We start from the raw sequence: 72,089 nt of genomic DNA, 5'->3' as shown, positions 1-72,089 counted from the left end.
TTTGGAGCCTTCTGAGATAATGAAACGGAAAGGAACCCTGAACCAAAACAGCTACCACAGCATTCTGCAGCACCATGCAGTACCTTCTGGTATGTTCCTAGTTGGTCAGGGGTTCATCCTACAGCAAGATAATGACCCAAAACATCAGTCCAAGCTATGCCACAACTACGGTAGGAACAAAATGGTAAGACTGAAAACATGGAGTGGCAGCACAGTCTCCAGACTTAAACCCCATGGAGCTGGTTTGGGATGAACTGGACAGAAGAGTGAAAACAAAGCAACCTACAAGTGCCACACATTTATGGGAACTTCTGCAACAGAGTTTGGAAGAACTCTCCAAAGAATATTTGATTTCCATTGTGGAAAGAATGCCATGAGTGTGTTCAGCTGTTATATCTGCCAAAGGTGGCTACTTTGATGAGTCAAAAGTTTAGAATACATTTTGATTTCTAAATTGATTTTTTTTAACTTCATTTGTTTATTTGTTCGATGCTTTCATTTCAGAGTACAATGAGACATTAACATGCATAGCTTCCAATAAAAAACTGGTAAAATTGAGTTGTTCTAAAACTTTTTATTGGTAATGCAAGTGTGACAGTTACTCCCACAGAGCATGCAGTATGACACAACATACAGTTGACATGGTTTCATTTTTAATGAACTCGGTGAGTTTGACTCTTACATTGACCCAAGAGCCTGCAGGGTCGAATCCTCTCTATGATATCCACACAGACGAGGCAGGAAAGCACCAAGGAAACTGGCAACTCAGCGAAATGGTCAAGCCGTATTCCGTTGTCCACCTGCACCTGTACAGTATGACAGTAACAGCAAAATGAAATGTGAACTCAGTAGCTGAATTTATTGATTTGGCACTTAGAAATCATGAGGCGTAAGACAGGACGAAACAAAAATTGAAACGCTTCATTACAATATTTGGCTGGACTGACGAAGAGGAGCTCCTGCATTCCAGGTTTTATGAACCCATCAGATTTTACTGCCCCACCATTACAGAGATAAGCTACTGCTGAACACCCCTTAAAAGAAGATTAAGACTATTAGATGCATAAATATGTCTGACAAGTCTTTGTGCTAAGACGCTCTTATTCAGTCTTGTTTGTGTGTTGTGGATAAAATGGTTATAGACACAGTTTAAAACATGAGTAAAAATTCCTGTGCTTTTAGAGCGATGGACGGTATCACAGTTTGGGTTAATGGCCAACCTGTTATGTTCCCTGTGGGTTACTGAATACCTCAGGACAGGATGGCACGGTCACATGACGGTGGACACATTTCCTCTGCCTCCTTCTTTTAATAGTGATGGTGCCAAAGTCCTTCTCAGTGCCAGTGGTGAAAAGTATCCAAGTACATTTACTCTATTATTGCACTGGCTTGTTATTTTTCATATCAATGTCTTACATAAAAGAGACATACAGTAAGATTACAAAATACTATGTCTAAGTCAGTGGCTCTCAACATTTTTGGCTTGAGACCTCTTGAAAAATAATCGCTGCATAGTTTTGGCTCCTTGTCAGGCATCTGTCAACTGTTGGCTCCTCAACCAAAGAAAAACATTATCCAATATTACACCAGGAAACAAGCAAACAAAAAAACAGAGTCTTAGGATGGGCCTTTTTGGGGAACCAATGCAGTAGATGAACTTCAAATATAGCGGTAAAAAGTAGCTCCACCTGGTATCTGCAGCAGTAAAACGTACATGGTTTCATCAGTATTAGCATTGCAGTTATGTCATGGATTAAAAATACACAGTCACAATCATGTTTCTATGTATTGAGTACTTTCACTTTACTTGTATTCTGCTGCTAAAACATCCTTTATCACAGCAGCATTTTGAATGCATAACTTTTATTTGTATTGGTTAAATTTAGAATTAATGTATGATATTCATGGTTAAATAAAGGAGCTAAATAGGTCTTCCAACATTGCTCAGCTCATGGTGAGAAAATCTTTGGCTGCATGGCAAATAAGTAAACTGAGACAGAGAGAGAGAGAGAGGGAAGAGAAGGGAGAGCTGTTGACAAGTGATGCTTTTCTTTCTCTGTGGTGCAATGTGCCGTGTCGACCGTCACTCAGTGAATAATTACAGTGCCTTAACACATTCTCCTACTCAAGAGGGTCATTGTGCCACAAATGAACTGTTTACAACAAATATGTGCCCCTTCAAGGACCCCATCAGAGCATGACAGCACAAAACACCAACAGGTGCTCCTTGCTGACAAGATCAATCAGTCTTGAAGACATTACCTTGGAGCTGGCTATTAAAATAGCAAAGCATGGTAATGTACACAGGAAGAGATATGCCAGCGTGGTTGGTCTCCTGAAAAATAAAACACGTTATTTTAATTCACATTTGCATAATGATCCTCCTATTATGATGAATAATTGTTCCTTTTCTAAGAAGAGCTGATCTATTTCTCATTCCATATACTACTTTCTGTCTTGTTGTTGCCAAACTTAGGAGGACAGCTGTAAGAAAACAGAATATTTTCATTTAATGCTACCTAATAATTTTACTCCACAATACTGCTGAGGCAAACACTGTACATTTTATATACATACAGTACCAGCCACACCTTCTCATTGTATGATTTTTCTTTATTTTCATGACTATTTACATTTTAGATCCTCACTGAAGGCATCAAAACTATGAATGAACACATACGGAATTATGTAAACATGTTTTATATTTCAGATTCTTCAAAATAACCACCCTTTGCTTTGATTACTGCTTTACACACTCATGGCATTCTCTCCATGAGCTTCATGAGGTAGTCACCTGAAATGGTTTTCACCTCACAGGTGTGCCTTTTCAGGGTTCATTTGTGGAATTTATTGCCTTCTTAATGGGGTTGGGACCATCAGTTGTGTTGTGCAGAAGTCAGGTTGATAAACAGTTGACAGCCCTATTTGATTACTGTTAGAATCCATATTATGGCAAGAACCAATCAGCTAAGTAAAGAGAAATGACAGTCTATCATTACTTTAAGAGCTGAAGGTCAGTCAGTCTGGAAAATTGTAACAAATTTGAATGTATCTCCAAGAGCAGTTGCAAAAAACATCAATCACCTTCAGTGAGAATCTACAATGTAAATAGACATGAGAATAGAGAAAAACAATTAAATGAGAAGGTGTGTCCAAACTTTTGACTGGTACTGTATATCCTCTATCAATAGTTTATAGTTACTTTGTAGAATGAAGTGCGGCCATGTAACCTCTCAGAGCAAAAAGCATCTGTTCAACTATTTATGACATATGAATAAATGTTAAAAGTCAGTAACAGCAGCAGAGAGAAGAGCCAGAAGAATCCTATAATTTAAGAACTACCACTGGCCATCATGAAGAAGCAGCGAACTGAGCTTATAAACTCAACTTTCCATTGCTAGGACAAAATGTCATTAATTCATTTAAAAGTTACATTGTCTTGCTTTAAGATTAATATGCAACAGTATTTTAAGCCGTCAAAAGTAGCAGCCTTGGCAGAGTACTGCGCTTTCTGAGTGCTTTTCTTGTTTCAATTTTATCAAGCACCAATGAAAAAAATTGCCTTAAAAATGACAAAAGATACTTGACTGTGACCCTAAACTTCTTTCAGTCGGTCTCAACTTACCACTGTGTGATCTCAGTGATGAACCTCCGCTGCTTCAGGGTCAGATATTTGAGAGGAACCCACACCAGCAACGTCACAGAGGTCATGTAAGCGATGGAGGCCGCCACTACCAGCCAGTAAGTTGTCCGGTTTAGTTCTTTTAGATTACTTATGAGGCTAGCAAACCTCTCCATGATCACAAAGACAGGTGTGATGAGCGCTGCAAACTGCAGCAGCTCATACAGGATGAGCTTGAGCGTCTTCCTTGAGGGCATGATCCCTGAACACCAGTTGCTGGTCTGAACTCGGAGCTACAGACTTCTAATCATCTACGACAAAACGAGCCAGTGGAGCCGTTGGACTCTGCACACTGACATTGCTTACACTGCAGTGGAGGCTGTATTCTTTTATTGCTGAGGTAATGAGGTGGTCATGCTTGTCTTTTTATGGGAACAGACAGAAGAGCACTCCTATCCCATAATTTCAAGAAGAAAATTACATGGAGCCTGAACTGTTAAAGGACAGTGTTACACTGAGATCCATGTCTACTTTAACAGGTGTTTTATAAATAGGCATGAATATCAATAATAATACATTTTAAATACACATATATAACTTTGTATTAAGCTGATGTCAAGTTTGCAACACAGTGAATAATGCAAACTGAAACCACTGAACCACTTTGAAAATCACTGGTATACTCACAGGCTGCCCAACAAAACACCCATCCAGCCCCACTGGACTCTCACACACACACATCTCCATCTAGTGGCAAGGCAGAGGGCAATTTGAAAACTTTTTCAAAAACAAAAAAGCCACAATAACATCAAATATTCCTGAAATCACCAACATTAAAAGTTAGAAAACGTTCCCCATTAAACAGGTTCTACACCAGATTTTTGCATGGTTTACTATGTTGCTTTGTTAAGCACTTTGTAACTTGGATTTTGAACAGTGTTCTATTATTAAAGATGTATTATCAGTGCACATACAGAGTTTAAGTACGTTTCACATTCACCTATTAAAGAGGGACATTTTTAGTTGTTAGCTTAATTTTGAGTGAGCTAGAACGGCTTAGATAAGTGCCATGTGAAATCTTGAAATATTTATATATAATTCTACACTTTCATTTAGCAGACACTTTTATCCAAAGTTAGTACATCCAAGAGTAGATACAACACAAGCAAGGATCTAGTCAGGAGAAAACAAGATGGATAAGTGCTGGCTACAGGCAGTGGAAATGTAATGGGATTCTTTTTTTTTTTTTTTTGCAGTCTGTCAAGTGCAAATATGTTCAGTGAAGAGCTGGGTTTTTAGTCTTTTCTTAAAGACTGAGAGACACTGCAGATGGAACGGAGTTTGGGAACTCGTTCCACCACCGGGGAACCACAGAGGAGAAGATGGAGCAGCCCTGTTGTGGTGGTTGGATCAGGTGCCTTTTGCTGGCTGAGCATAGTGTATATATTCCTAGGTTGTTGATACTTCAATGAGGAGGAAGTAATACTTCCAGTGGTAATACTTTTTTAAGCTAATTACACCCAGATGACACAATTTATAGACATTATCTTATTACACATCTGAACTCATGAGTGGAAGAGATCTTAAAGAGCTAAACACACACATCGGGGTTGTATGTTTGTGTGGGAATGGTCTGATCTTGATTTACACTGGCCTGGCAAGAGTGATTCACATGTTGCTAGACTCTTGCTTGGTGCATGGAAATACACAACCGTTCAGAAGTTTGGGGTCACCCAGATAATTTCAGATTTTCCATGAAAACTCTTACACTTTAATTCATGTGCTAACATAATTGCACAAGGGTTTTCTAATCATCAATTAGCCTTTCAACACCATTAGCTAACACAACGTAGCATTAGAACACAGGAGTGATGGTTGCTGGAAATGTTCCTCTGTACCCCTATGGAGATATTCCATTAAAAATCAGTTGTTTCCAGCTAGAATAGTCATTTACCACATTAACAATGTCTAGACTGTATTTCTGATTCATTTAATGTTATCTTCATAGAAAAAAAATGCTTTTCTTTCAAACATAAGGACATTTGTAAGTGACCCCAAACTTTTGAACATGTGATGCCAACTTTTTCCCAGCTGTATATCACCCACATCAAAACAGTGAAACACGTAGACAAAAACACAAATATAGAAATGTGTCACCTGAAATGACAACAATTGTCCCACTTCATCTCTGTTTTCAGAGCATTAACAATGTCCTCAAAATGCACTTAAAACCTAATTCTACATCATTTAAAAGCCCATCAGTCTTAGATTTATGTACTAAAAAAAAAAAGATGAGAATCAAGCAAAGTAAAGTCAAACAGATTATTCTGTACATTTGGCCTGGTTTTATTGTGAATACCAATTAATAAGTATGGTTAAAAGAATACATACAAACAGCAGGGTACAAGTTTAGACAGAACCTTTACAACAATGTTTGTTCGAAACTTAAAAACAGGCAGCATCTCAATCCTGTACAAAAGAAAGTTATATTGGGGCCGCAATCCAACACTGCGGTGCAACAAGATGTTACATTTAGATATGATGTGTGATGATAAACTGGCTCCTGGTTGCATGGTCCCAGAATAGCTGCTACTTTGATATTTTCAACCCTCTTTGAACAAAACAGATTGATGTTATTTCACGTTTGCTTTTAGTTAAAGGCAGCAAAAAAGAATAAGATTTCTTATCTTCGAATTAGTTATATTAATGCTCAAAGAAAGTTCAGGAGGAGTAAAAATCATAGGTTCCAGACTTAAGATGTGGGTTGTTTATATTTTTAAACCAGCACAGTGGTGGTGAGGGGTAGCAGATTTGAAATACAACATCTGAAGAGAAATGTAAATGACACAAATTTGTCAGAATAGCACATCGATTTGCCTTGCAACTGGAAAATCTACTTCAAAGCTTCGTAATTCCTTCATGTAGCATCATTCATTATTAAATACAACAGATACATCATTTTCCTGTTTCACTAGCTTGTTGCAATCCCATCAGTTTTTTGTAAACATGAACTCTTTTCCAAAGACTGTGAACATGTAGAAGCCATAAAAATCACTCAGACTTAGGATTATGGTAGAGTATATGAAGTAGCTACCATATCTGAGCTTGAATGCTTCATGTGTCACTAACTTGGTGAGGTTAGGGAGCCTTTGGTTAAGAGCTGCTCACAAATTCTGACTTGAATTGTCCAGAATACTAGAAACCATACTTCAGCTCTGCTTCAGGTAGAAGTTGTTTTAGTGTTAACACAGCTCTGAGAAAGAACAAGTTTAAAACGCATGGGGTGGGGGTGGTTCAATTAGTTTTCACATTACCATTTGACCCTACAGTACAATAAGCATGTATCAAACACAGAGAAAAATATCCATGTTCTCAAGTGAGCGATTTAAATATACAACTAAGTTAAGCAGAATATCACATACTCTGCCCTATTCTCTGAATACGTACATCCTGCACTGGTTCTCCATTTAAAATATCATAACAATAATCAAAACATAAATTAAAATGCACTACAAAAAAAACATAGTATTCATTTTTTTAACACTGACTAAAGAGATGCTTGAAAGACACTGGGGTTCAGAGTCCTCCCCTTAGTATCCAAGTCTGTGGTACCAGTATATCAGTACAGCTCCTGATGGAGACAGAGCAAAGCCTGCATCCAGCAAAAAGGATGCAATACTAGCTCAGTTTGAAAAGGAAAACTCTGCAGTATGAAGTAAGGAGTCAATCATATTTTTTTTAAAAATCATGGTATTTTGGGGCGTGTGAGCATTTTTACACTTTGTTCTCTTTGGCTTTTACGCCTTAAATTCAGCTGGACAGAACAACCTGACTGCAGAGTTCACCTTTAAGGCTGAGAGAATCACCCGGAGCTGCGCTAACATACGGCCACCCATGAGGTCATCATCCGGCTTCACGACTAGTTCATTACAGTATTTACAAGAGTCATGTGCATGCTTCAGTTCCTCTTGTTTCTTTTCCCTCCAAAAAACAAAGTGGCTTCAGTTTCAGTACTTCTAAAAGTTGACAACATATATAGAATGGAGTAGTAGCGTAATGGTTTTAGCTAAAAGTCTTTTTTTTTTTTTTTTTTTTAAAAAGAAAGAAACGTAAGTCAACGCCCCTTTTTTGTGACACTATTAGCACTGTAGTTGTTCTAAGTGGTGAGAAGGCTGTGGCATACTGTGGATTTAATTGTGTTAGAGTTTGAATGAAGGTAAATTATCGCGCCCTACTGAGGATGTGTGAATCAAGTAGAACTGTGTTTGTGAGAGCACCCACCGCTCTACATCTGCCTGTAGTGTGTACTGTGTGCGTCACTCCAGTGTGCATACCAAGGGAATGCCTTTGTGTACTTCACACTTGATCAAATAGTAATTGCATATGTATTTTGTGTTTAGGATAAACTGGCTACAGTTACACTTGTTTACTCAAAGCAATTTGTCAATGATAATTTTTCTCTGAAGAGACCTGACATTTGGTAAAGATTGTTTTCAGAAGCTACAAGGTTAGAACTATTGGATTGGTACTAATTATAATAATAATACACTGAAACAACTGTTGAATGGATTGATAATATAACATATAAAGAGGCAAACAATAGATCCCAAATTGAAATATGTCTACAAACAAGCAACTCCAAATTATGATGATTATAGTATCCAATATTAGATCACTAATAAATATTGTTTTAGACACAACTTTGTCATGTTGACAGATTAATGCCTAACAGAACTTTTTAGTGCAAAATTATGTAGTTTTTTCCTGTAAGCTTCTGATGAAATAAAGAAAGTGTTACCACAATTTTTCAACAGGATGATCATAAAAATGAAGCAATAAATGTCAGGCCTCTTACATAAAAATGGATAATGCATGTATTGCTATCAGATCTAGGTTTAGAAGTTATCTGGTTTGAATGAAGACCAAAACTTGACTTAGTGTAACCAAAAGCTGCTCATTGTCTTCACATCCGAGTCAGCTAAAAATGCAGAAAAATTGAAAATCTAGACACATAATTAATCAAATGCATTCCTAAACGGAACACAGCATCCAGAGTACGCTCTTCAAATCCAAGCCTTGTGATCACTTCTAAAGCTGGAGTGAGAAGTGTAACTGCGTATTTAACTGTACCTGTCAAATAAAACTAAAAGTGTGCCATATGTCAGTGTTATTCTACTCTATCTGCATTTTTTTCTTACCCATCTGGTGTTTCATGATGAAAAGAAATCCTAAAGAAGAAAATTAGCTACAACTATTTGATCAGGTCTGATGCATGTGTGTGTGTAGGTGTGAGGATAACGGCGAGCTCTGGGGGCCCTATAGCAAGGCTTTCTCTGAGTAAGGGGCCTGTGGGGCGTCTGAGGAAGGTGCTATGCTCGTGCCGGAAGGGGTGCTGTAGTTTGCCGTCTGCGTCATGCCTGCAGGAGTTGTGCATGGTGCGGTGCCAGGGGCGCTGGCTGGGTTCTGGTAGGACTGAACATCTGCTGGGGCCATACTGCCTGGAGCTGCAGTGTAGACTGGCGGCTGGCCCATGTACATATGGACGTCACTGTTGGAAGAATAAAGAAAAAGTAATTAGTACATTTCAGGAAGGTTGACTCCTTAATAGGGCAGAAATGATTCCTCCAGTTATTCGAGTAATTTGATTACTAAAATTTGTTTCATCCACTACATACATGCGAGTCCGGATCTAGACTTCACCCTATATGGACATGGACCTATAATCAATAAATTATAAGGGGATTTTAAATTTGACGGGATGCTTCTATTTTACGCATCCCCGCCTTCCTGGGATCCTGGGATTCCTGCATGGAGTTTGCATGTTCTCCCTCTTCAGCGTGGGTTTTGTCCGGGTTCTCCGGCTTCCTCCACAGTCCAAAAACATGCTGAGGTTGATTGGTAACTCTAAATTGTCCATAGGTGTGAATGTGAGTGTGATTGTTTGTCTCTATGTGCAGCCCTGTGATACACTGGCGACCAGTCCAGGGCGTCCCTTGCCTTCACCCTAAGCCAGGTGGGAATAGACTCCAGCCCCTCCAGCCCCCACCTCCTGCTGCTCTGAGTTTCTCTTTATAACATAAATACTGTTTTCATTCACAAAGTAATTGCTACTGTGCTGGTTTTGAGCATTGTTGAGCTACTGGCAATACAAGCCACCAATGTTTCACTTTTGCAGGAAAAAAAGCCAAGCACAAATGGGAGGGGTTGTGTGATTTGAGCTGTTTAACTTTAACCATCTGTATAAAGTGAAACTGATGGCAGCATAATTTGTGAATGAACAAAACCAAAAGTATTTCTGTTTAAGAAACGTAGAACTACAAAAGTGAGTATAACATTACTGTGTTAGAGATGCCCCGATCAAGTTTTTACTCCGCCAAAGAACGACAGGGTTATAGGAGTGAGTGAGTCTGTCTGTCTGTAATAATACAAGGAACAACTGATTAAATTGTGGGGGTGTGTCCGAGTCCCATCATTTCCCACTGCCTGCTACGTATTTAGGTCACGAGATTCGGTATCCGTACGTAACATACACATGCATAACATACACCTGTGCTCAGCGCAAGGACATTTTGTTTGTGGGTACAGCTATATTAAATATCCACATTCCATGTTGCCGTGATTTCTGCCACAAATTTTTTCAAAATTTTAGCCATCAGAAATGATACGACGACTGAGCAGCCTTGGCGGAGTACTGCGCTCTCTGAGTGCTTTTCCTGTTTGTTTAATGTGCTAGCAAGCAAAAAGCATGGTGGGGGTTTAGCAAGTAAAGGGCCACAATCACAATGACACAATGAATGTTGAATGAAATCTGGCCAGCGCAATGCTGTATATGAACTCAAGCTGGCATCAATAGTATCCCAAAAGCATATGTGACAGCCACCTTTGTGATTCCTACCATATGTCTGACTTAAAACTGTATTAATCCAGTACACTCAATTTGTAGGAATAATTAACTGATTACTGATTGATGACGCTGCATATTAAGAATATATATTTAATTTTATTATACCTGAATGACAGGGGACACAACAAAGAACAAATAATGAACTAAGGATAGGTTCATGCTGATACCATTTAACTTAAATTGCCCTGATTGACTGCGATCAAGCAGACTGGTCTGATAATTGGTATCGGGACATCCTTAGTTTGCATAGAGATAAATTAGAGAATTAAATTCAGATTTTACTGACAGTACGAAGTATGGCAGCAGATTTGACGGTGCATTAGCCATAAAATTGACTGTAGTGAAGACATCATACTGAAACACAATATACTCATTATGTTATAACAAGTCAAGGTGGGTTTCTATCTGCATTTGCGCAAAGTAACAACCCATACTAGAAAATTTACAGTTCTAGCACATTTGTCATGCAAAACTGAAAAACGGTAAATACGCTAACAAAACATATACACCACATTTCAAAAGTTTGGGGACACTTACAAGTGTCCTTATTTTTGAAAGAGAAGGATTTTTTTTCAATGAAGATAACATAAAATGAATCAAAAATATACTCAAGACATTGTTAATGTGGTAAATGACTATTCTAGCTGGAAAAAAAGGCTGATTTTAAATAGAATATCTACATAGGGATACAGAGGAACATTTCCAGCAACCATCACTCCTGTGTTCTAATGCTACATTGTGTTAGATAATGGTGTTGAAACGCTAATGGATGATTAGAAAACCCTTGAGCAATTATGTTAGCACTTGAATAAAAGTGTGAGTTTTCATGTAAAACATGAAATTGTCTGGGTGATCCCAAACTTTTGAACTGTAGTGTATAAATAAGTGAAAAAAAGTTTATGAGAAATAGTAGACTGAGAGAAAGACAGTGAAAACTGAAATTCCAAAGAAGAGGAAATGACAAATGATGATGATGTCAACAACTGGTAGTAACCTGTAGTGTGTTAGGACACCAACACACAGATGTATATGAGGCTTACCTGGGAGCTGGCTGAACAGGAACAGGGGCTCCAGCAGGAAGCTGCTCCATAGGAACAGTATAACCTTGCACCCCAGTACCGCTCATGGCATATGAACCTGATGCAGGCTGGCCGGGGTAGACCTGTGGTCGTGAACATGCACGTTCAGCCCATACTGAGACTTAATTAACTATTAAGGCATTTGAAAAATTTATAACAATTTAATGCATGGACACAGTACAGTAATCATCTGTATTATGGAAGCACTGTTAAAAATTACACACCATACAAGAAACACAAGCAAACCACAAAAAAAACATTGATTCATGGTTGGTAGCATCATTAGTCAACTCAACAGCAACATTCTATCAGCATGTCAAAGCAATATTAATGTACAGTTGACTTTACCTGTTGTGCAGCGTTGGCAGGTTGCTGCATGTAGTACTGTTGGCTCTGCAGCTTGGCATACATGGCATAAACTGGATCTTCATTCATCAGCTTGGCATACAAAGACAGAGCTTCCATCACCTTCACATTCAGCTCTGACAGCTCTGAGTGCTTCCTGGTGATACAATCCCACACACAATTAAAGACAGTTTGATTCTCTTCAATGAATGTTTATTAAATGCTGGAACTTCATATGGTTACGTCTGCCCATAAAATCTTACCCTTTCCTAAGTTCAGAACATTATTTTCTATGAGTAAAGCATCCCAGTGTACCTGTCTATATCCTCCAACTTCTGGTCAATGAGGGGTCCCATTTGATTGCAGGCACCTGATTAAAACAACAAACATAAACAGTTATTGCTTGCATTTCAAACCAAAAATAATCCACCTTTACAAAAAAAAATAAGAAATTCTGATTTATTACGACATACACTTTCACTTTGATTCATGTTATATTAGTTCCATCTTTAAATTCAGTTTACCTTCCAGCTGTAGTAACTCAACGCTGTCTGATTGGTTGTCTGTTGGATCTGCACTTTGAATCATCTGCAGTAGCTGGTCCATTTTGTCCTGGAAGGTATCAGTAAAGGTGAGGAATTTTACAACATACTCAAGAGGAAGTTGATTCATTTTAAAATATAGGACCTCAACTATGATAGTCCACAACTGTAATTTTGTGTTTGGTAGTCATTTTTAAAATGCTGTACTAGAATGAAGCTCTGCATTTACTGTATCAACTGTAATGTCTTAATGAGGCTGAATGGCAAGCAAGTGCACACAGAAGAGAAATTACCTCGTCAATAAATACAGGCTCCTGTTCGGGTTCTATAGTCTCCACCTGGATGTCCTCACTGAACTGTACCGTCTTCTTCTCTGTCTTCACTGTGGATGTCCAAGTAACAGCAGATGTGGCAGCAGAAAAGCAACAGCATAAGAGTTAAGGATACACCAACTCAATCATCAGTACACCAACCCAGATATCGGATGAAAACACGTGCCACCTGACACACACTCTTGGCAAACTGTCATGTAAATATTTGGAAAGTAATTCTTTGTGCTACAAAGTATAACATGAAAGAGCAACCATAACACAAAGACATCATTTTCTGAGTGTTTCACATAATGGTGAAAAAAAATGTAAAATCGTATAATGCATGTGTGCAGCATGGATGTTTTGAAGGAATAAAACATGAAGAAGCATCATCTAAAAGAATTTGACAAAGCTGTACAGGCAAATGATCAAAGGAAATGTACGCTGCAGCAATGACAATTTGGATGTAATGAAGAAGCTGGACAAACTCCCATTAAAAGGCAACAAAGCAAAGCTGTTAACTATAGAATCCATTATGCAACATGACCAATCTTTTCCTGTGGGGCTCGCACAGTTATTGAACTTCTTAAGCTGCAACATTAAACTGGTGATGTACAGTATGTGTGTACAGGCAACTACATGAACAGCAGTGAGTTTTAAACTGACCTCAAATGTCTGTTGTGCAAAATTTTAAATACGAAAAGCAACAACCTTTACGCTTAGAAAAGAAGCTTATACCAAAGACTAAACATTTTTATGACAGCAATGAAGGGAATTAAGGAAATAAAAAGAGCATGCACCAGTTTACAAGACAGTGCCAGGATGTGGATGTGAAAGTTGAATGGCTTAATAACAGTTCAGTAGCTACCAAGAAAAAATAATTTTGCAGTATGAAGCTCTCTACAACAAGGAAATTAATCTAAATGCTATCTGACACTTCGAGTGATTTCCCAGAAACACAGGCAGCATTGTTGTTGAATGTATGTAGTAACATATCTATCTTTTCCAGTTTATGACACCAATATCTTGACGGTGCTGTCTGTATTTGCACTGTGCTCTTTGCATTGCTTTGCCGGCTGTAAGTGATAAAGTATCTCCCACTCCAAGATCTATAAAGCAATATTGCTAATGGACTAAAAGGGCTATCAAAGGATTAGCAATGACATAGCTGAAGACAAGGAGTGTGTGTGTGTGTGTGTGTGTGTGTGTGTGTGTACTCACTCATCTCAGGCTCTGCAGTGAGGTCAGCAGTGACAAAGTTGGAAGGGAACAACCCCACTCCCTGGTATGTTTCCCCTTTCCACCAGTTGGGGTCACTGAAAGAAAGACAAGCACGATCAAATGATGAACAGGAACTGAAACAGGAAGAACAAGAACAGCACTCAGAGAGTGCAGTACTCCGCCAAGGCTGCTCAGTCGTTATATCGTTTAAGATGGCTGAAATCTTGAAAAACTTTGTAGCAGAAATCACGGCATTATGGAATGTGGCCATTTAATATAGATGTACCCACAAACAAAATGTCCTTGCACTGAGCACATGTGTGTGTTATGCATGTGTACATTACGTACGGACACCGTATAGCATGACCTAAATATGTAGTGCACGGCGGGAAATGATGGGACTCAGAAACACCCCCACAATTTAATCAATTGTTCCTTTTATCATTTCCGACAGATAAGTCCCAATAAGTCTGCAGTGGTCGATTTGTAGCAGGATCGCAATCATGTGATCATCAGCAGGCAGCTGACATAGTGTTCACTGGTTGTCATAGTTACAGTGACGCCATACTACTATCTCGCAATGATACAGAAATCTTTAACAAATCCATGGATCCAGACTATAAGCAGCATCACTGCCAAAATCTAATCACTTGGTCCTTGTGTCATTTCTGACCTTCCCTTAAAATTTCATTCAAATCTGTTTTTGAGTAATGTAGCGAACAGACACACAGACAGACAGACAAACGTACACCGATCACCTGAAAACTCCGCTGCGTTCCTTGGCAAATTAACAATACAGCTTTTACTAACTGGTGCAACTTTCCTAATCACATAGTCTTTCTTTTATACTTCAAGTACATAGTATAGGTCCCCTTATGAAGTACATACTGTTTCATGCAGAATGCAATAGGGACATAGTACTTTCTTATAATAACTCGCCTTAAAGTTTGACTGCTGAAGTTTGTTGTGAAAAATGAGCCGTTATCAGTGTGTGCGTGCTCAGCAGCTCAAGCTTGTTTTTACTTGTAAGAGACACTGTAACGTATGTGACATTACCATGCAGAGGACTGAGTGTCAGAATGGCCAGAAAAGTATGCTGGCATGGATACTGTAGGAATTCCCACAGGGTGTAGTGTGACATCCAGTTATTTTATATTTAAGACTCATAAAATTTGTCTCTAGCATACTATATAAAGCACCTAAAGTCTGGACACATAGGAAATGTCATTAAGTATCTTTTTTTTTTTTTTTAATGGCTTTGTCGAAAGAAGAAAGATTTAAACTGGTACTTCTCAGTGGATGTGAAAGATGAACATATCGAAAGATAGCAGATGAATTTAATGCAAGTCATCCAAGGAGGATTCCACTTGGCTTTTCTACGATGGTGAAGGTGGTTAAAAAGTTTCCTGTCATGGACAAACCCCTCCTGAATGACCAAATGTATCAGCAGAAACTAAATAATTGGTCAAGGATAAAATTCATGCTAGCCCCAGAAATCACTTACCTAACTCTAACCCTATCTTTTAATATCTCCATCCTTCATGTCCACTGAGAAATACCAGTTAAACTCTTTGTTCTTTCGACAAAGCCATATTTAATCTGTGGAGGCAAAAAAAATTATAGTTAATGAGATTTCCTGTGTGTCCAAACTTTAGGGACACCTTGTAGTATGATATATGAGTGCTGGAACGTACCCTATGTTTCATGTGTTTCCCTGTCAGTGCTGGAGACAGACCTCATATTAAATATCAATCAGTTTAAATGTGCAGATTGTTTCAAAACTTAATTTGCAGAGTTTCTAGCTTCTTTAAAACATCCGAATATTTTTTTTAAAATTACTTTTTGAGCCATTTGTTGACTTTATTAGATAGGTTAATAGAGGGAGACAGGAATGTAGGGAGAAGAATGGGGGGAAGACCTGCAGTTAAAGGCTGTGAGCTGGAATCAAACCCAGGCCACTGTATCAGGGAATACAGCGCCTGTTAATGAGTCGCCGTGCAGCCAGCTGAGCTATCAGGGCATCCAAAACATCAGAATATTTTAATGAGTTTTGGAAAAGTTGATAAGCAGTTTCCCTTAAAATCCAAATGCAGTTCATCAGACTGGTTAAGCTGTAACACCATGGCACTTAAAAGGTATTTTCTTGTAGATGGTAGATTCAGCGCCCTTTTAAAGGGCATTTCAACAGGAAAGATGCTTTACAACACCATCCAACTTAGAATGCAACATATTTAACAATTTCTTGTTTGCTGTGTGTACTGGTTTATACTTGTGAATAAGTTCACCTGTCGTCCAGGATAGTGATGATTTCTCCCGACTTAAAGGTGAGCTCATTGTCCTCTGCTGCCTCAAAGTCGTAAATGGCACGGACTTTTCTACCATCAGACTTGTGTGAAGACAGCAGAGTGGAGGTGTTGGGGTAAAGGCTCGACAAGGAGGTCTGCGGTTGCTGACGTTGCTCCTTCAGCGACAACTCAATAGCTGCACACAACAGAGACAAAAATGTGTGACTGTGTGTTTGCCCTTGAAAGTCCTGGGATGCTTAACCTGCTTTGCCCTGAGGCGACTTCAGCAAAATAACAGGAGGCCAGGGGCCAGTTAATGAACACACCATAATATTAATTAGATAAAGTGAATCAAAAATAAACCTATTAAAACTAACTCATAACTCATCCTTCTTTGAAGTAATTTATTTCCAAATTGAGTAACAGCCAAGGGGCATTAATAAACAAACCAATAGAAAAATCCAAAGTGAATTAATTTATTTTCATTTTGAATTAGAAAATGGTGAGATGTCAGCCAGCATCCTATTAACCTGAGTATCACTGCCTTACACCTTGTTAAACATCTGCAATTCATTAATCCAGCATAAATGGAGAGTTAAGCAAAGCCAGTAAATAATTATCAGAGATGCTAGTGTGCATTTTTTGAGTGCAATATCTGTTCAAATGCATTTCTACACTGACGTCTGAATACTGAAAACCTTACATAAGCAGTTCAGTCATTTGCAAAGTTATTACAAGCTCGAAGTCTCTTTACCTTTGGCCAAGTCTTCTTCCTCTTTTTTGTTTGTTGAGGTGGAAGGATCCTTTGCCACTAAAGCTGGGCTTGCTTTTGCTTGCTCTGCAGCCTGGGAAAAGACGATAATCATATGCTTAGGAGAATCATGACTCAGACTCATGACTGAGAGGAACAAACGGATGAGTCTCTGTCTCAGCTTTTCAACAAGAGAAAAATCAGTGTCACCATTTAATTCAAACATTTTTGTTATATAAATACAATATTTTAAATATAAATGTTATATTTGTTTTGGCATTTTAACATTAAATAGTGACAGTATAGAATCAGCTGAAATCAAACTTGTCTAATCCCCTATATTACATATACCTGGGATCCCACAGCTGGGAAAGTGACACCCTGCTCACGTAGATTCTTAATCATTGCTGAGATCAGACTGAGTTGTGGATCGTTACGGAAGTCCTCTGCCCACTCCACCATCAGGGCCTTCAGCTTCTCACACACTTTGGGGTGACCCTTGAAACACATAAAAAAAAAGCATATCATGAAAAAAAGAATAGAGTATGACCTAATCTGAAGAAATCACTAACAAGAAAAGCACTCAGAGAGCGCAGTACTCCGCCAAAGCTGCTCAGTCATTGTATCATTTCCAATGGATGAAATCTTTAATAAAAAATGACCTTGCGGTGAGCACAGGCGTGTGTTATGCATGTGTGCATTATGTATGGATACCGAATCCCGTGACCTAAATATGTCACAGGCGGCGGGAATTGATGGAACTCGGAAACACCCGATAAGTCCCTGTAAGTCCACAGCGGTGGATTTGTAGCAGGATCGCAATCACGTGATCGTCAGCAGGCAGTTGACGTAGCGTTCACTTGCAGTCATAGTTACAGTGACGCCGTGACGCTATCTCGCAATGACACAAAAATATTTAGCAAATCTGTGAATCCAGATTATAAGCCGCATCACTGCCACATCCAAATCCATTAATCCGTTTTTGAGCAATGTTGCTAACAGACAGACAGACAGACAGACAGACAGACAGACAGACAGACAGACAGACAGACAGACAGACAGACGTACGCCGATGGTCACATAACTCTGGTGGAGTAATATTTAGCATGGTGTATTTGAATTACACATAAAAAGTGAAAATGACCACATACCTTGTTTAAGACATTACTGACTTCACTGGCAAACTCTCTGGAGCACACCTCCAAGTGGAATATTTTCCCACAGTTTGAGACACAAGCACCAAGAAGCTGTGAGGACAAAGGGCACACAATATACATGTGGCTTGATAATTAATCACACAGCTGACACACACATGCAGCACACATCAGGATATAACTTATGAGAAATTTGGGTTCTCCCCTTAGACACAGCTTAATGCCTTTAAGAACTGAACATTCACACCTAAAACAAACATGGCTGTTTGATTACAGTCTGCTTACAGTCAGCGCCTGCATGGCTACATGGGGATCTCTGTGGTTCACTCTTCGCATTATAGAGCGGAGACATTCTTTGGGCCTGCAACACAATAGTGGAATGTTTGAGGATATTAACTGAACAGTGACATATTGATACCGCCTTCAATGTTTTCTTGTAAATTTTATTGGAATTAACTTTCAACCACAGAATACATATTTTAATCATGGAAAACCATTTTTAAAATGCAGAAATGTGTTTGTGTAACTTAGTAGGGGGAAGGTTCACTTACCCAGTGCGTGACTGTCCTATCTTATCACATATGTCCAGGATGAGGCCCCAGTCCTCAGCTGTGTTCATCTCACTGGTCGCTTTCTCTGCAGGAAAGAGCCACAACAAGCAACGTAAGCAGAAATCTTAAAGATTGCTAAAGCAATTTCTTTATGACATGACTTTCAAGACAGACACAAAGAAGAGGACCTTCCTGAGGAATAATAAACCTCACTGAATTAAAAAATTGTGGTAGCAAGCTGTGTGTAATAACATTTTAGTATTGACAAATTACACTCTATCAAAATTGCCGGTGAAAGAACCGGTGTATTATTTACAGAAAATAATAGGGCTGAAAATATAACAGAAGCCCCAGTAAGTACAACAACACTGCAGTAAATATCAACTTCACATAGCTCATAGTGGTTGATGTGTGTACTGATTTACCTTGAAGTTTATCGGAGACAAGAGCTAGTAGAATTAAGAATTATTCAGTGATCTTGAGTTCCTCTTTGCAAGTTCATTTTCCCTGTCTTTGGCATATATCACCACAGTTTTTTTTAGACTTCTCCCTTAGCCATATGACATAATTTTTTAGTGTTTGATGGACCCACTGTTCATGCATTCAGTGTAACATCTAGTCTCTTTGGATGTGACTTGCCTTGCCTCATTTTCCCATTAAAAAAGAATTAGCCAAAGTGATGAAGGTGAGACCTCCTACAAAGCTGATACATACTGCCTTCCAATCTTAGAATTCACATCTTTAGCTGTTGTTGTTACTGGAACATATAGTAGCTACTGGCCAAAGTGTCAAAAATAACCGTGATATATTCCATGAGACTGAAAAGCTTAAATGATTGCAGGGACAGCATGGTATCGGTGTTTGACTACGTGAAACAGTTTGTGAAGATAAAAATTTGCGATATCATTATATCTACAGCTGCGTAAACAATTATTAAGTTTTCTGTCTCTTCCTATGCGGTTGTTGGTGGGGTCATACTGCACTGTTTTAAGTTTGTAAAGGACAGCTGTTTTACTGATTTCAAGCTGGTTAGCCACAGCTCTGTATCTCTCTTTGTTAAGCACCTTGATGGCTGTCTTCTGGTCATCCTGCCATTCTGACCTGCTGACTTTACAGCTAATGCACAGAATAACGGTGACTCACAAAACGTTTCCAGCCATCTACTGTGAATCTTGAAATGCTTACATCAGTGAGTCAGTACATCATATTTATAAAGAGAATTTGTTGCATGCATCCTCAGGTCGTTTAGAAAATGCTGTGATAATTTGACCTGTATGATAAAATCCAAATAAAATTCTTAATGTTGAAGGCCTGTTGTGGTCTAAAAAGAATTTCCATAGCTACATTTGTTCATTACCTCTTTCTGCATCACATTTGTGAGCAATGTTGCTTGAATGTAACTGTGATGAAGTGACTTAGATGTAGCTAAGGAATTTAATTTGCTGAAATTGCAAAAACAAAACATTTATTTCAGATTCTTTACTTTTTAACAGATTCTCGATTGCTTTCCTGTATAGGGATATATAGTGAGACTGCAAACTGAAGTCACAAATACCAAAAGGAAGATTTTATCCACACATTAGTCTAGTAATAGCTGGTCAGTTCTAGTGCTTCAGAATCACCTACTGACATGTTGATTCAAAATCAGAACAGTCTGAATGTGATTATTCTAGCTGAGATACCACCTGACAGTCTAAACATACCCACCACAAGCTTGACCAGATCAGCAGTACCTGCTGGGTCTGAATGCTTTGCATGTTACTGTGCCGAAAGGCGTTTGTGTACTTTGTCTACACTTGCACACTGTACACGCCAATGAAACCGTTAAGCGGTTGACACAGAACAAAGAGAAGAGAGGAAACATTGCGTGAAATAATGGTTTCACACTAAACCGCATCCTGTCTCGCTTCCACTCACGGTGAGTTGTCAGGCTCATCATATCAGTTAGCAAACACACGATAGAATACAGAAAGGCAGCTAATGATGAGGCTGATGGCTGGCCAGCTACACCAATAAGCTGATGACAGCATCTGTGTCCCACTTCTATTGATAGTTATCTTGACCAACAAACACACTATGAACATATTATGACTTGAAAAATAACTCTTGGCTGATTTCAGGATGCCCTCGGTTGCTACTTGCTAGCTAAAGCTGAATGTAAGATGAGGGTGCAGGCTAGCCAACAGTGCTATCTGGCTAAGTGAGTGAATGACATTAAAACACAAACAAAATAAGATACTGAAGAAAATAACATGAACTGCTGCCTGTCAGTATATACAGCCGGCGATATTGACTACAAATCTGTATTACATTGGCAATATATTTCAGAAAATAACACGCAGACTTGGTACAGCTGGACAACAAAAACAAAGCTGTCTGATCACTGCTACTCTAGTTAGCTTACCACAATTAGCCTCTAGTTCTGATTACTCACCAACATCTTGGTCAAATGGGTTGGTCGTGAAGAGAGGCATCGCTGGTATGTCGACAGCAACAGATGTGGCCTTCCCCAGATATTTTCTTTCCCTTTTGTTATTATTTCATACAATAAAAATGCATAGTAACGACAACTTCGTGGATGTCAAATGTAGCAAGCTGGTTCTTTTCTACACAGTCACTCCTTCGCCAGACGGCAACAAGCAGAGCATGCTGGGTAATGGCACAGACGGTCCTGTATTAAACACACGGCTGTCCCTGACTGGAAGGGAACCGTCCCTGTCAAACACCTGCTAATGCCAGTCTCTGGTCCTTTGTATACTGGAGAAAATGAATCAGAAGCTGCAGATTGCCCTTACCGTAAAAAAAAAAAAAATAACATGTCATTGTCAGGTGACGAGGATCACGTGACATTACGTCGCCTTTTCAATGCACAATAAGTAAATAACTTAATAAAAATACAGCTGCAATTACTATAATTACCAACATATTTGAGTTCAAATAGTTACTGTGAATTTTTGTATAAAATCGGAAATTATTAATCAGTAGTAGTAGAAAGCAGAGTACTTTTACCAAAGTGCTGAACTTGTGTACAGTTTTAAGGTGCAGTCATATGGGTGCAGCATGCAACATAAGTGTGAGACAATATCTCCTCAGTGTCATGTAATTCATAATCGTTTCACCTCTCAATTATTGCCTTAAATTCAAGCTGAAGAGGAGGACAATTCAGAGCTATTGTAACAGGGTCAGTCGTGCAGCAGTGACTGTGGATTAAATGTCTATGTATTATTGTATTAGTAATATAAAACATACTATATATATATATATATATATGTGTGTGTGTGTGTGTGTGTGTGCGTGCGTGCGTGCGTGCGTGCGTGCGTGTGTGTGTACGTGTGAGTGTGTGTACGTGTGTGTGTATGTATTAGGGCCGGGACTTTAACGCGTTAATTTCGATTATTTAAAAGTAATAACGTAATTAATTGCGCCCTCCTCAGTTCCCTCATTTCTGGCACACCGGTAACTCTGATGAACACTCCAGCCCAGTAGGTGGCGGTAATGAACCTAATGTCTGTTTGTAGCCATGAAGAAGAAGCACAGGAAGCACTGAGTGAAGTCAGGCACTGGTGAACAGTGCAGGAAGACGAGATTGAGCTTGTTGGGCAGAAATTTTCCTTTTAAAAATCTTCTCGATGGCAGCTTGGATAAAAGCCTGGTCGTGTGCAAATTGTACCACAAAGAGTTTTCTGATCACTGCAGCACTTCAAGCCGACAGTATCACCTCGATGTAAAACATGTTGCTGTTAGCACCAGAGCTAACGTTAGCTACAAGTCATGCTAACGGCTAACGGTGTAGCCATCCCACAATAGACCACTTTTCTAGAAAGTGCTTGAGTTTACAGAAAGTCTTAAAATGTTGAATAAAATCGCTATAATTGCACTTAGATTTGCAGTAATCTGTGAATGTAGCAGACAGATGAAAAATGCAGATAAATAGAAATGAAAAACATTTTTGTGGTTTAAGTTTTTACTCCATTGAGGCTCTGCCTCCTTGGAGGAGGAATAGCCTAAACAACAAAAATATCTCTTTTAATAACTTATGAACTTTTTGTTTATAAAAAAATTACATCAATAAAAATTGATATTCCTATAAAAAGAACCATCAAAATTCCACCATTTATCAGACCCAGAAAAGATGAAAACAGAATGAATCTCTGGATTTTCAACTTTCTGAAGCTCCTTGAACTACTTATGCTGATTTTATGTGCCATACAGTGGAAAAAACAACTAAATTCAGGCTTTAAGTCATCAAAATCACTTTTTTCTATATATCCCATTTTCCTTTTTTTGAATAAATTTTAAATTATAAACACGTATATGTCTATTCATTGATTCAACTGTCAACCACAATTTTATTTGAATTGAAAAACTTCATTTATTGTGTCAAATATTGCTATTTGACAAAACTGCAATTAATTGCGATTAATTAATTACAAAGCCTGTAATTAATTAGATTAAAATTTTTTAGTCGCGTCCCACCACTAATATATATATATGTGTGTGTGTGTAGTGATGGCTGATCGAGGCTTTGTTGAAGCTTCGACACTTCATTCAAAACATGGTTCATTACTCGAGGCCTCAATGACGCACAGTGCTCGAGTAGGACATCTAGTGGTCAATAATATGAAGTGCAATCAAGACGTGGTCGGTTCATGGATTGTTTTGGATTTGATTCGCCATGCACACATTCCTGTTTGACTACACTAGATGATTGTATGGGTTGTAGTGGACACAAAAATAATATTACTAGTAATAGTAATGACAATAACTATTGAAGAGCACGTTTCTTATTTCCCATGTTTGTCTGTATCCCTATATACTCTTTGCTTATATTCTGTGTTATGAAACATTTAAACGGTGCTGCTACATTCATGAGATGCTCTACAAATACAGACTGATGTCATTTTCACATGGGGCTGGTGCAAATAAAGATTATATGGATTATTATGGATTTTGGCAAAGTATGTCTTGGGGTTTATTGGTAAAGAGGTCAGTAAAGAGGGTGTTCTTATGTAACTGGTTATGAGGTTTTATTGAGAAATAATTTATCAACAGTTTTGGGACCACTGTTCCCTCTAAGCTGCACGCGATACTTTTTTTTTTTTTTGCGCATTTATCATCTATTTTTTTTGCCATTTTCGAGTTTTTTTTAACTTGAGTCTCGATCGTTTTTCTCAGGAGGTTGGACTTTAGCCTTTGTGCTGGAGGGTTGAACCCTCAGTTCCAAGACTTTCAAAGCCTCCAGACCTCCCGAGTCCTCAGGACCTGAGCTTTCACACAGTCTGAGGGCTGAAATTTTCTAAGTCCCACAGTAGTTCTCCGTTAGATTGAACTTCCAGACAGTCCAAGGACTGATATCTTCTAAGTTCCTGAGTACTTCTCTGTTAGTTTGAACCTTCACACAGTCTGAGGACTGAAATCTTAAAAGTTCTTGAGTAGTTCTCTGTTAGTTTGAACCTTCAGACAGTCTGTTAATGCTTCGATTAAATCTTTAAGGTTTTTCTTTTTAAATGTTTTACCACCTTTTAATGTTTAATTTTCTTTTTAAATCCTTCATTGTATTTTCAGTGTAATTCCTATTTGAACTTTTATTGTCTTTAAGATATAATTTTCTAATTAAACATTTAATTTTTTAATTAAATGTTTTGTCTTTTTTGGCCTTTTATTGGATAGGTGTAGTGAGAGACAGACAGGAAAAGGGGGAGAAGAGTCAAGAGAAGACTTGCAGCAAAGGGCCACTAGCTGGACTCGAACCCGGGACGCTGCGTCGGGGACCAGCCCATGTACATGGGTCACCCGCTTAACCCGTTGAGCTATACGGGCGCTCATGTTTTGTCTTTTTAAGGGTTTAATAATCTGATTAAATGTTTTGCATTTTTAAAAATGTTTAACATTCTTCTTGTTTAATTGTATTTTTTAAATGTTTAATGATGGAAAATACTTCATCTGTAATTTCTAATATTTGTATTATAAAAATTTTGTTTAATTTCATAATGACATGTATTGTATCGTGTTGAATTATCTCATTCAATATTTTGTCTGTTTAATAGAGTTAAACATTAAATTACATTAAATTATATTAAACAGACAAAAATATTGAATGAGATAATTCAACACGATACAATACATGTCATTATGAAATTAAACAAAATTTTTATAATACAAATATTAGAAATTACAGATGAAGTATTTTCCATCATTAAACATTTAAAAAATACAATTAAACAAGAAGAATGTTAAACATTTTTAAAAATGCAAAACATTTAATCAGATTATTAAACCCTTAAAAAGACAAAACATTTAATCAAATAATTAAATGTTTAATTAGAAAATTACATCATAAAGACAATAAAACTTCAAATAGGAATTAAACAGAAAATACAATGAAGCATTTAAAAAGAAAAATAAACATTAAAAGGTGGTATATGTACATATAATTTAATTGTATTTAATGTTTAACTCTATTAAACAGACAAAATATTGAATTAGATAATTCAACAACATACAATACATGTCATTATTAAATTAAACAAAATTTTTAAAATACAAATATTAAAAATTACAGATAAAATATTTTCCATAATTAAACATTTAAAAAATAAAATTAAACAAGAATATTAAACATTTAAAAAAATGCAAAACATTTAATTAGATTATTAAACCTTTAAAAGGACAAAACATTTACTTAAAAAATTAAATGTTTAATTAAAAAATTACATCTTAAATTTCTTAAATCTTTTTAACAATAAAACTTTTTAAAAGTTTTATTGTATTAATTTTTTTGTTTGATTTAATTGCTTTTTGTTATGTAGTTTATTTCTTTAATCTTTTTCTGTCAAGATTTTAACCCCAACCTTAAAAATGAAATAAACCCTTAAATCACAATGAAAATACTTCTGTTGTCACAATCATGAGTTAGTCACTTATTCAGTTTATCAGTTCAACTTTATTTGTTTAGCACCTTTTACACAGATGACAAAACTAAATAAGCAAAGAGAAAAAACTATGATTAAAACTCAAAAACATTAAAAAAAAAAAAAAAAAAAAACATTTAACATGGTAATAAAATATGTTGTGTCCAGGGGATGGAGGGAGTTTATTGAAGTCTTCTTGGGCTCACATGGGAAATCATTTAAAATATAAACTTGATATTCAGTCTAAGGAAACTGCAGAGTGACAGAAGAACCAACAATATCTCCTGTTTTCTCCTTTAATGAGTCGACTCTTCTTGTGCTTTCAGACCAAAGAACTACAGACTCTTCACAACCTGCTCAAACTCTTGGTACAGGACCTCACCACACGGGTCAAGAAGGTTTCCATCTCATTTCTACTCTGAAGCTCACCTTCTCCTGCTCAAACTGCTGACAAATGTTTCTGCTGCTCTAAAGTCTGGTCTCCAGAACTTCCTAAAAACTCTCAAAGTCTCTTCTGCTGCAGGTTGCTTTGTAGAACTGTTGCAGAAAACCTCACTAAACCACATGGAGGGGCCTCAAGATAGTCGTCCAAATGAAACCATACAAAAACCAAACTAGCACAACCCAAATGCTAAAGTCTCCTGCAGCCTACCAGAGAACCTCTGAGAACAGAGAATCAGGACAGGAACTCTTACCTTCTGGACAATCAACATCGGTTCTCAAACAAGAACACAGAATGTGTCTGACCAAAAACCTCTAAAGACTCACTACAGCCAAGATAAAGACACAATTCACCTGCACAAAATCCACTAATCACTGCAAACATTAGCACCATGTGCTAACTGTGGCTAAAGAACCACATTTACCAAGACAACTATCCAGTACAAAGCCCTAAAACACACCAAGAAACAGATTAAAGACGATTTTACTGCTGGAAGCTGCAAGCCAACGCCTAAAGAACAAACTGAAGCAACAGAGCCAAACCCAGTTCAGTGGTGAAGACAAGCAGAGGAAATGTTTGGCTGCAGCTAAATAAAGCAGGAAGACAGTGAGCTGCTCAGGTGTTCCTGATAACACCAAGCAGCCACCTGGACAGCCAATAGGAACACAGCCACCTGGACAGCCAATAGGAACACAGCTTCCTGGAAGTCCAGAGGGCTGGGTTAGTCAAGGAAATTTAATTTAAAGTTGAAGCAGAAAGTTAATAAAGAAAGTTGAAAACCACCTTCTGATACCTGAAATCTCTGAGTTTTCACACAAAGAACACCTGAACATGTCAAACTGGTTTCATAGTAGAACCATCATTGTAAAAACGTCATAGTATGGTGTGTTGCTCAAAAAACATTAGGACCCGGCTGTCAGGGGACAAACATGTAAGAAACATGAGAACAGAGAAAACCCAACCAGTAGGTCACAGTTTATCATCCCCCAGTCATCTCCTGAAGTCCATATGGTGAGAGACATCAGTATCTGGTTGTTAATTTACCAGAGGATGCTTATAATCATGCTGATGTGGTCTGTACTCTACAGTATTTTAGTGACTCAATAAATGCCTAAGTTGTTTTCTTAAAAATGCTTTTTAGTTTTTAATAAACATTTAACAGCCTATATGTAATCAATAAATGGCCTTTGCCTATCTTAACAAAAATTCATTCAGAACTCTGATATGTTAACAGTACTAAATAAATCAATGAATACATGCATAAACACAAAAATAAGTTAATACATTAACTGTGTTAAGATAAGATTTAGATTTTTAAAAAAGTTGTTTATGTTTTTGCAGAATCCAGTATTGCTCACTGGTTGGTCATTACATTTTGTTAGTTTGATTTCACTGTTTAAAATGATGCCACCTCTTTTCAGACAGAACCTGTGATAATAAAACAATACAAAATTTTTAGTTCTGTGTTAACAAAGCACTTAAAGCTTTAAGTATGGCTAAATGCTTTTTTCAGAATTAAATATATCACTCCTTAGGTGGTAGTGGCCCCAAGTTCAGTAAAGTTGGAAAGATATTCACAGATTCGGACTTCCAGCATCAATAACTCGTTAGATATAGGTTGTCAAAACATAAACGGTGCCTCTTTCCCATTGTTGCAAGGCAGACAATGTGCTACAAGCCCAGTTTTATCAAAAGTAGCTGTCTTTCAAGCTACAGGAATAACATTGGTGTCTATGGAGTGAACAGGGTCCGTCTGCAATTTGCAAAACCACTACAACAGTAAAGAGAGACAAATATTCAATAACTTCACTCTTATACATTGTAGTGTCACTAAAATCACTGCAGCCTTCAACTGGCTCCTGTTGACAAAGTGTCTTAACAGAAATGTAAATGCTGTAATTTGATTCTTTTAATGAACCATGTAACTTGAATGGATGTGATGCTGGTGTGACCACAGTGCACACGTCTGATGTTGCTCACAGTGGTCCAAGGGACGCTCAGGGAGTTTGTGTGTTTGCTCAGACTCAGGAAAAATTACAGGGAACATTGTTTGGGACTCAAGCAGTTCCTTCTTTTACTCACTATCTCCCCAGCCTTAGAAAAAAAAAAACCTGTTCACACGGCACAGATGAGGCTGAGGTACACAGGAAATGTTTGGCTCCATTGTACAAGTTTGGGTAAACAGTTTTGTGGGTTGCCCAGTAAGCCAGTTTGTCTGCCATTCTTTCTACAATTGCATTCGCTGTGGCGCTTTGCATTTGCCAGGCTCTACTTGCGTCTTCGTCTAATAGGCTCCACAGTTGAACTGAAAAATATTGAAGATCATCATCATCATCACCAGAAATGTCAGTCATTCCCTATTCAGAAGAGAAAAAGAATACCTGTGGAAGGTGCTGCTGGTGATGGAGGACGAGGCTGTGGTGGTGCTTGTGAGGTAGATGACTACTGCTTAGCATTCTTTATGTTAATTGTTGTGCATTCTGTTATTAAATGTTCTTTCACACTGGCTGCCACTCTGATTGGTGAATCCAAAAGTTTTGAACTGCAGAGCCACAAGTGTAGCAACAGTCAATGAACTGTTCTTTTCTTTGGTTTGTAGTCTGTCAGCTAAGCACCTGACAAGGTTCTGTGCCAGGTGTTGTAGCATGGGGGTGGTGAGTTGGGAATATATATATATATATATATATATATATATATATATATATATATATATATATATATATATATATATATATATATATAAAATCTATGTATCTATCTACCTATCTATCTATCTATCTATCTATCTATCTATCTATCTATCTATCTATCTATCTATCTATTCTCTACGAAATACGAAATCTGACATACTACTAACTCTCAAAGCAAAAACAACAGCAAAAAAACCAACCTATTCTGTGAAAAACAATTCAAATGAACGACACTAAATAGGGATCTCCTATCCCGGAACACTCTCGATCCTGCTGAGTGATTCACATAACAAACCGAACCAATCAGGTGATTCGAAGCAGTTGAGTGCTTCAAACGTCACTGAAGTGATTCAAACGTCACGAGTCACATGACCAAACCATGCCTCGGCACAGTGGCTCGATACGTTTGCTTCATGAGCTACAGCGCATGTGTCGAAGCCTCGGCTATCAGAGGACCATCACTATGTGTGTGTGTGTGCGTATATATATATATATATATATATATATATATATATATATATATATATATATATATATATATATATATATATATATATATATATATATATATATGAATGACTAAAATGAGTGAAAAAGTTGGCCCAATAAAACAAGAAAAGCACTCAGAGGGCGCAATACTCCTACTAGCGGTCGATTTCTAGTAGGATTGCAATCATGTGATCGTCAGCAGGCAGCTGACGTAGTGTTCACTTGTTGTCATAGTTACAGTGACACCGTGCCACTACATCGCAGTGATACAGAAATCTTTAACAAATCCATGGATCCAGACTATAAGCCGCATCGCTGTCAAAATCTAATCTTTGGTTTTGTGTAATTTCTGACCTTCCCTGAAAATTTCATCCAAATCCATTATTCCGTTTTTGAGTAATGTTGTGCACAGACAGACTAACAGACAGACAAACGTATGCCAGTTGTCACGTGACTGCACCATGTTCCTTGGCGGAGTAAAAATAGGTCAATTAAAAGATCTTGTCGACAAACAAATGGCTTTGCATGCTGCATTTAAATGCATTTGTTGCATATTCATGGGGCAAAAACCCTGACTCCAAGCACACTTTCTTTCACATTTTATTGTGGTAAGTGTCCTGGCCTGATCCATAGGAACTCAGTGATTTAATGAAGGCAAAATGAACCTTAAGCCAGATTACAAACTACTATTCAGTCCTTAAGCATTACATGACTTGGTAAAGGTCAATCATACAACAATAACAACTGATTATGCAAATTAACATGTTTCACACACTGTGTTTGAGAATAAATCATCTTATAATGGATACATTACAAAACATTTACATATCGTTAATATATAATTCATATAAAACTCATACTGGCAGCCTATAGTCTAAAAAATACCGTCCTCAACAACAGTACCACCGCTCTCGCTGAGCATCTATTCTCAAAAAAAATAAAAAATTAAAATGTTGTTTGCATTTTAGAAAGGTGAAATTGACTCTAGCTTTACTTCTATTAATTATGTTAGGTTGCAGTCATTTGCTGATAGTGAGTGAGTGCTCATCATTTTTGTGTTTTCTAATCATAGTTCTGGATCTGTGATGTATCATACAGAAAAAAGCATAGTTCCACTTTAATAACAAGATAATCCTCTGATACAGATTTTTCTGTAAGTGTAAAGAGTCAGAAATCAGTCAAGAAATGAAATTCAATCTTAACCAACAATGTGTCTTTTGTAAAATATTATTTACAGATACACATGTACAACAGTGGCTGCACCAAATAATGACTTAGCATAGCCTAAATAAATGACTACAATCTTATTTTTCCTTCAGTACAAATTCTAAATCAATACAATAGTGTGGTGTCTCTGTGCTTGCTCTGTATTTTACTTTTTTAAAGTGCCTTTAAAGGCAAATATCAGTCCAAGGGTCAGTGACTCTTGAGTGAACTGGCTTTATCAGAGTCCTTTGATCATCCAGAGCTCCTCCTCATGTCCTTCATTATCTTCTCATCTTCAGCCTCATTTTCATCTGCTTCACCTTTCTCCCAGAGATCGCTCACACTGTCATAGTCGGATGCTATAAAACTGGTACTTTCACTATGAAGAAAACAACAGAAACACAAAAGATGTAGTTTTACAACTTCAAGATAAAGATGAGCTTACAGACTGATATTTTTACACCTGCAGCAACACTTTTAACATCTTGTCATAGCAGGAAAAGCACAAGCAGTTTTAACAATGGCTGTATTCCTCTTGGCAGGGTGTAGGTACATGCTGGTTCACTGTGCTTTTTATGTGGTGACAAGTCAAAATGTCCATTGTGGAAAAGTTCTATAACACAACTAATTATGATCAACATGTTGGTCTTATCATCATAATGAAAAGTTATGATGTGAAGGAGACAGTGCTTTTCACCCAAACTGCATCTTTTCCCTTGTGTGTGTATATATATATATATATATATATATATATATATATATATATATATATATATATATATATATATATATATATATATATATATATATATATATATATATACATATATATACGCACACACGCACACACACACACACACACACACACACACACACACACACACTGTGAATGTGACCTTGCAGTGCAAATTCTTACTCTTCTAACAGTAAGAGTTATTACCTAAACACTGTTGCTTGCTATTTATTATGCATTTCTTTTTTCTGTTAGGCTGATTCATTCGCCTGAACAACAAGTTTCCTTCTCTTCTGGCACAGCTGACACTTTTCTTGGACATTTCAAAGGTTTACTTTTACTTTTGCTTTGGTTGCTAGTCTCATTACTTTTGATAAATCAGTACACTGCTGGTTAACGTAAAACACATTGCCAGAGTTGCACAAGTGCAGGAATGTCATCACAGATGCCAGATTTAAAACGCAGACTCCAGTATACTGTGAAATGTGGAGCGATTTACCTGGCACTGGTACACTTAATCATCATTGGATGAATTAATTTGGTAAGAGGTTGAATGTAGCGTATGTTCATTTGTACAAAAAAGTCCCACACTCCAGCTTTAATTGCGGAGAAACTCAAATTGGGGATTTCAAAATTTGGAAAATGTCTGATCTATAGAAGGTACTGACAGTCAACGGCACGTTCACAGATGAATCCGATGCGGTCAGTGCAGTAGAAATCATTCCAGTTGGCATTATGGATCAGGCCAGCACAGTCTTCACCGTCTTCATGACCATGGGTCCAATTATCAGGCTGTCCAGGCTTCCACTTCCTGAAAACAATCACATGGACAGTTAGTTACACTCAAATAAGCGTATTGATTTGAACTGAATGAGGAAAAAAAAAAGGTTATTTACTGGATCACTAAAGTACATTCATAAAATTGTAACTTACTTAAAAACAGGTATGGTTCCATCCACCCACTTCCAGACGTTTTCCTCCTCCCTGTCCGTAAGTCCCAGCCAGAAATAACCTTTTCCTGCGATGGCATTTCTCACAAATAGCTATAGATAGAAGAACCAGAGCAGCATTATGAGATTACTATTTTATGTTAGTTTAAATTTTTTATTTCTTCAAAATTGGTGACAACATTACAATTAATAATAGGGTCTGACTTAACGTACCTGTTCCTCATTGTCATTGATAATGAGCATATGAGATGATATATTAGTACAAAACTGGTTGGCCTCATCAAAGTTGAGTCTCTGAGAACCAGAGGAGAAATAATAGCAGCTGTCTCCAGATTTCTTGAACTCTGGAGGACAACCTGGAAGATTGAATTACCAGAAAGTAACATTAGACAAGTAAAATCACTGGAGGTGCAGTTTGGTTCATACAAGGAGCTACATATCCTTTCCTTGATGTATTGGCCAACTCACCTGGCTCTGGGGTGGTGGCTGGAGGAGGCTGGACTTGCCGGGAGACGGAACCTTGTGGTTCCTCTGAGGGTTTAGGAGGCTGAGATGGTTTGGGGGGTTCAGGGACCTGAGGGGCCAGAGTGGGCAGAGGTGGGTTTACAATTACATGAGGTGGTTTTCCTGGCAGTCCTGGAGGACCAGGAGGGCCGATGGGTCCAACAGGCCCACGAGGCCCCTCTAAACCTGCTGGCCCTGCTGCTCCTCTGGCCCCTTGTGGCCCTTGTGGCCCCGGTAACCCTGGCTGGCCAACCAAGCCGGGAATCCCTGGAACCCCAGGGTCACCTTTCTCACCAGGGTTTCCAGGACGGCCTCCAGACCCTCTTGATCCTTTAGCTCCTTGTAAACCCCGAGCACCGACAGAACCTTTTGGACCAGCCGCACCTGGTGGTCCAGCAGCACCTCTTTCTCCCTTAGCTCCTACCAATCCTGGCATCCCTTTGTCTCCTTTATCACCCTTTTGTCCTGGCTGACCCACTTGCCCCTGAGGACCTTTGTCTCCCCTGGGACCTCTTGGACCAGGTGGACCTGAAATTAATATGAACAGATGAGCAGACTAAATGTACAGAAAGTTTTTAAAATATATCATTTATCTAAGCAAGAAAAACAAATACAAAGAAAGGCCAGATTTTCAGCTATTCCAACAGTTCTTAAACGAATCATCTGTGACGGGTCCTTCTGACAGGAAAATTACCTTTGTTTACACCTAAAATTATTATATTTCATCAAGATCTATTTATTCTACATGTCTCATTTATAATTTGCTAAAAATATACTGTTTGTACTACTGAGATTCTGTAACAAAACTAAAAATTCTACAGTTCTCGGTGCATCTCTCTCTCTCTCTCTCTCTATAGATAGATAGATAGATAGATAGATAGATAGATAGATAGATAGATAGATAGATAGATAGATAGATAGATAGATAGATAGATAGATAGATAGATAGATAGATAGACATAGTAAGTAGACAAATGTAAGCAGTAAAAAAACTTCAGCATTTACAGTCACCATGGTTTTTTGGGACTTGTGGGCACTTGGAAAAATGCTGCACATGTTGATTCCAGATTCAAAAAAAAAAAATCAAATTTATTATTTTGCATTATAATTGTGTTTCACTGCACAGAAGACACTTCTCTCTATTTTCAGCCATGGTTGTTCTGTTTGAATAGACGTGCTGGACTTTATATTGTAGTGAAATATGAGCCCACAGTGAGGAAAAATGTGACAGGCGCAAACAATGCCCAGAAACTGCTTGGGGTTTTGCATTTTAAAATAGAATCAAATCAAACAATTATATCATCATAATCATAATAATCATCATCATTATAATCATAATCTGAGTCATGTCCAAGATGGACACCAAGTATATCTTGTATTCTTACCCTGCAGGATAGTGAAGTTGGTGATGAGCTGTGAGTGCTTGCTGTCCACCAGCTTCATCTCCTCCATCACCATCGACAGGTTGTTGACCTCTCTGTCCAGCCTGGCTGCCAGCTCATCCTGCTGGCTGTGCAGCTCTTTGCTGTCTGCCTTGACCTCCGTCACACTATTATTCAGCCCCAGTAGCACGTCTGAATGTCGCATCACTGTCTCAGCACAGGACCTCAGACCATTTAAGTCGGAGCTGATGACACCTAGAATCTGTGCAGCGAAGCTCACATTTCCAGTGACACGGTCCATGTCATTCTCGTGCCTGTCTAGTCGTGCTTCCATGTCATCAAATTTAGATGAGGTTGCATTATCGTGGTCTCTCTGGTGGTCCATCAGCTCCCGCAAGCTCTGGTCATGTCCCTCAGTAAGGGCTGAGGTGTTCTGGATTTGGCTGGCTAGAGTACTGAGCTGAGCTCCCAGGTCATCCAGAGCTTCCCCATTGGACCTGGCCAGGGCTGAGTTGTTGGCTGCCAAAACCTGAAGGTTCTGGACCTTCTCTTTTAACCAATCTGTGTCAGCCCGTGTCTGTCTGGCCGTTTGCTGCAGAACCTGATAGTCATTTTTCAGTTTCTGAACTGCCTGGCCTGCGTCTTCAACTGTCTTCTGCAGTGTGCTGAGCACATTGCGCTGCTGGGCCTGGGTGATGTTTAGTGCACTGATATCAACCTGGGTCTGGCTCTGCACTTTGACCTGGCCCTGAATCTCTGACTGGAGCCGTGCAGTCTCTGTCTGGAGATCATCTATCATCCCACTGTAGGAGGCCAAGGTCTGGTTGACTCCACGCAGTGAAGCAGCGTTGCCTTCCAGAAAACTCTGCAGGGAGACATGGCCATTTTGCATGTCATCTCCGGTGATCCGAAGTTCCTCCAGTGTGTCGCTGTTGCTGGTTGCTCTGAGGGCGATGTCGTTCATCTGACTCTGCAGTGCCTCCAGATCTGACTTAAAAGTCTTTATTTCACTGGTGGCATTAACTGATTTCACTCCTGCCTGATCATCTGAGAAGGTGACGCACAGAAATATTGGTGTAATTAGAACATACTGTACAAATATGGTGAAGTGTCAAGGTCAGAAATCACCTTTCTGTTTTCCCTTTTGATTCAGTGTTTGGCTTGATCTAACGATCAAAAAGGAGGGATTTGTGAAGGAAAAATCACTCTTTCACCTTTCTAAGGTCATAATGGCCTTTAGGCAGGCAGACGCTGCATGAGATTAGATACTGTCTATTCTGACGTGACGAAGCAGACTAGTCGTCTCCATATCGGTCTGTAATCTAAATCTGACCTTCTCCTAACTACAATGTATACCCGAAGATCAGAGAGAATCCTGAGAACTGATGCTGGCATTGTTTGCATCTACTGCTGCTCTGTCGGTGTCACTTCTACTGATATCAATAAAGCTTATTCGCAACATGAGTCATCTGAGTCTCCAGTGTGTCTCCCTGTGTCTGCCTCCTCATCCTCTCTCGACATTGCTGAAATTCCCCAATACTATCTATATCTGTGGTACAAACGTGTGTTAATGACACTTACCTAGTTTCTTTAAGTCTGTTTCCACAGCATTGATCTTGCCTCCATAATTCTGCATGCCCTCTGTGACACTGTCCATTCTCTGGACCACTAAGAAACAGGAAATAGAAGGTGTGGGTCATTCCAGAATTGGATGACGTTTTACGTCCCACCCATCAAATTTCAAATAATCCATGTACAAAATACTAAAACATGCAGTTGTGTAAATTTACTTGTCCTGAGACCAAATTAAAAAAAAAAAAAAAAAAAAAAAAAAAACTAGGAGAAAAGAATGTTTGAAAATATTTTTAAAACTACCAAATCAGTCTGGAGTTCCCCCTAAAATGCCATTATTCTCTTATCCCGCCCCCCTGATGACCAAATTCACTCTCAAATGAAGCAGTTAGAATTAAATTTAAATCTCCTTTTTTTGGTATTATTTTTTTCATTGATGCCTCTTGTAATTGTGGGTGCATTTTTGTTAATCAACATAATATTTTAAATAACAATTATTATGTGTGGAGGGTGTGTCCCACAACAACCCTGTTAGCATAACATTTTTAGCTGGTAGAAGAAGAAGAAGAAGAAGAAGAAAACAGTTAATCACATGATACACTGGAATTAACATCATCAAACAGTTTTCCAAAAGAATGGGTAGAGCAAAGCTATGTCCTCTCTTCTATTTTTCATATTTTCATAACATTTTCAGCCTTGATTGAATGTCTTATTCTACCTCATGCAATCCTGTTAAGCATATTATCAGGATAAGACTAATTATTTTTTTATCTTTTTCTTTACTTTTTTACATCAATACGTTTGTAAGAAAAAGCTGACATTAGCATGGCTTAGCAACCCTGTTACTGTGATTAGGGTTAGCAAACAACAAAATGTAACAAAAATTTTGCTATTGATGTGTAAGCTGAGCCAATCAAGCCTTTGATAGTTTATTACCTATTATTGATGAATATGGAGCAGAAAATTGCAAAAGAGATGGTTTATTTTTCAAAAATGTTGAATCCCAAATGTCCTTTAATTCTGGAATGACCCGTGTAATATAGATAGAATAGAATTACTAGCTCACCGACACAGTCAATGTTCTGAACAGCAGAGGGCACTGCTGCATTCAAACCTCTGCACTCCATAGCTGGAGAGTCAAACTGCAATTCTGAGTACATGATGTTGACCAGAGTGAAGAGTTTCCTAAGATTTTTGTAACCGAGCAACTGCAATTGATACAATCCTCAGAGTACATTCACAAATTCCACTTCATGAGTACAAACAATGTCAAATTCATAATGAATACCACTCTAGCACACTCTCGCTCCACTTCCCCTTTCTCTCTCTGTACATCTGCAACAGGAGTCCATCTCCTCTCTTCCATGGTTTGTTTTTCTGCCAGTATGTGGGCGTCTAAAAACTGAACTGGAAAACATCCTACGCTTTCACTGTTATCATTCCAGGAGTGACAAAAACACAGAGCAATAACATGCACTTGGGACAAACAAAAACACACAGGCCCCAGTTTCAAAGAGCTGTTGGTCAACTGCTGAGAGCTACAACAGTTTCAGTTCATCTTGCTTCCTCTAAAATGTTGATTTCTCTTTCTTTTGGTTGATCACTGAAATACTGCATGTACTTATTTAGTTTCTGAGGATTTTAATAACAGTGACAACAAAGTTGTATGGAACAGAAGGAGCCGCCATACTCTCTTTACCCCTGATCTTGAACATACCGTCTTATCCCACATTCCTGCATTGTACAGCATTATGAGTTATATAAGGTTGCTAATTTCAGTAAGGATTACTGGCTGCTTATTCTGACAAGTTGTGAGCAAATAGTTATCCAACCCGAACACCCAGGAGCTTAACGCTGGTCAATGTTGCTGAATGACTCAGTGACACTGAAAGTAAGACAAACAATGCTTTAACAGAATGAGTAATTTGAGGCTCAACAGTTTGCACAATAAAGGACGGAGACAAAAACCCAATGCAGAACCCAGCCCACGTTGTTTTCTTGCAAACTTAAACTATTTTGGACACTTGCAGCCATTTGTGAGTCAACCTGTGGTTCATGAGACAACAAATTGCTACCAAGCCATAAAATCTCCTCTGGGTTGTTAAGCCGGGGGATTCGCGGCACGGTCATCTGGTAGGCATTAGAGCCAAACCATCAAAATCACATGGGCTAATACGCTAACGCAGACCAAAGCTGGGAAACCCAAAACAATCCTGACAGCACGTAAAGGACATAATTGTAATTTGGATCTAAAATTGGAGATGTTTGAATAGCGTCATTCTCCATTGGGTCGGTGTGTTTTCTTTAAGTGTTGCCTATCTGTGGAACAGGCAGGACTGCAGCAGTATCTTGCTCGGGGATATTTTGACAGGTTTTCTATGATTGATTTGGGCCACAAACGTGTAAGATTGGACAATACACAAAAGGCATTCCATATCGCTGGCGTATGAGATAACTCGGATTCCTTTCTGTTTCGATTTAACATCACTACTCTGGTTGACACAAAAAGTAACTGTGAAAAGGACAGTGTTGCACAATGTGTTTTCTATCTCAAGCTACCAGTCAGTAAATCGAAACCGAAATCAGTTCAGTGAAGGAATAAATAACAGATTCTGTTAAAAAGAGTCTCTAACGGTTAAATCTTAGCCTGAGTTCTCTAAATGGGCTGTGAGAGGTGGATGAAATATTCAGATCTTTTACTTAAGGAAAAATACCAACACAGCACTGTAAAAATGCTCCATTCGAAGTAAATTCCTGCATGAATAATTTGACTAAAGTTAAAGTGTGTGATTACGTACCTATCATGTTAATTACCACTTGCACTGTATTATTTATTATTTACACTGTATTACAGATGTTTATGTTCTATACCATATGTATAGCTACCACTTATGCTGCACTGAGTAGAATAATATTCTATACCACGTATACTTTTCACCTACACTATACTATGTATAATTAGCATAGCAACTGATCATTCAGGACTCATGTGCTTTATACAGTGTAAAACACCTGATTACTGCAATCACATTAATTTCACCCACTGTCACCCCAGTAGTGAGAATGATTGTGTCTGATGTATACCTTTGTTTTTAGTTTAGTCTTCTTAGTTTTTTTAAAATAGTATTAACACTTCTGCTTTTGCACTTTGAATGGATGAGAGAAATGTCATCTCTTTTAACTGTGTACTACGTACATTGCTGAATGACAATAAATCTGATTAAAATAGAGTTTACATATTTACACTGTGATATTTCATTTATGACAAACATCAACAATGTGCCATGTGTCTTTATACTGAAAATTTGAATCCTGAAACTTGAGAGTCAGTCACTTTATCGAGTGCTCCATTTTGAAAAAATGATGCTAAATGATTATTTTTTAATCAAAGGAGACAACTACAGATTTTGTACCGCTACATGAGCAATTCTCAAAGCTGTACTTTGCCATGATGCTTTGAGCCTAATGCTAATATCAGAAAGCTAAACGTGCTTATGCTGTTAGAATTATTTCTGCTGCAGGTTTTTGATCTCGGACCAAATAAGATGAGATGATGACATGAAAAGTCAGGGGCTCACAAGACATCTAACACCTCACTAAAAGTTTAACCTGTATAATTTTAGGCTTTCTGGCTTTGTTAGAACCTTTGACACAAGCTGAAAGTGCCCTCATTCAGCACTGAATGTGAAGCTATGTGTATTTGGGGCTGTATTCATCTACCACAGCTTCAAAATCTGCAGGAAAAACTTACCTTTGTACCCAAGGACAGCCACTGCTATGGTGAGCAGAGCACAGAGCACATAGAGGAGTGCAATGGCTGCCCTCAGTGCCCAGTCATTTTTACACTTGGTGCACTCTGTACCCTCCTGAATCCCTGCAACACACAACAGGATCTGTGTCACAAATCAAGTGTTTAACATTCTGGTAACAGTACACAATGTTGAGGAGCAGTAGTAAGTCATGCATGTGCAACTGGAGATGGGAGTTCATAAAAATGAGCTAAAGTTTTTCATTCACAGTGGGACAATTTTTTTTCCATTTCATTGCTAAGTTTAGTCCTGCATGTCTATGGTGGGACATGCTGTGCCTTTCTTCAGCCAAGTATCAATTGAAAACATTTGGCCTCATGAATAGGCAAGAAGACTCACTACGAAAACACAGCACATGTGTTATCCATACGACAGAGGAACCAAACCAAACAGCACCGTTCCCCTTCTGTGTCATTCCTCATTGCCATTCAACCAAAAACAACAGTGCGGTGAAGTTTTTGGTCATTCAAGTCACAGATGTTCATGACTACTTCCTAAAAATCACCAACACCAAGTAATACAACGTTATACATTATAGTATGGGCAGGATATTTACGTGGCTTCATTAGAAGTGACCAAGTCGCCTCTGGCAAGCAGAGAAAGAGGGCAGCTGCTGTATATTCACAACAGGCAATGAAGGTCTTTATGTAGGGGGAACAAACTTTAAATCAGATTTTACAGGAACAGAGGATTTATGGAAACTTGTAACACTTTATCAAAGCATAAGCTGAAACAAACTGTTGTAAAAACACATTTTTACTCCGCCAAGGAACAGTGGAGTTATGTGCAAAACGGGGTACATTTGTCTGTTTGTCTGTCTGTCTGTCTGTTAGCAACATTATTCAAAAACGGACTAATGGATTTTGATGAAATTTTCAGGGAAGGTCAGAAATGACACAAGGACCAAGTGATTAGATTTTGGCAGTGATTCGGCTTATAGTTTGGATGTACAGATTTGTTGAAGATTTCTGTATCATTGCGAAATAGCGGCATGGCGTCACTGTAACTATGACTACAAGTGAACGCTGCCTGCTGACGATCACATGATTGCAAACCTACTACAAATCCACCTTTGCAGACTTATCAGGATTTGTCCATCAGAAATAATACAAGGAACAATTGATTAAATTGTGGGAGTGTTTCCGAGCCCCATCATTTCCCACTGCCTGCTACATATTTAGGTCATGCGATTTGGTGTCCGTACATAATGTCCACATACATAACACAAGCCTGTGCTCAGCACAAGGTCATTTTGTTTGTGGGTACATCTATATTAAATGGCCACATTATATAGTGCCATGATTTCTGCCATGAATTTTTTTTTAAATTTCAGGATTTAACGACTGAGCAGCCTTGGTGAAGAACTTCGCTCTCTGAGTGCTTTCCTTGTTATTGATGGAAAATCAAACTTGCTTGAAAGGCCCCCTTTTATTTATTTTTTTAACCTTGTGAACATATCCATAGAATGTATTTTATATGTTGGAACACATCATGTGTGAATAAGCCATCAACACCATGTAGGAGTGCTATGAAGCAGCAATGTAGCAATTAATGTCTTCAAAACACAGATTCAGTTTTTCCATTTATAAAGAACTAATCCTGTCAACTTGCACAGTGGGCCTTTCTGTATCGTTATTCTTCTACAAAACTGGTTTCCAGTTCGACCAAGTGTGGCTGAATTGCTCCAATGTTACATCTTGCCATTGCATTGCAAAAAGTAGCTTTTCAGTGTTCCACCTGAGTTATAGATGAGCTGCTATGCCAAAGCTGCAGCGAGCAAGATGTAACATTGTAGCATTACATCTAAGCCGTTGTAATACAGGAAGGGATTATTTTTATAGAAAAAATTATGAATATGTAAGTTTGATGTACAGAGATGAGATTTTAGGGATTTAATTGACCAGAGAAGTGGTTAATTCTGATTGATTTGCGTCTCTTTGTGGATGTTTTGTGTCAAATTTTGACAGTTTTTTGTCTTTTCAGGTCTGATTTTAAATTTTAATCATCATTAGCGTCATATTTCGGTCATATTGTGTCTCAGCTGAAGACTCTCAGAATATTGGTCAGATGACTGTTGTTCGCAGCTGAGTCTGGTTTCTCAGTTACGGAATTTTTAGTTTTTCAAAAAATCTATTACAACACACAGATAATGATTCTTTTGTTAAATAACACAAATTTCAGTTCAGATTTTGGTATTTACAACAATAATCAGGCAATTCTCACACTTGCAGTTTCTGGCTGTGACAAATGGTGCAATTTTTGGAAAGTGTTTACACAAAACAAGTCTTTCAAACCTGCTGGTAGGTTTTCAGGTCCCATATGTGATATATATTAATTGTGATAACATTGTACTCTCCAAACCGATTACTAGGCTCCCTGAATCTCACTGGGTGAAAGAGTCACACTATCATACAGATTGTAAGCAGGCTGCTTGTCTGACAGACTTTGTGTGGAGGTCAAAGATGAACTAGGAGGCTGTCCTCCTGTGTTTAAAGGAGACAGCAGGTGTAAAAAGCTGATCGTTTTCCTGGCAGGTTTGGCTAATGTCAAAGGTTGTTTATAACCTGTCAGATGCCCTGACTGCTCTTCTTTCACGCCTTGTTGGATCTTAGTTTAGGGACTCATTTATGTTATTAAGTTCAACATATCATCATCATAATAAATCAACCATAAATAAAACCCAGGTTGTAATGAAGCAGCATTTTCATTTAAATCTCTGAAAGGTGACACAAAACCACATTTATGCATTTGATGATAAAGATAATAATACTTATTATGCCATAGTTTTGGTCGCAAGTTGGGCTCTTGAGTTAGGATCAAAGTCTGAAGTCATCTTTATGTTACACTACCGTTCAAAAGTTTGGGGTCACCCATGCAATGAATCACACTTTTCTTCATGTGCTAAAGTAATTGCACAAGGGTTTTCTAATCATCAATTATCCTTTCAACACCATTAGTTAACACAATGTAGCATTAGAACACAGGAGTGATGGTTGCTGGAAATGTTCCTCTGTACCTCTATGGAGATATTCCATTAAAAATAAGTTGTTTCCAGCTAGAATAATCATTTACCACATGAATGATGTCTAGACTGTATTTCTGATTAATATAATATTATCTTCATTGAAAAAACTGGTCTCTATCAAAAATAAGGACATTTTGTAAGTGACCCCAAACTTTTGAACAGTAGTGTATGTAAAATAAATAAACATTTTCATATTGCTTTTAAATCTAACATTCATTAATAAGAACAGCAGATAATGCTTTTAAGCCATCCTTTGGTCAAAACATGCCCCTTTGCATCATGGGTAGGTCGACTGTTTCCACTGGGAAAATATTGCACAGCTGGGACTGACCTCTTCACATGACTTCCTCCCTCAAACAGCACCGGAGGCCCAGCTCTGTCCCTTTAAGTCATGTCACCCGTGATGGGACTGAATCTGCGGCTCCATCTTTCCCAGTCAGGGGTGAGCCTAGACCACCAGAGGGGTACTGGAGGTTTGGCCTCTTAGCTTTGGACCCACACATCTGTGCAAACATCATGTCTGAGCACCTCAAAGGGGCCCAACCGTGGACCTAGACATGGATATGCCGGCCACTGTGTACTGAGAGCCTCATGTTGGGAGCGAGTGTGGAGAGCTCCATCAGAGGATCCCCCACTGGTCCCGACCACACGCTGCTTAAAAGACAACATCACACCATGTAAACAAGCAGCCGAATGTCTGCAGGTTCTAAGTCGAGAACAAGGCAGGAGTGATATTTCCGTGTCTGTTGCGCTTTGAACTGGACCATAGAGGCAATATCATAGGAGTGTTCGTCATGGTTGGAGGGCTGATGACTTTCAAATATTTCCTTGCATTCAAAGCCCTTCTTCTCTTCACTCAGGCTTCTGCCAAACAATATATTTCAGTTAACAACTTTTATACACACCCCTACTACTAATGTACAAAGTCTTTTCAGTACAATGTCCCCACATGCCTCTGCCTATTAAATTCTGGTGTTATTTCTACATCTACTGTAGCCCTTACTGGTTTTAACAGTCTTATAGCCATATTTTACTATTCAAACTACATAACTAAGTACTTTAGAGCACTGAGGTAACTGCGTTAAATGTTAAACAACCAGAACAGTGTTCCAAAAAGTTGCAAATAAAGCATTACAGATGCAGTTGCTCAGGTGTCTCACTTGGTCACCATGTGGACAGACAGTAAGGTTGGTTTATTTATAGAGCATTTTAAATCTTATAATTAAACCATAAAGCTGTAGGCAAAATAAAATGGAATCACAAAGACTTAAAAGCAAAATGAAGAGTCTTAAAACAGGATTTTAAATTTACAGAAGAAGCAGAGGACATGATAAATAGAATTTTTATGGTCTGCTCCACAGTGAGGAGCAGCAATGGAAAACACTCAGTCACCTTTGGGATCCTGGCCTGGAACGTAGCTGTTCAAGCTATTTGTCCATCATTAAATTTTTTATTATTTTTTTTTAAATCTGTGACTATAAATTCTCAACCAAAGATAGCCAAAAGTGCTTTCGGTGCCAGGACTATGCAAACCTTTAAAGTCCTAGAGTTACCTCCATTACCGTTTAATACATACTGTGTTGTATAATCAGGGTTCTCTCTTCACTGACGCTCACACTGAACTAACATGGAAATTCATTCTGGGCAGAGCAGCTGGTGACTGCTTCCAGGGGTGCAACATTTTCCCACTGGTTCCACTCCAAAAGGATTTTGCTTAAACAACAATTCTGTCTGATGTGGTAATAATGAAGAGAAAACACTTCCAAGGTAACTGCAGTGTTCTGTTACATAAAATTCAGAAAGAAAATAAAACTACTGGGTTTCTATATCCATGTTACACGTGGTCCAAACACTTACGGCTTGTTTTGTCATAGACAAGATGTTAAGGTATGTCACGGTAACAATTCTAAAGTACAGTTTGACTTCAGTAGAGTGAACTCATGCTGTGCATTATCCTGATGAAGCTAATCTAAGTAAAGCGTTTGGCAAGGAAACGTACAATTTTTTCAAAGTCACCATGGAAAATCCAAGGGTCATGAAAAATTGGTGGCTCAATTTTGACAAAAGTAAATCAAATAAATCCTTACAATCAAAAAGCCACCAAATGCTTCATTTAATTTTTGCACTTACTGCCTACTGAGTTTTGCATTACAACCCACTGCATGATGTACCTCATTAGTCAGGAAGAACGTCTTGTTTCATTTTCATAGTACCACTGTGACTTCTTGCTTTCTGCACATAAACTACCACAGTACATAAACATGCTGACACATGCATGTCATGAGCTGACTGAAAACACATTGCTAAAGTGAAAGGCCCGATGAGGAACACGGGAGAGTTGAAAAGCTGGACGGCAGCCAGAATGTCCCAATCAGCAGGCTGGACTTGAGCCATATAATCCTCGAGAGGTAAATAAATACCAGAGAAGCCTAGAAAGAGCAGAGGCATGGAGGAGGATACTGGCTTACATATGACTACTGTCAAATGAAAAGCAAGCATGTCCAGTTTTGGCCCATTCTTTCACAGGTTGAGCTCATGGACCACAATAAAAATAAATATATATATTTCAAAAATGCATGGACATTTGTCTCATTGCTTGTTTCTCTTCGTCCAGGCTGCTGTATCTCAACTACTGGATGGATATTTAGGATTTCCAGAGGATGGATCCTAAAGACTTTTCCGTTAATGGTAGAGTGCCTTTTTGACCTTATTTACACTATCCAAAGTGCTTTACAATGTGTTTCTTATTCACCCTTTCACACACACTCACACACAAAGAGGAACTTGGGTTTCAGTGTCTTGCCAAAGGATGCTTCAACATATGCAGGGACCATGGATTAAACCACCAACCAGCAGATTAGTGGAAAATCCGGTCTACCACCTGAGCCACGGCAACCCTGAAAGGTGGCAACATGATGTTGACATTTGCGGTTTGAGTGAAATGTCTCTACAGCTACTGATTGGATTGCTATGGCAGTTTGTACAGTAAAATTTTCATCAAGTTCTGACAAAATTATTTACATTCATACAGTGACAATTTGGAGAAATATCTGCAGAATGTATGATTTGAGCAGCTCTCTGACTGTCCTGAGTGATTTATGTTTGCAGTGATACACTGAAGGAGTTATGGTCAGTTGCGGATCAGTTCTATCATTATTAATTACTTCACTGCGGTTGTGAAAGTGAAGAAAGCCAGAGGCAGAGGATTAGGAGAGAGGGGGGAAAAACAGACGGAGAAAGATGGGGGCCGTTTCAGTGTGGTGTCTGTAAAACAGCTGTATTTCATTTGGACTCTGAGTCAGTCAAAGAAAAAAATCCATCAGTTATTCCCCTATTCCATGTACCTGCCATTAGACTTGCCTGCATGCCCCGTTCACTCTGGGCCAGCAGTGGAAATTTCCATGGCAACACAAAGACAGCCTGTACAGACTAGAGGCTTTTTGTGTGAAGAGCCTTTGTGCACAGTGTTAATACCATGTTATATACTGTAACTGTCTGGCTACCACAGGAATTCTTTGACTTCACAGCCTTCCATTTTGTGTTATATGAAAGCGGAATATGGTCACGGGCCAAACACCAGTAGTCACACAGACAGACCACGCTGCTCTACTCCACCTGGATAGTCTGACAGACTATAATGCTGCCAATGCTGCATTTTTTCTCACATTTCCCAGAGGGAATGCAAATACTTTCCTTTAAAGTGGTTCTACTATTATGTGGTATGTACAAATGTACAGACTGTCAAAACCACCAGTACGTGTAATTATGGCTCAAGTTATAGTTTGTAATTCTCATAATCAGACTTGTACTGAAACAATTAGGTTTAAAATTGTTTCAACAAACCAAAACACACATGAGCAGACACACAAAAATGTAGAGTTTATCAAAACAAGCAACAACACAGTGGACCACTCAGCAGAGTCCAACAAAAGCAGAAATGATGGATACATATGTTGGGGTCATGTTGTGGAAAAAAAGGGACTGTTAGCCAAAAACTGATGTTGCAGTGATTATCAAAGCTATATGGCCTAGTATATGGGCAGCAAAGGTGTGTCTTTGTGACATTTTTACGTTTCTTGTGACCAAATAATTGTGACCAAAGAAACGTTTGCAGTTGATAGGGAAATCAGGATTACATTTAGTGATTATAAGCAATATTATAGTATTGTTTTTTATATCTGTATATGTCTAGGAGTAATATATAATTGTTTTCAGATTAGTAAACTACACTGTAATTTACATGATTTACAGATGGGGTTTAGCCTATATGTAAAACAAAGAAAGTATATATTTTGCAATTATCCTGGGGGCTATAATATTTAAAATATAACCCATAAAAATGAAATCAAGTCCTTTTGATGCACTGACAACATCTTAGTCACAATTTAGGGGGCGTGGCCACTTTTTGGCAAATGAAAAATTGCATTTCGTATATCAGTTAAATTGGTCCTTTAAAGCTAATTCAAGTGGTAAAAACAATTTGATTAGATATAATGTTAGACACAGAGCAGGTCATTGTAAAAAAGACCCTTTCTTTATGATTGTCTGACCACCATAACAGCAGCTAGAGGCAGAACTGGGCGGTACAGCCTAAACAAGCAGTGCACATCAGTGTTTGGCAGATGACCACGCATTTAGCACTGGTTTCTTTACTATTGTTTGGGACTAGGAATTACAGTTCTGTAATTGGTGTTAATGCATCACTTTACCGCAAGCAAAAGCCTTTGTATCCTCCGTTTAAAGTCCACCAAAAGGATGAAATGAAGTTTTATTATTTACACTCACCAGTCACCAGCAGCTCAAACCCACTTGTTTTTGTCTCATAATAAACAAGATCACTGCTCATCAGTAAGTGCCAGCATTCTGTCAGTCAAATTTCACTGCAAACCATCCAACAGTCATTAATGCATTTCCCTCAAATGTCAAAATCGTAGTAGTGGTTGTCAATAAAAAGGCAGAGGATGAGCATTCATCTTCTGGGGATCATGAATGTTATGGAACTATATTTGTGCCACAATCCTGAGCGCGCAGTGTGAAATTTTGAGCACAGAAAAAAACTTAAACTGAGCATACAAAAATCTATTCTGCACTCAAAAGATGTATTTTTATGTTTGCAACACCGGTTTTGTCATTTGCTCTCACGCAGATCTCTGCTCTACATGCTCACTACGTCTTTCTCGCTCTCGCTCAACATCTACACTCTGTACGCGCTCAACTCTGCCTTCACGCTCGCTCAACTTATGTATTTGTACACGTGTCTTGCCTCGTGCAGCTTTGGTTTCAACAACTGAAGAATGGTGCATCTGATTCCATTTTTGGGACAATGCTGATGCTTTTTGCTGGTCTAACAAGGTGTGCCGGGGTCGTGGTGTCGCCCTCTGGCTCTTCCAGCTAACAGTCGCCAACTGGAATGTTAACAAGTAAGCACTATCCAACAGGGGAAGTTACCGCTGAGACAAATTACTAAGACATTAGGATGCTTGAATTGCTGAGCTAGCCTAGTATGCCTGGCCTGTGTTTTTTTCACTCCCCGCTAACAGGTTTATGACACTTTAAATTGGGCCCCAATCCTGCAGCACATCTGGACCTTGTTATAGTGGAGCCAAATCAAAGGACGCATGCAAACATTTGATACATCATCCCTTCAGGCCAAGCATCATAAGAATGAGTGGCTAAGTTTTAAGTTTGCCCCCAGTTGGCTATTTTGTGTTTTTATATGAAACCTTTTCAGTTGTGCTCACTTCCTTTTCATGATGAGTCAGGAGATCAGTGGTTTACAGACAGAGATCTGTATGTTGAGCTGTTTAGAGAAAAATAACATATGGATGGCTACATGTCTGAACAGGATGAGAGGCTCTCATTATACATACACACACACATGCACACATACACACACACACACATATTGCCTAAAGCTGACAAAGCTGAACAGAGTTCTTTGAAGGTCTTGGCCAAAGACCATAACATAAACACCATACTGGGATATACAATTCCGATGGGCGTCTTTAGAAAGCATCAGCACGCCTCACCCCTCAAGCCTGACTATAACATGAAGGCATTCTCATCCCAGCTTCATATTGCGTTTGTGAGATATATTGTGAAGAAAATAAGAGGTTCGATCAAAAAGTTCAGAGGCTATTCCTGTTGTGCACGAACAGAAGGCAGTCGTGCGAGCAGTAATTCTCCTGAGTCAGGATTCTATGCGATGGTTCCACAATCCTGACTCGCGACCATCAGGAACTGTGTTGCACATGTTTTGGTGATCACTTGCTGGTGAACATTTGCAATTTCACCATGGACATGCAGACGTAGCATTGTGTCAATATCTGTGATGATTCTGTTACAGGATTAGAATGAGTCAGCCGTCATGTTGAGGATCATCACTGGTGATGAGAATCGCGACCACAATCCAGAGACCAAGGAAGAACCTGTTGTCTCCAAGATGTGTTCTAGGTGCATCACATCAAGTGTGCATCAGCATTTTATTCAAGATCCAAATGACCCTGGAGGGAACTCAGCGCCGAGTTCCATTGTAAAGTCCCGGACCTGAACTGCGACAGAAAACGATGGAAAATTTTTTTGGCTGTACCAACAACTGCAACATGTTGCAGATGATTCTTGATACGCTAATAGACTTGTAGGGAGTGTTCCAAGTGTGGCAGGAGCAGTGGGAGTGCTTTATCACTGCACAAGAGGGATACTTAAAAGTTCATCTAGGTATAGTTTATGCTTCTTAAATACACAGATTCAGAACTTCTTCAATACATTTCCTAAACAATCTAAAAATTACACCAAAGAGATGGCTTTGTCCTGGAATTTAACCCTATTTGAGAGAGCTGTGATGAAGAAACATCCATCTATCCATTATCTATACACTGCTTATTCCTCATTAGGGGTGTGGTGGTGGTGGTGGCTAACCCAGCCGACTTAGGGTGAAGGCAGGAGCCACCTTGGACAGGTCACCAGTCCATCACAGGGCTACATATACAGACAAAAAGCACACTCACATTCACACCGACGGACAATTTAGAATCACCAATTAACTGCAGCATGTTTTTGGACTGGACTGCACAGTGTCTCGGTGAATAGCACTTTCGCCTTGCAGCTAGAAGATCCCCTGTTTGCATTCCAGCCTGGGCCTAGGATCTTTCTCCATGGAGTTTCCATGTTCTCCCTGTGCATGCATGGGTTTTCTCTGGCTATTGCAACTTCCTCGACAGTCCAAAAACATGCTGAGGTTAATTGATTATCGGGGATCTCCTAGCTGCAAGGCGACAGTGCTAACCACCAAGCCACTGTGCAGCCCATGAAGAAACATCTCAAATCCTAACTATTAGGCTACAGCATCAGCTGATGTCATTGATATGAATATTCATTTCTCAGATCTTTATATTTAATCCCTGTCCCCATGCTGATATTTTTTGTAAAGTCCATTAATGCATATGATTTTTTGCTATTGATTTTTACATGATGATGAGCTTTTAGAACATTCGGTTATACTTATTTTTTGTAGCGCCACCTGCTTCTTATTCTGTTCAGAAACAAAAAGTGTTGTCTGCAAGCCACAAACAGCAGCATGTGCACTGAAAAAAATGAGGCAGACTGAAACAGTAGACCAGAGCTCCGTTTTGAAGGGAAACCTTTTGATGCATTTCTTGTTCATATAGCAGGCTGCTGCGCTTTTTTTTTTTTTTTGTTCAAAGTGCTAAAAAGCACAAACAGAGCTTAACTGGCAGGAAAAAAACAGTTAGATGGCCTATTAAAACAGAGATTCAGATCCAATGAAGCAATAAACATGGAGTTGATTAGACCTGGTTTTGTCATCCCATCTGTGCTTGATTAGAGGAAGGCAGACTATGACAAATGGGTCATATATTGTAATCCCTAGAGAGAGACTTCCAAGCATGCAAGTGTGCCTCATAAACAGCACTGGGCCACTGTACTGGGGATACTTTGCATGGCACGATCGGGTATCAAAAAGTGTTTGCGTTCTAGTCAGCAGTTTTATTAAGAATCCAGTCTCATCTGTCCTGGTGTGACAGTCCAATGAGATTGGGAGATATGCAGTTGGAGTCAATCACGCCTGCTCTCAGGGCAACAAATACCAACTTTTTATTGCCTTATGAAATACAACTTGATGTGGGTCTACCATGAGCTGGCAGGCAGAGCTGATGTGGGCTGGCAAGATTTTTTAATGTAACTGTGAATTAAGTTTCCCAGGGAAGGCTGTAAAGTGCAACTCAAATAGCACCTGCATCTACACTATTAAAAAAGGATTTTCTATTAATTAGACGCAACAAAAATGCATATTAGTGCTAACACACTAACCACTTAACTGCATTTCAGCTTTGCTATTATGCTTGTCTTCTTATTTGTCATGTCAAATAAACATGTAAATTCATATTTTGAGAGACATTTTATTTGATATAACAAAAACGGGTCAAAACCAGTTCAGATTCTAAGAACGTGGCAGTTTGCTTGTGCACAGAAGGGACCGCTAAACATAAAATGAATGCAATAATCTCTTTTCTAATGGGGAGCTAAGAAAGAAAAAGACAGGAATGAAATTCCAGGCATTCTTATGTCTGTGCTACTAATGTAATCTATTAAAGTATATAATGTACTGCACTTTGCATTGCACAGTTTCAGCTTAGGTACCTCAGAGGCAGCTTATTTACAATATTTTTTAAAAAGTATTTCTTTAGAACAGACATTTTTAAGTATGACCATTCACATGCATGAATTTAGAAAAACATGCAAGCCATAAACTAAGTTTATTAGCCTGAGTGGAGAACAAGAGACCTCCTGGCTCCTCCTGCTCATGTTCCAGTGTTGGCATGTTGGAATGAGGTCGTTTCAAGTAAAACAGGACCATGTGAACCTCAGAGGCGGAGGCAAGGGGGTCGGTCATTGATCCTCACTTTCACCATGTCAGTCTTACCACATGGGTGACTTATGATTTGTTAAAATGTACGATACATATTCTCCAGTGGTGCCTATGGATGTAGGTGCACAACAATGTTTGCAATTAAGTTTGAAGACTGCAACAGCGTTTAAAGTTTGTTCTAGGGGTAACTGTGAAACTTCATAAAAACAATACTGGATGCCAAATTTGATAATAGTGATTACAAATCAACGAACCATAAATAATCATTAACAAGTCTTTGACCACAGGTAATAGGCAGTAAGGAATAGTACATTAAAAAACAAAACAAAACAATGGTTTCACAAAAGTACTGATGAAACCAGCACTTGCAGTGGATGCATTTACTCTGACAGTGAAGTCAAGTTGACCCCCCTCAAAACATTAATCAAAATAGGCCATGACATAGACTTTTGCAAAAATAATCGTCTTTTCTGTTTCAATTGACCTGATGGGAAAGTGATGTCTAATCAAACACCAAAGGATTTTTCTAGCCTATGATTTAAATCATGAAACTCCATGGTTTCCTACCCCAGTAATCATTCAATAAATATATGCAGCCAGGAACTGTAGTACCAAGCTAGCAAGACATATGTGAGGAGTCATGATCTGCCTCGTGTAACTGGATCGTCCCATCAATTCCTGCCGCCTGCTACATATTTAGGTCACGCGATTCGGTATCTGCACATAACATACACATTCATAACACACACCTGTGCTCACCATAAGAATTTTTTTTCACAGATTTCACCCGTCTGAAATGATACAACAACTGAGGAGCCTTGGTGGAGTACTGCGTTCTCTGAGTGCTTTTCTTGTTATTTTGTTAAGTTTTCCTTTTAATATATCATTGATATTATTTTCCAAGTTTCACATCTTTCATATCTGTCAATTTCAATTTTACAGTCTCAGTGCCAGGATGAAATAACGCAGTAGAGTGTAAACAAACACATGTAACATCAACAGTGAGCTGAACAGTAATCAGCAGGTACTGTTGATGCATTAGCAGCACATCAGTCTCAGACAACTGAAAATTCCTAGTTGGTTAGAAAATGACTGGTTAAAAGTTCAAACAGACAAATTGAAAGTCACAAAACATAGCAAAAACCTACTCATAATGTACCACACAATCCTTTGACAAAATGATCTATGCTGCAGTTATCACTTCAGTGCAACCAAATCTGTGCCAGTGCAGGCAGCTATAGCAACACAACACCCAGTTGAAACTAACGGCAGTGTGACGGATGCTTCATGGCTAATTTAGTGTTTTAGAGGTTCAACACTGGATGTATTCTGCCAACTCATGGAACATAGTTATTTTAAAAGAAACCACAAGAAACAAGCACTGGCCACTTCAGTGAATAAACCACACATAAGATATAAAACTGTTTCCGTCACTGGTTTAAGTCATTTACAGGGTTAGGCAAAGGGCACAAGAGGGTCTAGTAAAGCAAGAACTTCAATGACGTTATATTTTTTAACTGAGACTTCCTTGTAGCAAAGTGTTGCATCTCTGATTTGATTATTTCTCCAGAACCCCCCAGTTTTCCCTTCAATAGGAAAAATATGCGATGCTCTGTTTGTAAAATGTGTATTACATAACAGTGATATGTAAGAGTGACATCAAACTATTGTTTCATTGTAACCATGTTATTCTGGGAAAAGGCCATTTTATATTTGTTATGGCTCCCACAGTGAAGCTTCAGAGAGAACTGTCTGTGCCTGAAATCTCTAGCACAGTCAGATCAGTTGCAAAGCCCAGCTAATCTGTACCTCACCACCACAACATGAACACAAATAAACTGAGGCATATTTTATCACACAGGTTAAGAATATTTCATTACACTTCATGTGAGCCCAAAACCGCTGCTTGGGTGTCGTGTTAACTCCACAGAACATCTGTGCAGTTGGGTTTTGGTGTGGTCACGCCTACTGGGTGGCCCGCCGTGGAAGCACTTAGAATACTGAATCAGCAGCAATCATCATGTTCATCAGCCTGAGTGTGGCTGAATTTATGCTGTACTCTGTCCCATCACCACACAGCACTTTCAAGCTTCATCACCCAGTAGAGCCAATAAAACCACACAGTGTGGACCCAGCCAATCATGCAGCCAAGCTCAGCTTAACTTGTGGGGAAAGACGCTGACCGCAGAAGATGGTATCTAACTGCTGTTTCAGGCCACCCTAGTTTTACTGTGGCCCATATCAAGATTAGTAGAAGAGTTATATAAAGCGTTATTGATTGCCCACAGGAGAGAAAAAGAATACTTTCACATTCAATGCTAGTGCAATCTGGCAAGGATCAGATTTTTTCAGTCATTGTCAAAAGACAGTTGTTGCTCCTTAGTGACTGTTTAAAAGTTTTAAAAGAACTATATACATCAGAAACAAAAGAAATGTCTTCCTGTGCCATATCCAGAAAAAGGACAGAAGGTTAGACTGGACTGACACCATATCCACACTGTTACGATTCAATGTACACCACAGCATAGAGTTCTGTACATTCGAGCATGTAGAGTACCAGCTTATGCATGGTTCCTAGAGTTTCCAAAAACAGAATGGGAGGTTGAGCCTTCAGCTATCAGGCTCTTCATCCCAGTCAGTCCAGGCAGATGACCACCAACCCTGAATCTGGTTCTCCCAGCGGTTTCTTCCTGTAAAAGGGGAGTTGTTTTCTCCCACTGTCTCAGACGAGTTTACTCAAAGACAGTTGCTTGGATTTGTTGTGTTTCCATCAATAATACAATACTGTAATGTCTTCACTTTGCCATGTAAAGTGGCTTGAGATGACTTGTGTTGTGAAATTGTGCTATGCACAGCAAAGAAGTAAAGTCTAACAATATCTGGGTCGGCTGAAAATAAAAATGGCTGCCATGACACAATATCAGACCAGATAGTGAAAGGATGGATGGACAATTAAGTTTATTATTAATTTAAGCTCATGAAAATTTGAAAATATTTTACACTTGACTTAACGGCCAGAATGGTCCTTTCCAGAAACAGTTTCCTCAGCAGGGTAGTCCACAGACTTCACTGTTAACAGTCTTTCGAAGTACAGTGGTGCAACTCAGTAAAGATCAAACCCTCAGATCCAAAAATCTGCATGTTGTTCATCATTTGTTATCTAAATCAGTCCATCAACTTGAAATCAGTGGCACTGTATGGAATTTTTGTTCAGTTTTTCCCACAGAATTCATTCCAATGGGATTGAAGATAGAATTATACTTTCAGGTACACTACCATTCAAAAGTTTGGGGTCAACCAGACAATTTCATGTTTTCCATGAAAACTCACACTTTTATTCATGTGCTAACATAACTGCACAAGGGTTTTCTAACTATCAATTAGCCTTTCAACATGATTAGCTAACACAATGTAGCATTAGAACACAGGAGTGATGGTTGCTGGAAATGTTCCTCTGTACCTCTATGTAGGTATTCCACTGAAAATCAGCCGTTTCCAGCTAAACAAGTCAATTAAACATTAGCAATGTCTATTCTGTATTTCTGATTCATTTAATGCTCTCTTCATTGAAAAAAAATGCTTTTCTTTCAAAAATAAGGGCATTTCTATGTGACTCCAAACATTTGAGCGGTAATATGTAAAGATTTCTGAATGTTTTAAAGGGTTTTCTCTGAAAGTTTAAGCTCCAGCCATTCACCTGCACTGCATTAATAAGACAGACATCTCAAAACTTGAAGTGGTCTGACTTTTATAAGTGAGAAAATCCGATTTTAAGTAATGTAGGTGAACGAACAGTGAACTTTTATACTGAACCACTGAACAGTGTGCAGTCAGTCCTGCAAACATAAAAGCTGCAGTAAGTAGGCCCAGGCAGCCTGAGGTTCTGATAGTTTCCTTTGCAGCAGATGTACAGATGTGGATATACAAACACATGCCTGACTTGAAACGGTCATTTAAAACACTTGAGAGCTGAGTAAATGGAAAAACTGTAAATGGCTGGCTTCTTTGCGTAACATTCAGACATTTTTCAGCATCTCCAAAAGTACAAGTATTAAAGCATAAACAAGAAAAACACTAAGCAGCGTGCTGGTCTGAGGCCAATGTAAGCACAGTCAAAGAGACAAAAGCAGCACAGCCGGGTGAGACTTGGATAGGGAGCAACGTTGTGACTCACAGCAAGACAAAGAAAAATACACATTTTTCATTTGAGCTTTTCTGCTCTTTTTCAAAGACAGGAAGCAGTGAGGTTGGTGTTGGCAGTGTTTGGAGCCAAAGGAGTTATAACACCGATGCTGAGATATGTACAGAACTTCTTCACCCAGCCCGTCTCAGACTTCTGACAGAAAATGGAGTCTGACACTTCCAATATTGTGAGTGTTATTCTTGTGACTGAGCCTAAACCTGCTGTGAACGTGGAGCTTGACAAACATCCATTATGTGAGAGACGACACCCTATCAGATGACAGCTGGTTTCAGGCGTGTCGTTAAAACTGACCAACGTATCCCTTGAGGACAAGTAGCACAGAGTGGTGTGAAGAAGTTTGATGAGGTGGTTTGGCCAATTTCAGTCAAAACGACTATGTCTATAAAAAACGCTCACTGACAGAAGCTCCACTGCAATTCCAGAAACGTCATGTTTTATATCTGAGATCCTTCTTCACTGTGTTAAGTGTAACTCCTTCTCTCATGTCTGCATAGCAATGTCTGCACTGTATGTATCTAATGCACGGCTGCTAGAAAAGATGGGAGTCAAGGCAGCTGGAATGCATTTTGATCTCCAAGCCTGATAACAAATGGAGCCTTCATTGTCACTTCATTGACACATTTCTCATATTGTCCAATCCTGTATGGACACATCCAATCTCTGATCCAAAGAGTCCATGTTAACAATGTGGTACTCTTATTATTTGCATACATATATGCTTAGCACTGCATCACTGCTGTTTCTTGCAAATGTTAATTCAACACTCTAATGCTATCTCCCAAAAATTACATTTTTTAAATAACTAAATTGCATTCTTACTTAGGATTTAAGGAAAATATATTTTCTGCCAGATCATGTCTTAATGTGGCGTACTACAAATACATCTCAAATCAATATATTTTTGCTATTTAATACTCCGCCAAGGAACGCTGCGGAGTTATGTGGTTTGTCTGACTGTCTGTCTGTCTGTTAGCAACATTACCCAAAAACGGATTAACAGATTTACATGAAATTTTCAGGGAAGGTCAGAAATGACACAAGGACCACCTCATTAGATTGTGGCAGTGATGCAACTTCTAGTCTGGATCTACGGATTTACTAATCATTTCTGTATCATTGCGAGATAGCGGCATGGTATCACTGTAAATTGGACTACAAGTGAACACTATGTCAGCAGCCTGCTGACGATCACATGATTGTGATCCTACTACAAATCCACTGCTGCGGACTTATCAGAACTTATCCATCAGAAATGATACAAAGAACAACTGATTAAATTGTAGGAGTGTTTCTGAGTCCCATCAATTCCCACTGCCTGCTACATATTTAGGTCACGTGATTCGGTATCCGTACATAATGTACACAAGCATAACACACGTCTGTGCAGCACAAGGTCATTTTGTTAGTAATCTATATTAAATCTTTGTTGCTGTGATTTCTGGTCATCAATAACTCATAAACAAATGCTGCATTTCTAACAAAAAAATGCTGCATTTCTGACAATGCCATATGGGGGAATGAACAGCCTTGGTGGAGGACTGCGCTCTGTGAGTGCTTTTCTGGTTTTATCATGCTGTCCTTCCTGTTGAACAAACCAGTCATATATAAGATGAGGCGGGACTTGTCATCCTACAGTTTTTCCTTCATTTTCTGGGTTACCAATCATGTTGTGAAAGAGTCATATTTCAACCCAAACTGTGCTATTTTCCTAAAACTGACCAAGTGGATTTTGTGCCAAAATTTAACCAAGCTCAAATCATGTAGTAATGGCAGTGAAACTGCCAATCAAACCATTATATTTTGCTAAACCTAATCATATAATTTTGGTAGCTAAACCCAACCAAGCAGTGGGTCAAAACCAAAAGGAAACAATGAGCTAAAACAAAACTTGAGTGTCAGAATAATGGTCCCTCATGGGCTGTGAATTCCCTCCTTGGTGAAAATCCTGACCCTGACTTCTGCCTCCATCCTCCCTTCCAACTCCTTATGCAGACTTTGTGGCTCCTTCAAACTGAAAATGCTTCCTATTATGTCACAGTCTTCTGTGCTGTATAACACAGTTATGTCAGATTTTTTTTTTTAAATAAAAACTAAAGTTGGATATCTTTGATTGTTTTTTGTTTTTTTAATGGGAGCCAACATATAAAATGTTTTTCCAACTGTCAGATATTTCACTATTTAAAATTTGTATTGGTTTCCACACTTATATCTGCACTATCACACTAACACAGCCTGCAATTCAGTCCAGTTCAATCAAAAAGTCCATGAATTTCTGTCACATAAACTGGCTGCAGCTCGGTCACTAATGCCACAATCACTGTGCAAATGAGCACAGAAATAATCTGTAAAGTGTAAGCAGTGTACTTTGGGCAAGTTTTTAAATGAGACATGTCAAATAAAATAATTTTCATTAAACAGCATGATTTTAAGCTTAGATTTAGTTGTTTTTTGACAAAAACAGCAAGACATGAGTAGTTCAAGGACCATAAGAAGGGTGAACATCTAATGACTCTTTCTGTTTATGCAGTTTCTGGCCTTGATAAATGGTGTATTTTTTTTTTAATGACATGACTTTCAAATCTACAGGGTGTCTCTAAAGTCTGGCCACATAGGAAATCTCATTACCTCTATTTTTTTTTTTTTTTTTGCCTCCACAGATAAAATATGACTTTGTTGAAAGAAGAAAGAGTTGAGCCAGTACGTCTCAGTGGACATGAAGGATGGACATATCAAAAGATAGTAGATGAATTTAATACAAATCATCCAAGGAGGATTCCACTTGGCTTTTCCACAATGGCGAAGGTGGTTAAAAAGTTTCCTGTCATGGACAAACCCCATCCTATAAGACCAAATGTATCAGCCGAAACTAAAGAACTGGTCATGGCTGAAATTCACGCTAGCCTCAAAAATCACTTACCTAATCCCAATCCTATCTTTCAATATCTCCATCCTTCATGTCCATCTAGAAGTACCACTTCAACTCTTTCTTCTTCCGACATATTTAATTTGTGGAGGCAAAAAAATACAGTTAATGAGATTTCGATGTGTCCAGACCTTAGGGACACTGTGTACAGTGGGTTTTGTGTTTCAAAATGTTTAACACATGATATTTTATGGTTAGTCAGTCCTGTGTTCAGCAGCATGGACAATTATGTGTCAGGTGAAGACATGATGACTTGCAAAAAATTTCCACTGTGTGAACACATGCCATTCCCGTCAAGGAAGACGTGCTGCAGGCAACAGACATTATTAGCCTTGTTCTTATCACTGTCTGCGTTTGAGCCATTTACACCTGCATTAAGTCAAGACTTAATCTTGAGACTCTGGAGTGAAGGGGTCTGTTCAGTTGACCTGCAGCTGACCTACACCAGCCCCCCTCCAAAGCCCTGAGCAGAAATCCCTGTGGCATGTTTTACGCTGGCCCCCACCAGGATGCAGCAATTTCTGCCCTGTCTGGGATCTTTTCCCGCCTGCCTGTCATTGGTCCATCCAGGATTGACCCACCATCCTGGGACCAGTCACAGACTGCTCCTGCAGACTTTGTAGGTCTAGAATCAAATCAACTACGAGTCAATCCAGCAGTGTTTTGTATTCTATATCTGTCATTCTTGCTCCTTTTGATACCCTGTTGTTAACTTTTTCTCCTTCTCTGTAGTTCTTTAATGTTTTTGTTCCACTCTCCTCTTTATTGAAAACACGAGCAAGTAATCTTTCATTAGGACAACAGCACACAAATGGCATGCATGCATGCCCTGGAGGGGGTTGTAAGTAACAGGCAGGCATTCTGAAAACATTCTTTTCTGGTAATAAAGTCCCTGTAAATTAAAACCACTTGCTGTTCTGCTCCCAAAAATAAGTCAGGCAAGGAATGCGACCCCTCAGCTCAAAATAAAACCTCTGACAAATGTTTCCCTCTTGAATCAAACAAAAATAAAAGCAGATTACCAAAAGCAAAAACAATGACTGGGCACTGACAGATGAAAATATAATAAAAGAAGCTGTTGCATAAAGACGTGTGTGTGTGTGTGTGTGTGTGTGTGTGTGTGTGTGTGTGTGTGTGTGTGTGTGTGTGTGTGTGTATATATATATTTATGTATGTATGTATGTATGTATGTATGTATACAACTTTTTTTGTGAAATCATGTCCTCTTGAGGTTAGAGTTTTCCCTTTTTCCATCCCCCTCTTCGCTGTCTCTCCTTGGCACATTGCTGACACAGCACAGCCCAGACCTGGACCCTGAAGGCCCATGCTGCATACTCCACCTCTCCCTCTTTCTGAGTATATAAGTTTGCACTGAATAAACTTCCAGTATGGACACAGGAAGCTGCTCAGCAATTTCTCAGGTTTGGACACACTCTCAGTGGGATAATAGACCTCTTGTGGAAAGCGGATGTCAAAATGAGTCAAGGACCTTATTCCTCTACTCACTGAAGACATCCTACCACATACTTGTCTGCCAAAGCACGAGGATGTGTGCTAGACTAGTTAAAGGACAAGTTCAACATTTTGGAGAGTGCCCCTTTTTGGTGAGAGATGAGAAGGTTGATACCACTTTCACAACATTTTGAGTTGCAGCAGGAGGTGGTTCGCTTACAACAAAATATCTCCTTTTGCCATCTAAAGCTCATTAATTGACAGGTTTAATCTTGTTTGTTTAATGGGTGCACAAACAGAGCAGCACAATGATACATCTGTACCAGCATACATGTTGTCTGATACAATATGCAAATATGGAAACTTTCTGACAGGACATAATGCATGAAAAAGATGCTTGGGTTATTACTCCGCCAAGGAATGTGGCGGAGTTATGTGACGATCGTGGTACATTTCTCTGTCTGTGTGTAACATTACTCAAAAACGAAAAAACGAATTTGGATGAAATTTTCAGGGAAAGTCAGAAATGACACAAGGACCAACCGATTAGATTTTGGGAGTGATGGGGCTGACAGTCTGGATCCACGGATTTGTTAAAGATTTCTGTATCATTGGGAGATAGTGTCATGGTGTCACTGTAACAATGATAACAAGGGTGATGATTGAAATCATACAATGACTGAGTGGCCTTGGCAGAGTACTGCGCTCTCTGAGTGCTTTTCTTGTTTTAGATATGCTGTCATTACATTGCTTGTTCAGTAGAGCAGCAACTGCATTGTTCACAATAAATCTGCAGCACATGCAGCAGAGTGCATATCACAGCTGAGCAGCAGGCATGAGATCAAATCCTGTTTTCATGGTTAGTTGCTAAGTAGTTCGTAAAATGTGCTGATAAAAAGTTAGTGAAATAAACAATGACACTATTTTTTTTCCTTTTACTCCTAAAATCTGTGTCAGCATCAGCTCCATAAAACCTGCCTCAGCTATTTTTACATGAATCTCAATCAGGTATAGTGACTTCCTACTGATCAAGTCACCACATTAAAGTGCTGGAAGGATTGATAAAGTGTCCAGGCTGGATGTTTCCCTCGGCTTCCAACCTTTATGCTAAGCTAGGCTAATTGCCTCCTAGCTCCAGGTCCACACTTTATACACAGACATTAGCGTAGTATTAATGGTTTCACCTAACTCGCAGTACACATGTACGTAAGTGTATTTCCGAAAATGAATCATTAAACAGAAAAACAACACTTGTTGAAGCTTAGATAAGCGACATCATGGGTCAATTAATGGCTTGGCGAGTCTGAAAAGGATGTATGTCATATGCTAACTGTATGTCTTGGAGGTTTTTGGAGCAACAGGTAAGACAGTGCTTCCACCACCATTCTCCCATGTCTCAGGTAAGTTCCTGAGACATGGCGAACCTTTGTCAAGGAGCTTCTGATACATTATATTATGTATTTTCAGCAGTTTCTGTATGAGTTTTGATTTGTTCCAAATCTAAAGACAGCAGATATTTGATATTCAAAGATGTCTTTTTGGGTAGAATGTTCATTTAATCTTTATCTGTTCCCATATAGCTGCTTGGTAACCAGAGGTCAAACAGCTGCATAAAAAGCCCAGATGTTCTGAATAAATAACGTGAGGTTACACACACACACACACGCACACACAAACACACACACACACACACACACACACACACACACACACACACACAATAAATGACAAGAATGATGGTTTGTTTTAAGCAGGTTAATCCAAACTGTCCTCTCCTTGTAATGAGATCTAAATCAACACACACATTCATGTGTAGTGCAGTAAGATGGTGCACATGTGTTGTGATTGTGGCGACACACAATGTAGATTCCTATTGCAGTCACACTGGTTGACATACAGCTGAGGAGTGCGTGGATGACACACACACACACGTATAGTAAAACACTTCTTAAACCAGACGACCAAAAGTGTTGTAACTTGATCTCTGTCCTGGGACAGAAGCAGCAGAAAGCGATGAGGAGACTCTAATATATCACACTGCAGCTAGAGTTCTTCACAGCTTTGCTGTCAATAAGAGAAAAATATCGATGTAGGCAGCCATTAATGGTGTCAAAGTAACAATTATTCTAACTGTATTTATATACCATGTTCATAGTACTGCTTTGGCACACAATGGCAAAGCAGGATACACAGAAGTCAAGTCCATAGTCAACATTAAGTCAAGTGACTGTTATTTATACACCACCTTTTAAACTACAGCTGTTGAGCCAAAGTGCTTTCCAGTTGAGAATAAGACTGGCGTTATGAATTTACCCAACAAGTTTAAATATTAAGACCCAACAGTATTACTCAAGATCCATATTTACCCAACTAAATTAAATATTTAGGTTAAAACCCTACAAAATGAATAATCATGTAAATGAATCTGATTAATTAACATACATGACATATTACCTGACTTATTTAGATAAACAATTAAGTTAATGCCTTACAAAATTATGACTGGAAAACCCAACAAATCCATCCAGATCCCCTAACAGTAGTACACTGGTGACATTGGAGAGAAACGACTTCCCTTTAACGGGTAGAAACTTCCAGCAGAACCAGCCTCACAGAGGGCAGCCATCTGCCTCAGTAGGGACGAGGGTCAGCAGGGGACAGCAGAGACAAACAGACAATTGCCGTAGTTTAGGTGCAGGGGGATTTGAATATAAGAAACATGTGAGAGTATTTTGGTGTATAAAAAAACAAAATAAAAGACATTTGGTGCTGTCTGAAATAGACTGAAATAGTTTACACCTGGTAGTAATGTGCCTTTTGGGTGATTCGATCACAAGTGGACACAAGGTCTGAGTATAGCTGTAACCACGACACAGTGAGATCTGATCGCTCTGGACCAGATTCAGAAGTGGTCTGCGCCTGACGTCCTGTGTCAGCAGAAGTACACCACTGTTCAAAAGTTTGGGATCACCCACACAATTTCTTGTTTTCCATGAAAACTCACACTTTCATTCATGTGTTAACATATAACTGCACAAAGGTTTTCTAATCATCAATTAGCCTTTCAACACCATTAGCTAACACAATGTAGCATTAGAACACAGGAGTGATGGTTGCTGGAAATGTTCCTCTGTACCCCTATGGAGATATTCCATTAAAAATCAGCTGTTTCCGGCTAGAATAAAATTGACCAAGTGGATTTGGTGCCAAAATTTAACCAAGCTCAAAATATGTAGTTATGGCAATAAATGTGCCAACCAAACCATTATATTTTGCTAAACCTAACCAGATAATTTTGGTAGCTAAACCAATTAAACAGTAAGACAAAACCGAAAGCAAACATTGAGCTAAAACAAAACTTGAGTGTCAGAATAATGTTCCCTCATGGGCTGTGAATTCCCTCCTTGATGAAAATCCTGACCCTGACTTCTGCCTCCATCCTCCCTTCCAACTCCTTATGCAGACTTTGTGGCTCCTTCAAAATGAAAGTGCTTCCCATTATGTCACAGTCTACCGCTTGGGAAGAAAACATGTTTCTTTCAAAACTTCATTGAGAAAGCAGTTTACCTTTTGGAAGACAGTTGTTAACTCTTGTTTTTAGACTTAAGTGAATTTTGTAAGTCTTTCTCAATATGTGGTCATGCTTTTCTTTCTAAATTACGGACAAGTGACCCCAAACTTTTCAACAGTAGTGTACGTGCACATATGCACTTTCACATTAAAGTGCAATAACAAGAGACAAAATAGTGATCACAAGTGGTCACCCAAGATGCATTTGGAGACGCATTCTAACGTCAGGTGTGATCTCACGTACTGAGACTACACTTATGGTTTCATCTTCCATTACACATGTTAATACCATACATGAACAAGACCAAAAAAGATGGAAACAGAGTAAAACATAAGACCAAGGTCAAAACTAAGGATTCTTTTTACTGCTACTGAAATTCTTAGTCTGCCTTCAGCTAATCAAGTGTACTCTATGTTGCTGTAGAAAGTTCTATGGATTTTTAACAATCTATATTTATGCAACAGTAACAGTCAAAACTGAGCACACAAAAATATTACATGGCTGTAGAAATGTGATTATTGGCCATGTTTTAAAACAGTCACCCTTACTTAGAAAATTGTAAATTTAAGGCCAAGCACCCACATGGTTATGGCCATGCTGTTTAGCAGTTAAAAGAGTTTTCTCTGAGACAAAATCTGAGATATTGTGGTAATATCTACCTGAAGGCTTATGAACAATGATATTGAAAAGAAATTAGAATAGCTATGGGTGCTAACACCTGATAGTCTTTTGAGTCTACCATATAATATCTCAATTATTTTTAGGAGTACGTTTTGCATATTTTCAATGTGCTTCACACAGATGTGGAGTTACTAACATCTGGTCAGCGGGTTTCATTTTTATTGGCTGATGAGTGGGTAAGATTATGAACCTGTCTGGAAAATTTGGCCCTGAGAACCAAATACATATGGGGATAAAGGAAAAAGGAAATAAGCAGACCCATATGGAGACTGAATATTTGGTTTTAGACCAAGTTATTTTGTATAGTTTTGTGCTGGGTGGAACAAAAGTGCATTGATGTCGATAACGTTGCAAAGTCATCAGCTGGTCAGGAACACCCAGAATGCAGCGGTTTCCTCTCCTACTGTACCCCAATGTTGTTATAGCAGAGAAATAAAAATGAGCGCAGCAGCCAAAAATAAGTTTGTTTCTGGGAAATGAGGTGTGGCCTCAATTTAACCTTGAGGATTAAACCGTAGGTGGGTTACAGCCAAGGAAAATACTATAGTCTTCAGGCAATAATTTGGATTGACATCACTGATTTCTGAGGAATATGAAGCAGTGAAGGTGGTCACAGCTGGAAGTCAAGAAGTCACCTGATACTTACCAAACCTCTTATATCCAAAGGACTGCACCTCCTCCTCATCAGCGAAGTCGTCTGGAAGGAGAGAAATACATTAGTAACTGTGAACCTGATGTTTAAAGAGCTACAAAGTGGATCATAATGCAGTTATACAGAAAAAGCAAGCAGGCATTTATCTCACATTACTACATAATTCTATAAATAATGAAAAGGCTCTTGCTAAAATTCCAGTTATGAACATCTTCACTGGTGGATTTTTGTAAACTCAGAAATCTTGATGAAGACTGTAAAAATGCTATTGAAAGCTCACTATTGCAATCAGTTTCAATTTGATTAGTCTTATATTGAGGATGTCCCTCTCTGTTCATCGATTAAACTCCTAAAAAGTCATCTCTGTGTATCAGACTTACATATTTAGAAGGTCTTTTTTCCATGAAAAGAATCCCTTCCCATCATATAATGCCTTAGATGTGACTCTACTCTCCAGAATGTGCAGATCTAGAAAGTCTCCACCTCTTTCTCTGCTCACTCGTCCCCTCTTGCTGCAGTTGGAGCACACTAGCTCACCCATGACTCTGCTCAAACACTGCAAAACTACTCTAGACTACACACTGGCAACTTGTAAGGCAGTTGTGTTGGAGTAATTCAGCTGCAGATGTCCAAACCAGTAAGTGATTCTGAGTAAGAGTAATGATAAAGAAAGTCCCACACTGCAAGCTGACAGGATTGGTTCCTTGTGTTTGTTACTCTGCCAAGGAACGCGGCGGAGTTACGTGACGATTGGCGTTGATTTGTCTGTCTGTCTGTCTGTCTGTCTGTCTGTCTGTTAGCAACATTACTCAAAAACTGATTAACAGATTTAGATGAACTTTTCAGGGAAGGTCAGAAATGACACAAGGACCACCTCATTAGATTTTGGCAGTGATGCGACTTATAGTCTGGATCCACGGATTTGTTGAAGATTTCTGTATCATTGTGAGATAGCGGCACAGCGGCACTGTAACTAACAGCAAGCGAACACTGCGTCAGCTGCCTGCTGATGATCACATGATTGTGATCCTGCTACAAATCAAACGCTGCAGACTTATCAGGACTTCTCTGTTGGAAATGATACAAGGAACAATTGGCCACATTTAGGTCACGCGATTTGATATTTGTACATAATGTACACATACATAATACATGTCTGTGCTCAGCACAAGGATATTTTGTTTGGGGGTACATCTATATTAAATGGCCACATTCTATGTTGCCGTGATTTCTGATCATCAATAACTAATAGACAAATGCTGCATTTCTTTAAAAAAAATGCTGCATTTCTGACAATGGGGGAATGAACAAGCTTGGCGGAGTACTGCGCTATCTGAGTGCTTTTCTAGTTACATATGATACTCTGAAAGTCTGAATCTATGTTTTTTTTCATCGGCAGACAAAGTGGAAACCTCATCCATGGTGCTGACTGCTTACTGCACTCATAATATGTCTTGCAGCATAAAAAAAATACCATATGAACATATTAGTAAGGTCAAAAATGTAATTTTGTCCAGAGGGGGTCTTTAAAACTTTGGCTATTTTCAAAGAATATGTGCCCAAAATCATAGAGGACTTGTTTAAAATTAGTATCTGCAGCCCACTGAATCTATTTACTGGCTATTCTTAGCAGCTTAAATTCAGGTTCAACTTATCTCACTCGGATTAGCTCATCTCTTTTACGTAAACTCCTTTTTTTCACACTGTTGGATTATGCCAGTGACCTCTGAGCAGACCCCACGATGGAGAGCAGAGTGAGTTAAGAGATGTCAAGAACAATCTAAACTGCTGTAAAAAATCTGAAACCCCATCTTTCTTGAGGAATTTGCCTTTCCCAATACCCCCAACAACCTTTTTTTTATGTTTATGTTTCCAAGCAACATGATTGTGTCCTATTACACCAGCAATGTTACTGCGGGTATGTTTGGCAGTTCAAGAGTCATTCCGGGAAATGGAGCTTCACATTTTACCCAAAGGGATGACTTGAAAATAGATCTGTGACTCAAACTCCATGTGATTTGGATTTTGGGATGTGTATTGCTGTAATAGGATGAGATACTTCAGATAGATTGCTCAACATTATAGTTAGGAATTATTGCTCAGCATTACGAGCAACAGATCACAGTGAAGACTGGTTTCATTATTTCCAGGTCAAGAGATATTGCACCATGTTGTGCTCTGGTTGAAAAGTGGATAGCTTTGGAAGTTTGAGCTACACAAGAACTGTTCTTTTTTCAACAGTATTTTAAGTGCATTTCCCAATACTGCAATGTTAGATCCTGCATTTCATCTAAACATTGCCACTGTTTGTAGTACACATGCAAAATAAATCTGCTGAATCTTTAATGTTGCTGTAATGTTAGTGTTTAATGAATTTATAACTGTGTCTCAGTGTTATTCTAACCTGTACACTGCAAATGTTGAGCATATGCTAGCGTTTGTCCTCTTTATTCACATTTACTAACAATACTCCTTAGCACACCTTTATTAAAATTGAATATAAATAGGAGAAAATACCCCTTTAATATCTCTGGTTGTACTAGCTATTTTGGGAAAAAGTTGAATGAGTTGACTGATACCACAACACACTACAACAAATTTTAAAGCATCAATATCTTGGGATATATCATGGTTTCAACAACAGTTTAATGTCTATGCCATAGAGTCATAAAGACAAGCATCGGTGACCTGGATGTGTAATCTGTTTTCTGATCATTCATTGGAGAATACTTTAGAAAGTGCATTTTGAGTAAACTTTCAAGGGTCATAATGTGAGTTTCTCTGTACTCAAGGAACTGAAACAATGACTATTTATCCGTTTTCTGGCACTGTAGAAAAGAAAAATGTTGGAAATTAAGATTACAGGTCGAGAGGAACAGAGTAGAATTTGACTCTCAAGCAATGAATACTACAAACATGAGCAATGTGATTTGTCCAAATTATTACATAAAACATGTGAGCACCAATGTTGTTTTTATACAGTACAAGATGAACCTACAGTCAGAATGTAGGTAAAATGAGATCTTTCATTTGCTATAATTTGGTTTGACCAACTACCTGTCCCACATTGTGATATGACCCTGGAAATTTCCCCCCACATCCATCCATCCATTATCTATACACTGCTTAGGGTGTATAGATAATGGATGGGTCACAGGAGGGCTGGAGTCTATCCCAGCTGACTTAGGGTGAAGGCAGGGGACACCCTGGACAGGTCACCAGTCTATCACAGGGCTACATATACAAACAGTCAGACTCACACCTATGGTCATTTCTCCTCATCAAATTTCTTTTGTTTAGACTCACCAATGAACCTCAGCATGTTTTTGGACTGTGGGAGGAAGCCGGAGTACTGAGAGAAAACCCACGCATGCACAAGGAGAACATGTAAACTCCATGCAGAAAGATCCCAGGAAGGCTGGGACGCAGACCGGGGATCTTCTTGCTACAAGGTGAAAGTGCTAACCGCCAAGCCACTGTGCAGCCCCTTACACAAAATGCACTTTCTAAAACACTGAGAAAAAAAAAGCACACTCATGGTACCAGTGCTCATTTCCACGACTCTGTGTCATAGGCATTAAACTGGTACATTTTTGTTACTGAAACTATGATATATCCAGTGATTTAGATGTTCAGATTTAGTTTCTGAAAATCATTTGGCTTCAGATTGTGAGACTTTGAGTGGATGTAAAATTTGTTTGGTTGCAGTTTTTAACTGAGCACAAATGTGTTTTTCATTACTGAGATTTTCATGTGTCTGTCTGTTATATGTTGTTTCTTTCATCAATACAAAAGCCAAAGTGTAAACAACAATTTGCTGTTTGTGGTCGGTTTTGTGCCTTGTTATTTTTTTTTGTCTAGGAACTTGGTGGTTCAGGTCAACATGTAACTGGAGCATAAAGTAATTACTTTCTGGTGTTTATGGATTTTTACATGATCTTTGCTCTTATGATGGTACATAACCTTCATTTGTAATTGTCATACATTCTTACTTATTGTGTTCATGCAATAACAATTCATGAACTAATTTCTCCTCATCAATTTTATTTTATTTTATTTTTTAGAAAACTGCAGATAATGTATTATAGCAAAGATTTTACCCATAGTGCTTCCACATGCATAGGTGTACATTTAAGGAAGGATGTTCCCCTCAATATTTAGAACACACACATTCACTCCCCATTCACAGAAAAGTTAAAAGAAACTTGAAAATCCACCATAATGTTTACTCATAGACACAACAAGAACTCTAACAGAGGCTTGTCTCTTGTTTTGAGCATATTAAACACAGAAATACATCACCATTCAAAAGTTTGGGAAAACTAATATAATATAATTGCACAAAGGTTTTCTAATCATCAATTAGTCTTTCAACACCATTAGCTAACACAATGTAGCATTAGAACACAGGAGTGATGGTTGCTGGAAATGTTCCTCTGTACCTCTATGGAGATATTCCATTAAAAACCAGCTGTTTCCAGCTAGAATAGTCATTTACCACATTAACAATGTGTCAGCTGTGCTTCTGATTCATTTAATATTATCTTCATCGAAAAACTGCTTTCCTTTCAAAAATAAGGACATTTCTAAGTGACCCCAAATCTTTGAATGGTAGCATATGCGTTATGTTCTCACTGTGCAGGAAGTGTGTAACATAAGAGGAAATCTTGTTGAAACACACACACTGTAAATCACTTTACATTCTTTCAGCATAGAAACGTCCATCCATCCATCCATTATCTATACACTGCTTCATCTTCTGTAGGGTCATGGGGGGCTGCAGTCTATTCCAGCTGAAGGCAGGGGACACCCTGGAGAAGTCAACAGTCCACAATAACATCCAGGGTTTATTATATGAGCAGAGACGCTCCCAAGTGGCAGCCTTCTCAAACAGACCACACGGTGGCAGGAGTGATGCGGTGTTTATTCAGGGACCATCTGACCTCTGGAGTGTGGTGATTGTAGGTGATAATGACAAGACTGAAGTCAAAAACATCACATCTCCGCATGGGAATCAAACTTAATAGAAACCTTATTTAAAATTCTGATCTGTCACCCAGTGACCGCTTTGATTTATACACTTTCCTCTGCTGTCTTTCATGCAGTGTGTCCAGAGCCAGTCTTTGGATTTAGTGTCCGGTTGAGCGCAGGAGCGCGCCAGTGCGCACCACAATAAAGCTTTTCATGTTCGCCTCCCAGCTCTGACTCAGTGTTTCCTTCACTACTTTTAATTTCTTTGAGCCAAGACAAACGTTTATTCCAACGCAAGTCCTCAAATGTAACTAGTTAACAGGCGGAAAGCAGTTTAAAAGAAGAAGTTTATTATTATTATTATTATTACTATTATTATTATTATTATTATTATTATTATTATTAAAGCGCAAAAAGAGACTGAAAACACAGTGTTTGGATAAATCCTGTTTCTGCCTCTGTTTGGAATAAGTCTCCCAGTGTAGGTTAGTGTTTGATGTGCAGCAGCGGACAGATGCAAAACAATCCCAAACAGAGAGCCTTAATTGAAACCAGATGTCAGACGCGAGTTGTAGCCCACGCATTCCTCCCGACCCAGACTGAGAGAAAGAGCGCAGAAAAGTGACAAAGAAAGAGCGAGAGGAATGTTGAATGTGCACAAAACACACCAAAACTGTCAACACTTGTCGCAAGTGCATGCGCTTCACGTATTTTCAGTATCTCGGATCTCATTTGCTTCTAATTGATCCTACCTTTCATTGTGCTTTACAGGACTGTGCCGTTGAGAAGCTCTTGTTTGAAGTCACATCCACAGCATCGCAGTGGCATTTGCCCCAAAGCTCCGGTTAAGCGCCACGACACCGTCAGTCTGCGGGTATCCCAGGGCTCTCAGTTTGTTGTGGGGTACAGATTAATAATAATACTTAAAGAAAAAAAAAAAGAACTCAGAGCTCCATCCGTAGCTCTGCACTCTGGGGACGCCCTCCTTCAGCGCAGGTAACTTTTAGTGCTGCAGCGAGACAGAGAAAAAAAAAAGGGAATGCACTTTTCTGAAGGCGGGGGATGAAAGTAGGAGTTACAAGAGCAAGAGGAGAAAAAACCGTATCATTATGTTATCTTCTTATTTATGTGGCTGTCTGGAGAGATGCTGAGCTGAGGCTGTATCCAGGTCCAGCTCAGCACTCTGCTGGTACGTGAGAGGAAGTGGTGAGTCTGTAGGGCTGAGTGGAGAAACCACGTGTTCCTCACATCTGTGCGCACCGTCTGCACCCCTGGCTGTTCACTGTGTGCACTCAGTGCTTTTACTTTTGCACACATTTACGCTAATAAGGAGTAGTGACACTAGACAGCACTGTTGAACTTGTTCAGCAAATCAACAGTCATACAGAGGAGCAGACTACAGCTGTTGGTGCAACATGTGGGTGGTGGGTCATTGTCTGGACATATTGTGATCAAGCATACCCTTTACAGCAGATACTGCACGTGTTTGGGGAGATTTTTTATTTACTAAACCCAAAACTTGTCATCTCATTGTACTTTGCAAGGCTGTAAGCATGGAGTCAACCTCATTTAAATGTATTTATTTTCTTACAGTATGTCTGATAGTGTCTTTTACTATCTTGCTTTGCTGTTTCCTTTTTTACCATTCTCTCGATCATTTATGATCGATTCATTTATTTTCCTGTCATGCACACAAGTGTGCCCAGCCCTTGTGGGTTTACAAGAAACCAACATACTGGCATTGCAACAATACATCCAAAACACACATTATTCTGCTGCTCAGTCCTCAAACAAAATATGTTGCCTTTTATCCCAGGCCTTGCAAAGAAATTCAGCCATGAAAAGGATCCCTTTCTAAAACATAACTCAAGTTTTTTCATGGTCGTCCAACCAAGAGAAATCCGCATAAACAGAGGACATCTTACTGAAAAGCACCTCCCTGATATCTTCGTATACAGGACAGTAAAACATAAAATCAACCTCATTCTCAACTTCACCTAAATTACACAGGAAACAAAGTCTGTCTTTTTCTGGAGTAGCTTTAAACCTTCCAGTCTCTAAAACTAATGGTAATGTTCCTATGCGTAACTGTGCACACATGGATCTCTGTGTTTTGCTTAAATTATACTTCACATAAGGTTTCATGCTGTATCTGTCCTTTGTAAGACAATAAATTCATAATTTTGATTTATACCAAATATCAACAGACAATTTTTCTCTAAACCTACAGAACATATACTGCCCGTCCAAAAAATCTGTTGTACACTCTA

At 38.8% G+C, this 72,089-nt stretch overlaps 3 protein-coding genes across 3 annotated transcripts in view; all 3 read right to left on the bottom strand.

Annotated features, from left to right (window-relative positions):
• The window catches only part of tmem236 (transmembrane protein 236), a 7,668-nt gene extending 3,704 nt beyond the window's left edge, over window positions 1–3,964 (bottom strand). The window contains exons 1-3 of the mRNA XM_023265135.3: window positions 3,626–3,964; window positions 2,263–2,335; window positions 683–806 (exon numbers count right to left, since the gene is read on the bottom strand). Coding sequence (XP_023120903.2) covers window positions 683–806; window positions 2,263–2,335; window positions 3,626–3,879 — 451 coding nt within the window. The 5' untranslated portion in view covers window positions 3,880–3,964. The remainder of the gene's footprint in view (window positions 1–682; window positions 807–2,262; window positions 2,336–3,625) is intronic.
• A 1,980-nt stretch (window positions 3,965–5,944) lies between these two features.
• On the bottom strand, window positions 5,945–21,568 carry stam (signal transducing adaptor molecule (SH3 domain and ITAM motif) 1). Its single transcript, XM_023265124.3, has 14 exons — window positions 21,200–21,568; window positions 18,766–18,850; window positions 18,500–18,575; window positions 18,212–18,307; window positions 17,412–17,558; window positions 17,064–17,154; window positions 16,310–16,505; window positions 14,025–14,119; window positions 12,786–12,874; window positions 12,475–12,562; window positions 12,266–12,320; window positions 11,954–12,107; window positions 11,567–11,688; window positions 5,945–9,170 (listed from the first exon to the last, which is right to left on the bottom strand). Exons 1-14 carry the CDS (start codon window positions 21,237–21,239, stop codon window positions 8,939–8,941), a joined length of 1,566 nt encoding a protein of 521 aa, XP_023120892.1. The 5' UTR covers window positions 21,240–21,568; the 3' UTR covers window positions 5,945–8,938.
• Window positions 21,569–29,881: 8,313 nt separating this feature from the next.
• On the bottom strand, window positions 29,882–71,021 carry colec12 (collectin sub-family member 12). The gene is made up of 10 exons (XM_023265080.3): window positions 70,572–71,021; window positions 64,843–64,893; window positions 39,396–39,518; window positions 35,654–35,740; window positions 34,076–35,119; window positions 32,655–33,218; window positions 32,400–32,542; window positions 32,170–32,279; window positions 31,905–32,047; window positions 29,882–30,882 (listed from the first exon to the last, which is right to left on the bottom strand). Exons 1-10 carry the CDS (start codon window positions 70,576–70,578, stop codon window positions 30,863–30,865), a joined length of 2,292 nt encoding a protein of 763 aa, XP_023120848.1. The 5' UTR covers window positions 70,579–71,021; the 3' UTR covers window positions 29,882–30,862.
• Between the last annotated feature and the right edge of the window lie 1,068 nt (window positions 71,022–72,089).

The sequence above is a fragment of the Amphiprion ocellaris genome, chromosome 10 (assembly GCF_022539595.1).
Source record: "Amphiprion ocellaris isolate individual 3 ecotype Okinawa chromosome 10, ASM2253959v1, whole genome shotgun sequence".
Classification (NCBI taxonomy): Eukaryota; Metazoa; Chordata; class Actinopteri; family Pomacentridae; genus Amphiprion; species Amphiprion ocellaris.
This window is presented reverse-complemented; position numbering and strand designations above follow the sequence as displayed.

What these genes read in the sequence shown, in the direction of transcription:
- stam (XM_023265124.3), bottom strand. Translation starts at nt 21,239, where the DNA reads ATGCCTCTCTTCACGACCAACCCATTTGACCAAGATGTTG. An exon ending in TCAGTAATGTCTTAAACAAG is followed by an intron (nt 17,559 to 18,211) that starts GTATGTGGTCAT and finishes ATGTGTTTCAAG; the next exon opens with GGTCACCCCAAAGTGTGTGA. An exon ending in CACTGCAGAGCCTGAGATGA is followed by an intron (nt 12,875 to 14,024) that starts GTGAGTACACAC and finishes GGACATCCACAG; the next exon opens with TGAAGACAGAGAAGAAGACG.
- colec12 (XM_023265080.3), bottom strand. An exon ending in GGCTGTCCTTGGGTACAAAG is followed by an intron (nt 35,741 to 39,395) that starts GTAAGTTTTTCC and finishes CCTGTTTCTTAG; the next exon opens with TGGTCCAGAGAATGGACAGT. An exon ending in CAACTTCACTATCCTGCAGG is followed by an intron (nt 33,219 to 34,075) that starts GTAAGAATACAA and finishes TATTAATTTCAG; the next exon opens with GTCCACCTGGTCCAAGAGGT.